The sequence below is a fragment of the Wolffia australiana genome, chromosome 4 (assembly GCF_029677425.1).
Source record: "Wolffia australiana isolate 7733 chromosome 4, ASM2967742v1".
NCBI classification, from domain to species: domain Eukaryota; kingdom Viridiplantae; phylum Streptophyta; class Magnoliopsida; order Alismatales; family Araceae; genus Wolffia; species Wolffia australiana.
In genome coordinates this window covers 3,458,600-3,530,688 of record NC_135838.1, presented here as the reverse complement: position 1 = coordinate 3,530,688, position 72,089 = coordinate 3,458,600, and the positions used below count along the sequence as shown (strand labels likewise).

General features: G+C 36.4%; 1 protein-coding gene across 1 annotated transcript; it reads left to right on the top strand.

Moving 5' to 3' along the window:
• Positions 1-36,226: 36,226 nt before the first annotated feature.
• Positions 36,227-43,972, top strand: LOC144702577 (serine carboxypeptidase-like 11). Its single transcript, XM_078574617.1, has 14 exons — positions 36,227-36,455; positions 41,452-41,594; positions 41,691-41,770; positions 41,962-42,084; positions 42,148-42,250; positions 42,323-42,360; positions 42,429-42,533; positions 42,615-42,695; positions 42,775-42,927; positions 43,031-43,102; positions 43,176-43,300; positions 43,372-43,485; positions 43,583-43,628; positions 43,705-43,972. Exons 1-14 carry the CDS (start codon positions 36,334-36,336, stop codon positions 43,786-43,788), a joined length of 1,389 nt encoding a protein of 462 aa, XP_078430743.1. The 5' UTR covers positions 36,227-36,333; the 3' UTR covers positions 43,789-43,972.
• Positions 43,973-72,089: the final 28,117 nt, after the last annotated feature.

Sequence of the window (72,089 nt, the reverse complement as noted above, 5' to 3'; positions counted from 1 at the left end):
TAGTCATGGCATGTCTGGTCTCCCCCTCACCTTTCTCAAACAACCCCCCGCCCCCTTCACACACACGCTCCCTGAAACTATCAACTTTGTAGAAAAAACGCTCATAACTTGCAAATTATACAGTTAAATTCATGTATAGCATACATATACAATTAAATTATGTATACAGTTAAATTATACAGTTAAATACATTACATATGTGTGTTTTATTCGCCATATTTGCATGTTATCATACATAAATAGACATAATGACTTGCACTTTGATTTTATGATTGTTTTTAATTTATATTTTTTTACATGGTATTTAACCTCAGTGCATTGAAGAAATATTTTTTACAAGGCGTAAATTATTTGGTTATAGGTTGGTAAGGGTCCTACTAATTTTGTGGAATTTTTGCCATATTCTTTTTATAATTTTCTTACCATTATTTAGTGAAGAAATGATTTTTTTGAATTTAAAGAATATATTTTATTCATTTTACATTTTAAAAAACATTTTTTAAAATATATATCACGTGGCATCCGCGTCATTTGCTCGAAAGTCGGTCGAATGAGTGGATGCATTGAAGGAGAGATTTATTGGCTTATTATGGCATCACAATGCATGATGCAATAATCCTAAAACCTGTGACGTGATATCTTGAGATCTAGTCGTTCGATCATGCCCAATATCTTGAGATCTAGCCGTCCAATCGCACCCAAATTTTGAGGGCAGGTTTGTCTTTTCACCCTCTACAATCTAGATGGTTGGATTCTTAAATGGAGGTCAAGAAGAACGAAAAAGGCACTTTTGACAGCTCTCCCTAAGGATTTGGCCATCAAGGACATAGGTGATGCTTTGGAAGTTGATAGATCTTGGTTCATCAGTGAAAGTTGTAAGTTTCTGATTTGCTTTTTGAACTTCTTCTTGAACCATTCTAAAATGCCAAGGAATAGGTGAAATGTACATGCCCTTGAAGTTGATATGAATAGAAATTAGCATTGCATTTTGATTTTGATTCAAGATATGACTTTTGATCCTTAGTTATACATTGATTTTCATTTGATTTTGCATCTTAAATCCCTAGATTAGGGTCGAATTTCACCTTTAATTCATTTTCCCCCAACTTTTTCTACTTTCTCTCTTTAGGATAATTCATCTACTTTCTCTCTCCAGATTTTCTTTTAAAATTCAATTCAACACATAGAAAACCTAAATACAAAATTTCATCCAAAATTTTGTCCATCTTCAAGTCTAATTTCAAAATTCCCTTTCTTGATTATTAATTCCCAATTTTAATACATAAAAATTATATTAAAAAATCATCCTGATTGGAAAATTGGTAATCCGATTTAAATTGATATCAGAACCAAAATTATCCTATCAATATTGTCTTGACCAGAAATATTAATACCAGAATTAAGCTTTTGCTGAATTTTGATTAATTAAAAAAAAATAAACATGATTAAGTCCTATTAAATGAAAAAATAATTCATTATTGGAATAATTCATTTAAAATAGGATATTCTTGGAATAATTCTTGCTTAGCGCCTCCCTGTGGTTCCCCCTTGCTTGCTCTATACATAGTATTTAGTGATTAAGGGTTATTATAAATTTTATTGTAGAAGTCTAAAAATGAAAATAAAGACATTTTTTAAACACCAAATTTAGGCTTATCAAACCCTCACACAAATATTATGAAAATCAGTGTATTCTTCAAAAAACTAGTCAGAGTTAACTCTTGAAAAGAACACATAGAGGAACTTGAATTATAAATTTATTGGTATTTGAAAAAGTTATTGTGAAACCTTTGTATGACTCTCTAAAACTCCACTAAGATGAATCAGGAGGCCAAAGATTCTCTCCGTAAAAAGTCCAACCTAAACTTTCAATCAATGTTTCCAGTAAACAAGAAAGGGTTCACAGGTAGAGTCATAATCAATTTTTCACACAAAATTGGAGTCAGAATCTGTTTGAATATTGTTCTTGCACCAGAATTCAGGGCACCAACTGGTCTTAGGACATGATCCTTTTTTGCTTTTTGTAGTACAAGTTGTATAAACTGGATGGAATGCCATTTAAAGCCTGTAAATGGATACAATCATTTGGATGTTTTCACAAAAAATTGAGTAGATATGTTAACACGTGATTGAACAATATAGTAAAACCTAAAAATATGAAGATTCCATGCCACACTAGCAATATGTGGAAAGACAAAATAAGGGCCTTGATTCATCCAACTTGAAACCACAATATCTAACTATATAAATGGATGGCTGAAATTGTAAAGGAAGTCCATATTTTTCCTCCTCCGTCCATCTTATAGTAAAACAAGCACAAAAAAAACATATTTTTCCTCCTCCGTACATCTTATAATAAAAAAAGGCAGAACACATATTTGAATGAGTAAATTAATCTACTAAAGGAAAAAATCCAAGGGTCTTTTCCTTTTGTAGAAAACACTATTTTGTATTTTGAAATCTGCCTGTTTTTGAATTTTGAAAGTGAATTATTTGAGTAACAATATGATCAAGACTCATGATGTTTAAGGGCCACTTGGCTGTTGGGAACTTGTTGACAAGGTTAGATTTTTCGTAATCACAACTTCCTCCTTTGCCATAGGTTATTATCACTAAGGATAGTTAGTTTTTCACCATCACGCATGTCACCAATCACTCTGATGTTCACTGATAATGATGATAAATCTATTTCTCTATCCCACTTTGCCGCTGAATGGCATGTACCCACCACCATCCCTATCAACAATCAGGAGTGGTATTCGATTCATGATATCCACTCCATTTATACCACTGACATCCATCACCCAGCACTTCCAAAGTGTTGGGTAAGTTATTTAACTAGAATAAATTATTATTTCTTACCATAAATCCTTTATATTTCCTATAATTATTTTATATTTTTTAATGAATTGGGCTAAATAGGAAAATTATTTTCTAATCGTCATAGATTATTTTTAAATCACTTTGAATATTTTTATTTTATTAAATTAGATTCACTCTTTGAAATTTTAAAAAATCGTAAAATGAGAAATTAAAATTAAAAATCATGTATTCAATGCTTGCTCAGTATGTATTCTAACTTTACATTATTCGTGCTCCTATGAAGATTTAAAATATCTTTAAGTAAATTATATGTAATGAACCCTAATTTTAGGTTTATCACCTAGAAATCATCTCTTCCAATTCCACTAAATAAGTTGAAAACCCATTGTATACATATAATTATACTAATTTTATGATATACTTATTCCTGAAGCTCACAAATAACATTAAACTAGTTCAATAAAATATGCTTTTATACTTTTTTCTTACACCTTATATACTATTTTTGCACTTTAATTATTCATCATATAAGGATAAAAATGATAAATTTATGTTTTATTTTCCTAAGCTCTATTTTTTAAATTTATTGACTTTGGGTACTAACCACAACTGATTTCGTGGAGTCAAGTGGGTTTATAACATCTTATGGGAATTTTATTTGATCTAAAGTATTTAGGTAAATAAAATGGATAATTAGGGTAAAAATGGGAGGAAACGATCAACCCGAGCCATTCTCTTGATAATAACAATAGGTGAAATACAGAATAAGTCCATTATGAAAACCTGTTACAGGCTTGTTAAATTGGGTCGACTAAAGGGAATAATTGTTGAACTAAACCATCATTTTGAATTTCAAATTTCTATATACAAATTAATAAAAAACATGGATCACTGATGGAATCAAGTAATCCTAGTCTTTCAAAGGCTTAAAATAATAACAAGTTGTTGGGAGAGTCAGGGGACTTCTATTTAAACTCTTGTCCCCTCTCCTTGTTGATGGATATTATGTGGTCGTCAAGTTAATCACACCACCGTATTTATTTAAGTTCATTGAATAAAATATTTACGTTCATTATTATTCTGGTGTGATGTTTATAATGAAGTCCATGAATACATGCAATGGCATAGTGCATTATGATGAGATCATAATACAGGGATCACTAGTTTTTAAACATGTATTCTAAATATTCGTATTCAATGGATAGTCGAGATGTACATCAAATTATCCGAATAGAATAACACTAGCTGGTCCTACTTATTTGATAAGTATAGCTGATCATGTGGTTGTAAGTGTGGTGACACTAAGAACATATAGTGGGCGCTCTTTAGAGAAAGAGTTCACTGAATTTATCAGTATGAATCTCTAAATGGTATTATACCTAAAGGTAAATTTGGTTGATTCCTTTCACAATTGTATAACTGATCCACTGACCTGAGACACCAAGCACATCTCGTGAATGGACCGCCACATTTTGACTATGACTTACGAGCCTCAAATCATGGGATTCAAACAACTATGTTGGGTATAAGAGAATATTGACTCAAGAGGACGATGCAGCCAAACCCCTGTCCAGGGTAGTGAGAATATTAGAGAAGGCATTCTCCAATGATCCCTGTTACGAATCAATACTAGTCAAATAAAAAATTAGGGTTTGACAATAAACCATACCCTAAGTCGTTCAAGAGTCTTGTACAGATGATGGATTAGACATATATGGTAACTGATGACAGTAAAGGTTCCATGATAGATTTCTAACATTACTCGGTATCTTTTAGAGCACGAGGTGTAGCTTGGCACCCCACGGGCTGGAAACTTAACTTATCGATTAGGTCAAATAGATCTGTAATTAATTTATATGTCAATATATTTAATTATTAAGGTTGGTCAATAATTTTTATTGGGCCACTAAATTTATTAACTAGAATGATACATGGGCCTAGAGGGTCACACGCATAAGGCCATAAGGACATTGGTTGATATATTTTACTTTGTAGGATTTTTGAGAAAAACTCAAGTAAAATATAAATAGGGAACAGACACTCATTTCAAGCACCCAAGCCAGACATATTTGGGAACCCCCCTTTCTCCACTCTCTTCTCCATTCAACTGAGGAGAGTGTCTTCATGGTGAGAAGATCTTGAAGATTTTCAAGATCAGTTGAAGAAGAAGACGTGGAGATCCAATCACCAAGTGATTGCGTGGATACTTCTCGAGGCCTGACGCATGAATGGCTTCAGAATGATCTCAGAGCGGCAAAGTCAAGGGTGGAGCAAGTTCCCCACAAGGCACATTCAATGTTTGATTTTAAAGATTGATTATGAATTGATTACTACGCATCCGCATTTGTGGAATCTTGTTTGTATGGATGAACCAAGACACCAAACTCGACATTTGTATCCCATCTTCGATTTATACTCCCAACTTTTTGTTGGTGTCCTGGTTCATTATATTTTTTTGAACCATTCTTGATATACAGGAGTGTGGTAGAGAGTTCAAGTCTAATTAAGGCTTTTGGAGAAAATCACCTCTTGGCCTTTATGGTAAGTTACAAGAAGGTTTGTGTGATCACATGTATAATTCATTTGAATTTTCTCACTTTTTTAGACAGCTTTCCAACACAATTTACTCCACTAAGAAATTCTATATGCAGCAAACGTTACAGCTTTTTTCATCCACTAATTGTCGCAGCCCTCACTACTGCCCTAAAGTACACCAGTTCCTAGAAATAACATGCTGGTGAGTGCAGTCATTCACAAATTTTGTTATTGTACTGGTAGCCAAGAGATCCAGCTCTACTTTAATATTTCTCTAAAAAATTGTAAAAATTCTGGAAAAGTTGTAAAATCACTACAAAGGGTATTTTAATCTATTGAAATTATGATAACATGCAAATACATCTATTTTAGATGCAAATATTTAAGGTTATGAGTGATATTTCTATGTTAAATTTTACATGTTATCATACCTCCCCCTCTCCCCCACCAAATTTCAATCATTATTATTCTTTGAGTTTGCAATGTATCGTTGATTTACTTTAGGACACCCCTTCGTCCATCATCTAAAAAGACATTAAAATGATGTGTTAGGAATATCAATTGCATGCTAAGAATGAGAGCTCTGCATGAATTGTTTTTATTCCAAAAGTTCCAAATAGGGAGAGAGAGCATAAGGGAGAGAGAGAACAAGCGAGAGAGAGAGAGAGAGAGCCAGAGGGAGAGACAGAAAACAAGCAAGATAGAGAACAAGAGAGTGAAAAGAAGGGAGAGAACGAGAACAAGCCAGAGAGAGAGACAGAGAGTACAACAGAGAGAAAACTAGCAAGGGAGAGAGCACAACAGAGAGAAACCTATCAAGGGAGAGAGCACAACAGAGAGAGAACAAGCGAGAGAGAGAGAGAGAGAGAGAGCATGACAGAGAGAGAGAGTGAGAGAGAGAGAGAACAAGCAAGGGAGAGATATTGACAGAGAGAGAACAGGTGAGGGAGATAGCATGATAGAGAGAGAGAGAGAACAACCAAGAGAGAAAACAAGAGAGAGAGCAGGAGAGAGAGAGAGAGAGAACAAGAGGGAGGCCTAGAGGGAGAGAGAGAGAGAGCAAGCAAAAGAGAGGAGAGAACGAGAAAGAGAGCCAGAGGAAGTGAACGAAACCACGAGGGAAAGAGAGAGCACAAGAGAGAGAGAGGGAACAAGCGGTAGCGAGAGAGGAAACAAGCGAGAGAGAGAGAAAATAAGAGAGAGAAAGAGAACAAGCGAGAGAGAGTCCAACAGAGAGAGAACAAGCATTAGATAGAGCACAACAGAGAGAGAAAAAGTGAGAGAGAGAGAGAGCACTACAGAGAGAGAGGGAACAATCAAGGGAGAGAACAAGCAAGGGAGAGAGCATGATGGAGAGAGAGAGAACAGGCGAGCAAGAGAGAATGAGAGGGGGACCCAAAGAGATAGAGATAGAGAGGGAGAGAGAATGAGAGAGAGGCCCAGAGGGAGAGACAGGGAGAGAAGAAGAGAGCCCTAGAGAGAGAGAGAGATGTAAAAAGGTACAGAATGAGATCACTAAAGCAATTGAGAACATGAGAGTGAGAGAGAGAAGGGGAGAAAATGAGAGCACTCAAGCGATGGAGAACAAGAGAGAGAAAGGGAGAGAATGAGAGCACAAGAGAGATAGAGAGAAAGGGAGAAACGAGAACACTAGACAGAAAGAGAAGGTGAGAACTGAAGAGGAATCAGAAAAACATATGTGATGTAAGCATCATCATTGACCAATAGAATCCTAAATAACAGTAGACAAGTAATAAGTGAACACGTACTTATATACATTATGAGATCTAGACGGTCAGGATATAATATAGGAAAACATAGATGATTTGGATTAAATCTAGTGGTTAGGATTAAATTTAGATAGGATTATATAATGGCCAATTAAATCTAACAAAAAAGATTAAATCTACAAGGAAGTTATAATCGTCGAGTTATAACTTCCTTAAACTAGCTGTTAATATTCCTTACTCTATGATCTATAAATACAAACCCACTTGTTCTTCATTAAGTTAAGGGAATCCAGCGATCATTTTAGTACACCACAACTGGTGTCTCTCTTCGTTCCTTCTCATTTACCAACATTATTCTTCATCTACTTCTTCCACCTTTATGAGAACTTTTACATGGTCTCAGAGCCATCAATCTGAAGATATCTGTGACATCTGAAGGCTCTACACAGTTATCGTCACCATGACCACTATTTAATTCAGAGCATTGGCAGCCACTGGACAAGTCTCGTCATTTGTTCCCACTATCATAACAATGTCTATCAAGCTTGCCAATAATAATTATCTAGCGTGGAAGATCTCTATTCTGCCAATTCTAAATGTGTATGATTTAGTCAAATATATTGAAGAATTATCTCCACAAATTTCAATTATAGATAACAAAGGAAGAATTATAGAAAATCCAATGTTTAAAACCGGGTAGAAATTGGACCAAGTCCTTGAATTTCTTCATTCAACCTTGTCAGAATCTATCATATCTTGCATCAGCAAAGCAAGATCCTCCATAAAAGCATCAGAGAAACTTGAGCACACTTTCTCCAACCGCAGACAATAAAAAATTAAGGAGATAAATTGACAATTTGGTACCGTAAAGAAAGTACTATGACAAATGATGAATATATAGCCTATTTAAAATCTATAGTTGAATCACTTGCAATTGCAAATCAATTTATCAGTGAGCCCACTATGATCTTCACATTCCTAAGAGGATTGGGTAGAGAATATTCACAATTTGTTATTAGCATAAATGCTAAAATTAATAATATGAAGCTTAATGATATCGTTATTAACCGAAAGGCACATGATGCATATTTAGCATATCAGCAAGAAAACAATGGAGAATTTTGTCTGTCCATCTGCAAATCACACCCAAATCCAAAATTCACAAGTCTATACCCAGCAATGTGGGGATGAATACTACAGGAGTTACAATCAATATCGTGGAACAGGAAGAGGCAAAAGCAATAGATTTCAACCAATACATCAAATTTGCTTCCAGTTTGGACATAGAGAAAGCAAATGCAGTGAATTCTGGAACAGAAGCAATCGGACCTGAAAAAACACATATTTGCAAAAAAGAGAAGATGTATCTGCATATCCACATGCACCTAGAGCTTTTATTGAAAGTGTAAATGGGTTATCTATAAATGAAACATGGTATCATGATAGGGAGCTAATCACCATGTTACTTCAGACAAAAACATACTACATCAAACCATCAAACCACAGTGTAATGGCTCAGGTTTGAACATTCTTTCTATAGGATCTTCTAAAATTGTCACATATGATAAAACCTATACTTAAAAGATGTGGTTCATGTACCTGAAATGACTAAAAATTTATTGTCCATTCGAAAATTAACTTTAGGTAATGATGTATATGTTGAGTTTTATTCTTCGTACTGTCCGTGAAGGACAACAAAACAAACATATTTCCCCACGTCATATGAATTTAAAATTTCTTGAATATGAATTTATCCACAGCAGCTTGTGATTTTATGTGGTATGTACATAAAAGGTTTGTCTTCTGAGGTTATTTTCAATAACTATAAGGGAAGAGAGAATTTTACCTATGACATAATCAGGATTTATAAGAACCTACACAAATATAAGGTCAAATCATTTCATATATCCCTCTTTATTGCATAGTTTCATAATGGATTATCGCTACAACTTACATTCTAATACTGTTGTGTATATATGTTCCTCACAATTTGAAAACCCACTTACCCGATCATAATTTATCTGAGTCAATATTTATCCAACTTATGTACATTTTATTACTCAATACAAAAATTAAAATTTAGTAATATCCAAGAACCATATCTGAAGTACATATTCAATACACAAAAGTTAACGAATGTCTATAACTTACCATGATTTAAATTAGATGCCCCTTTCTCAAGTGCTCTTTTCCGAAAACTCTCTGTTAATGTAATTTGCAAGCGACCTGATAAGGGAGTGATCCATGTGTTTTTCCTATGTGTACTATGGGTCAAACTCATGTATACTTGATAGAAGGACGCAAGAGCATTTGCCTCCATCCATCATCTATTTTCAGGTCACATAGCATGTGATCATTAATACTAATAAGGAATTGTATGCGATCATTTATATTAATATAAGGTATTTTATAATGATAATACTAATAAGGAATTGCCTGCGATCATTAATATTCAAATAGTATGTAGGGAAATGTTTATGAATTTTTAGACAAAGATTGAGAGAGCCTTAATAAATTCCACTAGAACTCCCCACAACAGTAATAAACAAAACACCACTAGGTGTTTGTTGTAATGTTTCAGAGAGAAGAGAGAAAAAGAAAGATTTTATAAGGGATTCTATAAAGGATGTTCTGACTAGAGATTTTATTTAGATCTCAAATTTTATATATATGTAGTCCAGGTATATAAGTGACTTTATAAATTTTTTGGAGAATTTTCAGAAGTCGTTTGGTAGGAGAATTTTGAGAATCAATCCATGGAGGAAAGCTGTTTGATAGAATGCCTAAACGAAGAAGATGGATTCATTCGTAGTTTTATAAGGAATGAGAGTGATTTTTCTGATATTTTATCTCATTATGTATATAGAATCAGAATTGTATCTTCCTAGATTTTTATTATATATTTTTTTATTTTTTTATTGGTTTAAAAATATTTTAAAATGATTTTTAAAAGATCAATTTTAGGATTGGCACCAAGATGTTTGTCGAAAATGCCTGAACAGATTTTTGATTTTTTCTTTTGCTCGAAATTCACTTATTTCGATTTCCAGGAAATGGATTGAGGATGATTCCTCAATCCTTGATTAATATTCTGCTAATACTACTAACTATAAATTTGAATTACTTACCAGATTCTGCAGCAGCTCAAGATCGCCAACAGCTTCAGATCCCATTTCGGCCGCATCCTCCTTCAGGTAAGTCTTCTCGTCTTCTCTATCTTCCACTCTTCTCCCGCGCTAATTCCCCTTCAGGTCAGGGCTCTATCACCGCCGTTGACCGAGAGATCCAAGAGAAAAGAGACAAAGACGGAGGATCTTCTCCTCCGTGGATTTTACTTCAAATCTCCAATTCAGAATTTCAGTGGCAAAGGATCCTTTTTCCAGCGATTTACAACATTTTATAGGTCAGGAACGGATGAATAATCTTCCTGACTGATACAGGACAATTCCGACGCCATCTCCAGCGATGAATCGATGGAAATCCACCTTCTCGTCGCCGGACGAAGACTCTGGCGATGAAAATAGTGGTGTGAAGAAGAAGATGGTCGTCAATATTCTTGACCATTGGATTGTCTATAAGAGGGATCAACGACTAGGATTAAATCGTACCAATGGACCCTCTTCAGCTCTGGTGGACCCTGCATAGTCAGCTCCGCCACATCAGCCTCGACTGTCTATGTGACGCACCTGATTTGTCCGCGTTGGCGCTACGCGCTGAGCTGTCGCCTAAAAATAGAAGAAAAGAAAATAGAATTAGAAGACAATCTTGACCATTCGATCTTCCAAACGAATTGTGGCCCATGATGTCATGAGCTTGGGCTTTGCAAAGCCACACATAACTTGTATGTGTATCAACCCACTGGCCCTATGAAGGCTTATCATGCGTGATCTGGCCCACCCTGATCCTCTATGGAAAAACAGTGTTTAGCAAATCCCATATGGATTTTTTTCAGAAATTGCAACCAATAGATAAATTCTGAAGCCGGTGTCTGTATGAATTTAAACAAACATCGCAGACTTGCCTTGGGTATTGATTGTGTTACCTTGGAGCTGCTTTGAGGGGCCAGCCTTGGCTGCATTTGCGGATGACGCCTTGGCACTGTGGCCTTGGTATTGGCTGTAGGTGGCGCTTGCGGTGCGGCCTTGGCGGCTCCTGTGGAGCCTTCTTTTTATTTTTAAAATTATTTATTAATATTTTTGGCCTTGGCTGTGGTTGCAGGTGGGGCTTGCAGTGCGGCCTTGGCTGCACGCCTTGGCGGCTCCTTTGGAGCCGTCTTTTTATTTTTTAAGTTATTTATTTAATATTATTTTGTTTATGGCATTAAGCGGTTCGGCAAAAAAATATCCGGATATCAGTTTCAATGTGGATATTGGTTTTGATATCTGGATATCGGTTTCAATATCCGATATCCGAGATCCATCTCGTCCTTACCCAACCGATATCCATCTTCGATATCCGTATACACCTAAAGGACAGATATCACCTGATATACCAATAATCAATACCAGACACCGTCTTGTTTTTTTTTGGATATCGGTTGTCCGATATCGTAAATCAGATGGATATTGATTGGAAAATCCCTAGAACTCACTCCATAGTTGGATGTTTCTCTGAACACAACCCTGTGACCTCACACTGGGAGTGAGAGGTTCATCCCCAGTACCCCAAGTTCTAGCTCGACGCCTTCAGGGTAAATCTCTCGCGATCTCTCTCTATCTTCCCATGTCTCTCTCTCTCTATCTTCCTATGTCTCTCTCTCTCTCTCTTCCTATGTCTCTCTCTATCTCTCTCTCTCTATCTTTCTCTCTCTCTCTCTCTCCCTCTCTCTCTCTCTCCCTCTTTATCTTCCTCTCTTTCTCTATCATCCTTGAGATCTTCTTTTCACACTCTCTCCCTCTCTCTCTTTCCCTCTTCATCTTCCTTTCTTTCTCTATCTTCCTTTAGATCCTCCTCTCTCTTTCTCATTCTATTTTCCTATGTATCTTCCTTTCTTTCTCTGTCTTCCTTTAGATATTCCTCTCTCTCCCCCCTTACTGTCTATCTCTACCTCTCCCTCTGTGTGTTCCTACATCTCTTTCTTAGTCCCCTACTCCATATATATATACATATATATATATATATATATGTGTGTGTGTGTGTGTGTGTGTGTGTGTGTGCCATGGGGGAATATTTCCGCGGTAATGGAATGCACGTATTAACAATATATGATGATCTTAGTAAACAGGTGGTAGCATATCGACAAATGTCATTATTGTTATGCCGACCACCAGGCCATGAAGCTTTCCAGGGGGATGTTTTCCATTTACATTCCCGTCTCTTAGAAAGGACCGCTAAACGATCGGACCAGACAGGTGCAGGTAGCTTGACCGCTTTACCCGTCATTGAAACACAAGCTGGAGACGTATCGGCCCATATCCCCACCAACGTGATCTCCATAGCAGATGGACAAATCTGTTTGGAAACAGAGCTCTTTTATCACAAAATTAGACCAGCTATCGACGTTGGCTTGTTTGTAAGTCGCGTCGGGTCTGCCACTCAGTTAGAAGTCATGAAACAAGTCTGCGGAAGTTCAAAACTGGAATTAGCATAATATCGTGATATATATATATATATATATATATCTTCCTGCTTCTCACTCTTCCTTTACTTCTCCATCTTCTTGTACCTCTCTTTCTACCTATTCAAGTTTCGATCTCTCTCTCCATCATCCTATCTTCCTCTCTCTCTCTCTGTATCGTCCTATCACCCCCTGTGTCTCTGTATTCATCTTCCTATTGTTCTCTCACCCTACATTTCTTTCTCTCTCCATCTTTGTTTCTCCTTCCTCTATGTCTCTGCCTCTTCCTCTTCCTCTCCACCATCTCTTACTCTCTCTCTCTCTCTCTCTCTCTCTCTCTCTCTCTCTCTCTCTCTCTCTCTCTCTCTCTCTCTCTCTCTCTCTCTCTCTCTCTCTCTCTCTCTCTCTCTCTCTCACACACACACACACACACACACACACTACATATATCTCTCACTTTATTCCTCCGTCATTTGCTATCTTTATCATCTCGCTCTATGTATATATATCTAGATATGTATCTTAGTTGGATGACCGAAATGAATACTTGATTTTGTTTTGGGGGAGCATTATCAGACATCACGGCTGCTGCAGACTGTGGCCCATGCAGTTGCACAAGCACACAAAGACGTTGGGCAACTTCGGCAGCTGGAACAGATGCCTCAACCATCTCCTCACCCTCGCCAAGTCCCACATCAAGACTGTCATCCTCGAGAAGTTCATCAATGCTCTTGATAGGCTCTATCTACCTTAACCATCATTATCACATCGTCATCATTATCGTCATCATCAACATCTAGTTAATTGACCTGGTTGACATTTATCAATATATCTATCCTCCAGATCATAATAATCAACCAGACCATCTACTAGACCCCCCGTTACCATCATCAAAATCATCACCATCATTATCCAAATCATCCGCAAGTTCTTGTTGACATCAATTAATCTATCTTCACCATACAGCCATCCACAAGATGATCAACTTGACCATCACGAGCTCCATTGTTATCATAGCTATTAAACCATGTCTCATCAAAATAATCTGATGAACCTCAGTTCAATGATTTCAATTACTGTTATTTTCCATTGAATGATAGCATTACACATGCTTGATTAATCGTCAACAGTGGTACCACTATCATCATCCATAATCATGTTAATCTGGTTCTAACTCTGACTGACTGTGATTAATCTGATCAGATGCTCAAACGCGGGCACACCGACAGTGCTGAAGATCGTGTGTGACTTGTTCCCACTTGACAGAGTCTAGAGTGACATCTGCTCCTACCAAAACTTTGACTACCTTGCCCCGAATAAGGCCAAGGTGCTTAACTCTCTCCCATTTATGCCTACAATTTTGACACTAATTATGATCATTCAACATCATTCCCTACCATTAATTAACGTTGACTATTCCATCATCATCATTCTCCATCACTGTCCATCATTCACCATGTTTGACCAATGTTGTTACAGTGGTTGACCACTGTTGACTGTTAAGGACCTATGCTGACCTAAGTTGACCGATGTTGACTGTCATTCACATGTTGTTATCACTGACAGGTGTTGATCACCATGGCACATTATCAAAATGGTTGTCCATCATTAGCCCTTGTTAAACATAGTTGATCCTCTTGCCAACAGTTTACTATTGTACAATGGTGTTCGCCCATATTTGCCACTGTTGATGAGCATTCACATGTTGGTCATATTTAAGAACTTTAAGCATATTTCACCATATGGACCACGTTCATTATCATAAATATGTGCTTGACCATCATTCTCCATATAGGCCACATTCATTATCATAACTTATAGATTGAACATCACTGATCATTGTTTTCCACCACCATTTTATACTGTCCTTGTCCATCATTGACTGTTCATAACATGGTTGAACATGTCAATAAAAGTGGACTATTAAGGAAAATTGTTGAACCATGTTTACCAACATTCATCATCAATGTACATAGCTGACAATCAGTGCACATCATTTGCCATGTTTGACCATTGCTGACCATTATTAAATACAGTTAACATAGTCGATCTTGTTGATAAAAGTTGGTTATCATGGACTAATGTGGTCGCATGATTGTCAATATTCGTCATCACTTCCCATCATTCATTATGGTTGACCATGTTGATAAGGGTTTATTATGGAGAATGTTGACGCATGTTGATCAATATTCATCATCAATAACCATCATTGTTAATCATATCATCACAATGGTTGAACATCCTTGATAATCATGATAGAGTCGATTGACAAATATTTACTATTATGAACTGATAACATGCATTTTAGTGCCTTATATTATTATATTTATGCATATTTATGCATTAAATTACTCATATTTGCATGTTATCAATCTTAAAATGATTAAATCTATTTTTAGAACAAATTTCTGAATTTTCTATAGTTTTAGGATTTTTCTAATAGTATATTCTAAAAGAATATAATTTTTTCTGGAATATGATTTTTATGGAATTTTTGGATATTAAATTTGGAAAGATATTATTTTCCTGATTCAAAATATATATTTATACGTATTTTTTGGGCTTTTATTTGATTCAATATGAAATTTTAAATATTTTGGTTTTTTTTATGGCATAGTGTGACGTGGCGTGCAGATGCGCCGCCACATCAGCGTTGAGAAAGAGATTTTTTCTTTGTTTTTTGTCCTTTTGACATGTACATGTGGCACGGAATATTAAAAGTCGCGGAATACGGAAAGCCACGGAATACGAAAAGCCATGGAATATGAAAAGCCACGAAATACAAAAAGGCATGGAATATGAAAAGCTACGGAATACAAAAAGCCACAGAATACCAACTGCTTTGACTTCTTAACATGCACAAACTGATGACATTGATGAGGAGAGAGAAGAAATTAAAGGCTAGGATTGCTTCAACTTCCAACAGCCATAACTTTTCATCTTCCCTTCCTCTTTCTATCCATACCCTCTAATATATAAATAAAGGCCTGGATCATTGTAAAAACCATCTTGAACTTGCTTCCCACTTTTGTGGGCTGATTGAAAGAGAGTGAGTTTTGAGATCCATCAAGAGTGTTCTTGGTGTCTAGGGTTTGTGGAAAGAGACAAAAGAGAAGAGGGGGAGCTTACCGGCACTCGCAAATCGCCGTGATCCTGACAGAACGTAAGGATCTAAGGTAAGTGTCTTCGCCTTACGTTGTTTCTCTCCCAACATCATCGTTATCATAGTTATAGTTTTTTTTTATCAATGTTTCATTTATCACTTCACTTACTTATGTCCCCACTCTCTCATCTCTCCATCCTTGCCATCATATCACTCCATATCCCACCACTATCCTCGTCTATTCCATCGTTCATCCTCATATCCATCACAATCACTTACTCTTTACTTTAAGTTAAATTAGCTTATAATTACGTTTCTTTTATCTATATCACTAGCTCACGTCCTCAAATCTTGCTTTCGTCGATCCTCTCGTCCATCATCACTAGTATAAAAAAGTAAATCCTTAACCATCATTCCCTGTGGAGACGATCCGTACTCATCACTAACTAAGTATTTTTAAGTACGGTTAAATATATTTTTATTGAATAATCTCAATCACCAACGACAAATTTTAACCCTAAAATTGAGATTATCATGAACCAATGTTAATCATATTTTAACGTCATTGATGTGCAGGCCATCCACAAACTCAGGGACCAGCTCAGTGGCAAAGTGAAGGAAGTGGCCGAAGAGCTAGTCAATGCCTTTGACCTAGCAACGCACACGAATATAGCACCCATTGCCATGCAGGCTGAGGCGTACTCCACATACACTCGTCAAGTGTGCTTCAACATCTCTGACAGCACCGCAACACCCATTTGACCCAGTCTGAGAAGCGCTAATCACATCATTATTTCTCTGATTTTCTTAGAGAGATAATCAACTGGTGGAATGAATCCTTAAAATAACTTCTTCAACCTTATCTTGACATCTATGATCCCAAAGTTTTTTCTTGTATGTATAAATATTGAGGAGCAGTAAATTAAATCATTTTATTTTGTTTTGGGGCTATATTCTGATATGAGTGAGCAAATAATCCCATTCTGGGTTCATATCATTCTTAGTAAAAAAATGTGCATGACTTTTTTGCGTGAACAAATATAAATCCAAAGCATTAGTTGGGAGAAATAAATTATATGTTTCAGGTTGAAAACTGTATAGCTTTTTTTGGATAGATTATGCCTTATTAGGGATACCTCAAAGTTAAAGGGTTTTATCACAATCACACATGCGTTATAGAAATTGAGAAATTACATGGGATTGTGAGATCAATTATTTTTGATAGGGGGAGATTATCACTAGTAATTTCTGGAAGGAATTGCATAAACTTGAATGCACAGAGCTAAATTCAGCTCTTCATACCACCCGGACACAAATGGGCAAACTGAAGTCACCAACAGAGGATTGGAATGTTACTTGTGCTACCTCTATGCAGAAAATCCAAAAAATGGAGCCATTGGCTTCATTGAGCTGAATAAAATTATAACCCTTCCTTCCATACATCCATCAGTATATCTCCATTTAAGGCTGTAAATGGAAGAGATATGGATATGAAATCACTAAAAAGATTGGTCTCGTTGCTTGTACCCAAGATTTGCCAGCATCATCATTTCTGATTTTCATTGTTGTTTCTTTTTGTAATAGACAGTCCTACGCCTCAACTAAGACATTAACCCAAAATTAATAAAATAGAATGACAGAGAAAAAATAATTTTTAAATAATAATTATTTATGTAGATCATTTTTTCATGCATTATTTTTAAGAAAATGATGCACTCTTTCACAAAATGACGTTGTCGTTGTGGCACTACATGAATATCATTTCAAAATGCAACGAGCCAGAAATGGGAATACAATAACAGTTTTTAAGGCTTCTGATTGATGTACCATGATTTATCTTATTCTTAGAGCCATGGAATGATGAGGGGTCAGATTCATAGGGAACAAGCATTGAATTACTAAAATTTAAAATTAATTTAATTTTACAATTTTATATAAATTTCTAGGAATTCAATCTAATTTATGGAACCAAAATGTTTAAAATAAATTTTTTAAAACTTCAAAATAGTGAAAATTTTAATTTATCAAAAAATCATAGAATATTTTTTATGAATTTATGAAATTTTCTAGAGATAAATAGTGGTTAATTATAGTTAAATACCTAAGCCAGCGGTTTGGCAACACCTTGCGGCATTCTAGGGAATTGGTGGAAATGAATGAAACAAAGGAATGAAATAATGCAACAGATATGGTGGAAAAAAAATGAATGATTGCGATAGAGATGGTGGAAAATGTGTGTTGTGAAGAGTCATAGCAAACGAGTGGTATAGGTTTAATGACAACTGTGGAGATGAAAGTGATTGCGGATACATATGGTGATGAAGGGAGGGATGTTGACATGCAGATGGTGAAGACCTAGGCCATCGATGACAATAACTTAGAAAAACAAGACAAAGATGACACTAACATTGTCAGCATGTTTCCTATGGGCCAAGTGAGGCATTCTCTTCATCAGTCGCGATCAAGAATTTATTCCTACAATATTTTTCTCTCAAAATGCAATAATGGACCCAAAAGAGATTTGGATGAGAAAATCCCTCCACTAATCATAATTAGGAATAATAACCAAGGGGTGCCATTTTTACTAATATGGAGGGTTTATTTATAGATCCAAGATCATACAAGGATAGAAGAGGCAAAGACAGAACTATGATTATAATTTCAGCCCAAAAAACCTTTGAACTCATTAGATACCGTCCATTAAAGTTGGAGAAATCATAGCCATTGATATTGTCTTGTTTGTAGTTGTGGATCTCACATGTGTGCCTAATCATTGCATTTCTCAAAGATTTTGTGTTGGAATCTACAGTGTAGTGCATTTTTCACAGTTTTCTCAATTTATGTACAAAAATTACAATGCTTGCATCAATTTAGGCTAAAAATATTCCACCCAATCATGGTGCAATAAATAGGTGTAAGAAAGGAAAAAAATTAAAGACGATAAAATCACAATTATTGTGCCTTTTTCTTCTTGTTAAATTTTATCATGACGTGTACATACACCGAGAGAAAGGTAGGTGCCATTTATCAGAGCAATATGTGCTTCTAATATCCGTTGTGGAAAATGGTAAGAATAAAAAAATTACGCTGAACACCATACATCAATTATTGAGTGGCACCAATAATTTGCCAACACGAATCATTTGTCATTCCCAATTATAGACAACTTCCATGCATTGGATGCTATCTAAAAAGTCAGATTGTGTCACATGGTGTGTCGGATTGAATAGTAAATTTCATGTTTAACCCTTAAAAATACTAAAATATAGTTTTAAATTTTCAAAATTATTTTATTATAAATTAAAGGTCAGAAAATCCCGTTGAAATACCAAAGCATATAATAAACCCCCACAAATATTTGAACACATCAAGAAAATATATTTTCAAAGTTACAATTATATTTCAAAAAGTGTTAGATTTTTTAAAAATACTAGAATTAATAAAAACCCATAACTTAGTTCTAGAATTGCAATAGTTAATTTATAATTTATAAGTGTACAATTATGATAATTTAAATGAAAATAATCACATAAAACACATGAATGAAAGCATACAAATCAATGTCTTCCAATGTTTTGAAATGTATATCCATTGTCTAATGGGAAATTCCATAAAAGGGATCAAGATCTTTAAAATATGATAATCTAGTCTGTAATTTAGGGCCCTCTTAGTGGATATTAATTCCAGTTTTAGGCTTTCTAGAAGGTAATCAAAAGCTATTTGATTTTCATTGTCTTCTTACTACTTTCTGAAACCAAGATTTTGGTTATTTTGAACTTTGACTGTATGTCATTTTTTCCCCAATTTGATAATTTTTATTACTACAAACAGTTTATTTTTATTTCCTTCGAAAAAATTGTACAAAGACAAACGACCAATTCCAATGGATAGGATGAATATGGAAGATAGAGAAAAATAGAAGATATCTAGTGCTGCAAAATTCAACCCAAGATGTAATATTTAAGATGAGTTTAATTGAAGTCACAAGGATTATATAAGATGGTTCATAAGTAAGGTTCATAGAGGAAATCAAATAATATAAGAGTCAATTTGTATTCTCCAGCAAAAGAGTTTTATTAAAAATTCATGCAATTCGATTTTTGAAACATTAGCATATACGTGGAACTTAAAATATTATTTCACTAGAAACCAATAATGGGAAATTAAAATTATTTATTTTTACCCAAATGATATCAATTTAGATATCATCATGAATTGTTAAATGTTGAAATTGTGAAGAATGTACTGTCAAATGTTTTCTGTTACTACCATTCTGTATTTCCAGGTCCACTGTCATCATTGTGGTGAAATATGGCCATAAAATGAGTCATTATAATTAATTTTTGTTTCATTAGTTGATTCATGCACACATGTTCCATCCCATCAGATATGATAAACTAGGGTTTTTGATCACATAAAGGATCTGTTTCATAGTATGAGTTGAAGCATATAAGTATTATTAAAAGTGTTCATACTTCTTTTTGTTTGAGGTTCTGTTTATTTTTTATCAACTAACACCTTTTTTAATTTTGTGATGTGAATAAAACCAATTCTAATATATGTTTAAGGTTTTAAAAATGTAATTGATATATTAAAGGAAGAGAAATAAAACCAGGAATAATATGAATAATGAAATTTAATTTTTATTACTGTTATACCATTTTAGACTCACCAAATCTTTAGTTTATTAATTTAATATTTTGATTAATTTAATATTGACACATCTCCTAATAAATTTCCGGTTCTACACATCAAAGACATTTTTAAATAACCCTTATTATATTATCGGAAGACAATAAATATAGGTTTTATGAAAGACAAAGGAATGAAATGACACAATCTCGAGTGAGCTTAAACCTTTGTGGAGCACATTTATTGGGAAATATGAGCCCAATCGGACTGAATCTAGGATTGGGTTTTCAGAGGTGTATGCAAAGGAGTCTGGCCCACCAGCTTACTTGCTTTCTAAGACCTAAAGAGCTTCCTAAGATAGGGCAAAATAAGCTTAGAATTAGAAGATCTTAACCAATGAGGAAAAAGGGTATAAATTGGAGGTTTTTAGATACAAGGGAAATAAATTATTAAGTTTGTTTAGACTTATTAATGTGAGTTTTCTAATATTTCCTACCATCTTCTCAGGTTTGCATTGAAAAATGCATGATCTTGGCAAAATATAATGATCCAGACTTGGAAGGAAGCAATGAGGCTCATGAAACAATATTAAGGTTTTATTTTTATCCATATTTGCTATTATTTTCCTTCAATTTCTCCCTTTTCTCTATCCTATTCTCTCCCAAGACACGTGTTGAACCCAAATTTCACGAAAAATTCATCATTTGGAGTTCCAAATGCTGTCTCCATCATCAATTTTGGTATGTCCATACTTTCTCTCTCAATCCCCTCATTTTTGTCCTTTTTCTCTCTATAATATTCCCTTTCACTCTTTGGGCTCTCTTAACAATGTATGCTTCCTTCTCTAAAAGATATAAATAATTTTCCGTTTATTTTTTTCAGCTTTAGGGTTCTTTGTCAGTTGCGTGCACCAGCATAGGCCTCATGTGTAGTCAAATTTCATCAGGTGCACCCCGCATATGCTGGTCCACGCTGGTCCCCTTGAAATCTTAGCCAAAATTATGTGTTGGCGGCTGGTATCAGTGCTGAACTGGCTGAACTAGATAGCAACATGTTGAACTAGGTTAACTCTATGGGTTGTGTGAACCTGGTCAGCACGCCTGCTAAACCGTAGGATTTTGTCAATGTAGCACATGCCTTTGCATATGTTCCACACCAGTCATGCACACCTATGAGCATGCTAACTGTGACTTGTGGATGCCCATAGGGTCATGCCTAGCAAGGCGCACATTGACATAATTTATACCTCAAAAAATTCTTCTAAAATTAGGGGAAACTCTTTGAATGTAATAATATTCGCTATTACTAAAATTTTCATGGAAGTTACTAATATAAAATTATTAAAATTTTAAAAGAAATATTAAACTTATGTAAACAGATATTTATGAATTAAAAACTACAGCTTCTTATATCTTAAGAAAAAAATCCAAAATTTAATTTCTTCCTTCTTATGAACCAACCCCATAATGCTACACATTTTTCAATATTCTAATGGTTTTTGGATAAGTCTTTATTAACACTATGATTAAAAAAATACTTCAATTTGGATTTTTTACTTAAGATTATTTTTTATGTTCACATAAGAAGAAGAAAACACTTTATTTCCTCCTAATGCAAACAGTGTTCAAACCCCAACATTACAAGCAAAACCACATACCACATCACTTCTAATTGTGAACTGAGACACGTCATCAATCCTTGAATTTTTTCAAATAAAATACTCATACTCTAATTTCAATAGAGGATTCTATCAAAATCATACGCAAGGAAGAGGAAAAAACTAAAGGCTTCATCTTAGACATGAACTGCAGTATCCTGACTGTGAAGCCACATACCACATCACTTCTGATTAACAAAAATCATTTTCAACACTAGGTATACCATGACACCGAAAAACTGCACATTGGTAAAATGTCACTGGTTTGAAATCTTGTCTATGGGTTCTTCCAAAATTTCAACTCTGATAGAATTCATTATCCAAAAGAATTTTGCATGTGCCCAACATTGCCAAAAACTTGTTGTCCATTCATAAATTCACAACGGATAATAAGTTCTATGTTGAATTTCATAACTCTTATTGCATTGTGAAGGACAAAGCCACACACTAAATCCTCCGTTGCGGAATAGCTAAACATGGCCTTTACAACCCGAAGCCACCCATCTCGACCAAAGCAAACTTCATACACAAAAAGGCCTCCACTGATGTCTGGCACCCTCGACTTGGACATCCTCAGTTTCACACCCTGCATACCATACTGAAAGATTTGGATTACCTGCTACTTATCTTAATCGACAAACATTTTATGATTCTTGCAATATTTCTAAGTCTCATAAACCACTTTTTTTCTCATCAGTTAATCATTCAAAGAAATGCTTTTGAATTTATCACTCCAATCTTTGTGGTCCCTCTCCAATTATTTCTCACTTTGGTTTTCCCTATTATCTTATTTTTATTGACGACTTAGGCAAATTTTCATGCCATTATTCTCTTAAAAACAAAAGTGATATGCTAGATACATTTAAGGAGTTCCAAAATCGAGTAGAAAGTTAATTTAACACCAGAATCAACTATTTACAATCACCTTATGAACTCTTAATCAAGCCACCACCAAGATATGCTTCATTAAAAACATTTGGTTGTCTTTGTTACCCCTATTTAGGACCATACTATCAACAATTCCTTTTTCTGGGCTAGAGTTCTCCACAATTGGGTTACTAGTGTCTTTCATTGCACACATATAAATTCTTCATCTCTCACATTGTTATTTTTTACTAAAATTATTTTCCATTTTTACCTTCTCCACATTCTAATTGTCTCAAGTTACTTGGACCAAATCTAACTACCCCTAGCCATCCATGTCATTGTGCTCCTCCTCTAATCCCCTCCATCACATGCATGTTTCCTTGATGGAAATATATGTGGTGGCAAGCCAATCACATTCAATATCTCATTCCATGTTCATGAATAGAACATACTGCACGTGTGATGCTTATAATGAAGTATAGGAATACATGATTGGAGTTAATGATTTATCATGAGATTGTAAAATGTTGATCACTATTATTTAAGCATTTTTTCTAAGTATTCTTATTTGAAGGATACTGGAGAAGAGCATTGAAGTATCCCTATAGAATAACACTATCTAGCCTCACTCACATGATGAGTATGGCCGGTCTCGTAACCAATAGTGTGGAGACACTACGGATGGATCGTGAGTGTTCTTTAGTGGAAAGGTTTTACTGAATTGATCTGTACAAATTCTTTAATAATATTATACCTAACTGTCCATCACTTTCATTCATGTTACTGTCCTGTAAGTGGTTCATAGATTAAACATGCCAAGGTTATCTTTAGACTGATAGTTGTACTTTGACTATGACCACCAATTATTTAATCATGGGATTCTAAACAGTATTAGTTCTAGTACACCACGAAATTCAGGAAGATGATTGAGTGGTCAAGATGCAATCTTTCACCCTCGGTATAAGAGGTCACAGCTCAAGAAAGATGATGCGATGAAGTCCTTGGCCAAGGTAGTGAATACTAGAAAAAGTTCTCTGATAATTTCAAAATTCATCAGTACTAACTCGAATGATGGATTAGGGTAGGATAGTCGATCATAACCTAAGTTTTCCTAGGAACATTAACCGGATGCGGGACTATACATACATAGTAATTAATGATGAAAAGATTCCATACGTGAGTTGATAAGACTCTTTTGTATCTTCTAGAGCACGAGGTGTAGCTTGACCCCTTACGTGTTACAGTTTCAAACTATTGATGGGGTTAAATCGATCCAACATTACTTAACCTATATGATGATATAGTCAATTAATTCATAGGGCCACTAAAGGTTATTCTAGCACTAGAGTCATTAACTAAACTGATACATGGGCTTACAGGGTCAGACGCAAATGGTCTTTGGACGTTATAAGATATACTTAAGTTTTTTGGGTTTTTTATAAAAATACGACCGTAGTATAAATAGGGTGAAGGCCTTGAATGAAATTCACCCAGGCTAGAGTGGTTATGGACCTTTCCCTTCTTATCCCTTATTCCCATGGCTCCTATCCATTACCGATAAGATCGAGATGACTTAATGATGGCGATGGAGGTTGAACGGAGCTCATCAGGGTGAAGGAGGTGATTTGATGTGCCAAAGATCATGTGGATATGTCAAGAGGCTACACACATGAGCAGTTTGACTCTTCTCACTCCAATATCCAATAAATCATGTATGGAATTCGTTTACAAGTCCCCCTTTCATGATTTTAATGATACCATTATGATTTTGTTATAAGTCTTCGGCTACATGGAATCCTTATGTTCATCTAGAACAAGGCCTCTAGAATCCAACACTCCCAAATCTAGTCCACTTCATTTACTTTTCCATGTCCACTTCATTTACTTTTCCATCAATCCACCAAGCATCGCCTTGGAAACCTGTCATGATTAGCTACTATGATCTTCCTAACATCATCCTCGATCTTATTCCCATACTAGACCATCCTTGGTCTGATATGATCTTCCTGAAATTTGAATTATTACAGGCTCTTTATAATCAATCTCCTTCACTCTTCCACCGTTGCACTCGTTCTCATGTATCTAGCCCAAAATGGTTAAGTTTCCACCCAACCAAATATGCCCTTCCTCATGGCCTTGTACCTAATCTATCTAAACCAGAAAACCCCACCTCATTCAAGGTCACCGCTAAAAACTCTTAATAGATGGCAGCTATGACTGAGGAATATCACGCTTTAATGCTACATCAAACATGTACCTTGTTGCCGGTCACCCCAACTTTCATGCCATTGGATGTAAATGTGTTTATGGCTTGAACTATATGCCTACAAGATCCTTTGGCAAGTACAAATCCGGTCTCATAGCAAAAGGCAATAGTCAGCAAGAAGGTTTTGATTTTATTGAAGTCATCAGCTGGTTATCAAACATACCACTATTCATATATTTCTCTCGTTAGTTGTTGTCGAAATATGGAAGATCTATCCATTAGATATTTCCAATGTTTTTTACAAGGTGACTTGTAAGAAATTATTTACATGGATGAATCGCCTGGTTTCCAAGGTCCCACTCATCCCACCCACGTCTGTCAGTTACAAAAATCCCTCTATGGCCTCAAATAGTCTCCTGAAGGATAGTTCCACAAAATCACTTCTTCCCTTCTTCTTCTTAGTTTTCTTGGCTCACAAAACAGATACAGCCCTATTATTAAAAATGTTCCCATGATTACATCTTAATTCTTATCTATGTTGACAATATATTAATAATTTTGCCTAACTCTCCTGCCAACATTTCAGTTTTTTTGACATCTACAAGCTGAATTCGCTCTTAAAGACTTAAGCCCACACAGTACTTTCTTGGCATCCAACTTAGTTACCAAAATCATAGCTATACCTTTTTTCAAAGTACATACATAGCCTCCATCCTTAAGTGCCCTCACATGGCTACCTGCAAACCTCTGCCCCCACCATGTGCCTAGTCTGATTCCTCTCTCTCTTATCAACACACTCAATACTTAGTAATATTGACAGCTCGTTGGGACTCGTTAATACCTTACCCTCACATGACTGGACATTGCCTTTGCTATGAGTCATGCATGCCAGAAAATGCACTCTCTGAATTCTGCTGACATGCAAGCTCGCAAGCATCTGCTTCGTTAGTGTAAACCCTAGAGGGTCTGGGGGAGAAGAGAGGTTGAAGGAGAATAGAATGTAATGACATAATGAATGAGAGTTACAAGAGGGGTATATATACCCTTAAGAGATAGAATAGAGAATAGGGCTAATGGGCTTATAGAACAGGGCCCATTAGCCCATAGAGGACATGTCTCACTAACAGCCCCCCGCAAGCGAAGTGTGGATATCGTCCATACCGAGCTTGGATACTGCACGCTGCAAGAGAGGCCTGGATAGGCCCTTGGTAAGCACATCAGCAGCTTGATCAGAGGAAGCAACAAAATCAAGGTCAAAGATGCCCTCGTCAACCCGCTCCTTGAAGAAGTAACGGTCACGTTCCATGTGCTTGATCTTTCCCTGCTGGCCCAGATTCTTGGCCAGTGCAATTGCCGACTTGTTGTCACAGAAGAAGTGAATCGGGCTGGCATACTCAACCCGTAGGTCCTCGGAGTGTTAGTCTGTGCGCAGCGGGCGGCGCGGACGGCGGCCGGCGGGCTGCTAGCTGGGCAAACGGTGGCCTGCGGGCGTAATGCACAGCAGATGGGTGCACAGCAGAGGTCCGACGGCTGGCCGCGCGGACTGCTGGCTGCGGGCGGGCGGTTGCGCGGATGGCTGCTCGCGGGCGACGGCGTCGCGACGGCTGGCCGTGGCGAACTGCTGTCTGCGCGGGCGGCTGCTTGTGGCGGACGTCCGCGCGGAAGCTGCGCGCGCGGACTGCTGTCTGCGGCGGGCGGCAAGGCGCGGCCAACAGCAGCTGCGCGCGGCGACAAGAGGCGGCGCGCGCTTCTGGACGGCGCGCGCTAGGGCTGCACACGGCTAGGGCTGCGCGGACTGCTACCTGCGGGCGGCGGTCTGTGTGCGGCTAGGGCTGCACACAGGCTGGATGGCGAACACGACTAAAGTCGTGTACCCGGAGGATGATGTCAAGTCCTCCACTAGGATCAAGAGCTTGAGCTTTGATACCATGTAAACCCTAGAGGGTCTGGGGGAGAAGAGAGGTTGAAGGAGAATAGAATGTAATGACATAATGAATGAGAGTTACAAGAGGGGTATATATACCCTTAAGAGATAGAATAGAGAATAGGGCTAATGGGCTTATAGAACAGGGCCCATTAGCCCATAGAGGACATGTCTCACTAACAGTTAGCTTAAAGCATCATTTCCTCTGGTTTGGTCCTTTCCACTAACTTTGCTTTAAATATTAATGCTTTTAGTGATGCATATTGCATTGGGTTCTAGAGGCATTGATATGGATGAATAAATCAAGACATTCCATAGTGGAATACTTAAACTGAATCAAATGACGTTGATAAAATCATTGAACGAAGTACCTGTGCACAGATTGCATCCGTAATTTATTTGATCCGAGTATGAGATGAGTCAAGCTGCTCAAGTTTTCAGCCTCTAGATATTACCACATGGTCCTCGACATGCCGAATATCCTCCTTCTCATTGACGAGCCGTGATCAATCTTTGTCACTGTCATTACGTCGTCCCGATCATATAGGGAGTGATGAAGAAGTGTAATAACAAAAGAGAAGAAGGGGAAGGCCCCTGAACAATTCTGTCTAAGGTGAATTTCGTTTAGGGCCTTCCCTGATTTATACTAAGTGTGCATTTTTCATAAAATCCCAAAAACTCAAGTATATCTTTCGACGTCCAAAGGACCATTTACGTGTGACCCTCTAGGTCCAAGTATCATTCTAGTTAATGACTCTGGCAGCCCAATAACCTTTATTGGCCTTCCATAATAATTAACTATATCATCATTTAAATTAATTAATGTCATATCGATTTAATCCAATCGATAAGTTGAGTCTCCGACACGTGGGGTGTCAAGCTACACCTTGTGCTCTAAAAGATAAAAAGGAGTTTATATCAAATCACTCATGGAACCTATTTGTCATCGACTACCGTGTATGGATAATCCTTCATCTACTTGAGGCTCCTAGAATGACTTGGGGTATTTGTCAAACCCTAATCAGTCATCTAAGTTAGTACTTCTGCGTTTGGAAATCACCAGAGAACTCTTCTTTGATACTTAACTACCTTGGCCAAGGACTTCATCACATCGTCTTCCTTGAGTTGTGACCTTTGATACTGAGGGTGGACGATCCCATCTTGATCACTCAATCATCTACGTCAACTTCTTGATCCACCCGGATTAGGACTATTTGGAATCTCATGATTAGGGACACGTAGGTCATAGTGAAAGTATAATTGTCTGTGCATAAGAAGTTTTTGGTGTCTCAGGTCTAGGGACCACTTACACAACCGTGACGTGAATCAACCTGATTGACAGCTCAGAATAATATCATCCAGGGATTCATACGTATCAATTTAGTGAACTCTTTCCATTAAAGAACAGCCACTATCTGTCCTTAGTGTCTCCACACTAATGGCTAGGGGAACTGTCATACTCATCATATGAGTGAGGGTAGATAGTGTTATTCTATCCACATTGATGTCCTTCTCGTGTATCCTTTGAATAGGAAAATTTAGAATGCATGCTTAAAGACTAGTGATCTCTGTATTAGGATTTCATCACAATTTACTGAATTCAATCATGTATTCATGGACTTCAGTATAGGCATCATTGAATATGTTCTTTTAATGAATATGGAACGAGATGTCTGATTGGCTTGCCAGCCACATATATTTCCATCATATTGAACATGTGATCCTTATGGTCGACTCTCCAACATTGCTTTCCTAGCCAATTTTGGTGCTAATCCATTGGAGCTCTAAACAAAATCCCATTGTGACCTGTTCAATTATAGAGGTCGAAGACAAGGTCCTGGCTAACTTTGCCATCAAATTCCTTTAGTTTCAATCTCCCCACAATGAACTATACCTTCTTCCCTGATTATCCCCCATCCCCGGTGTGACAACCTTGGTGCTACATATCTCTCCATCAATCCAGACTTCCATACTCACACTATGCATGTCAAGATTGATTATCATTTTGTTTGAGAACAAGCAGCTAGCAAGAATCTTCAGATAAAATTTGTGTCCAACGAAGACTAGTCAGTGGATGCGATGACCAAATCTCTTCTCAAAGATTGCTTCAACACTCTTATGGCCAACCTTTACAACTCAGTTGTGCCTCCACCACTGCCCTTGACATGAGGTGTTAGTGAGTCATACAACTCGGTATCCCTTGTGGCCAAAAGGTACCATTAATAAACACTAGTGAATAAAAACTACTCAGATACCCCTATATGTGTTAAGAGAATAAAACGGCTAAGATTAAATCTTAATATAGTCACAATAACAGCTATATTAAGTTCAGTAACTTAACGATCATATCGTAGTAGATTATAAATATACAGAGAGGGGAAAACTATAAAAGGACAACAACAATTCCATTTTCTCTACCTCTCCATTTTTTTATCATTCCCCTCTCTTTCAAGCAAGAGAAATTCTCTATAGAAACTTATAGAAAACACTGTTCATGTCCTTTCATCTAGTGTCACTGGAATAGTATCCAATGATTGGACGGGGTGTCATGCCCTCTTAGGCGTGATGAAATTGTTATGAGTTTTGTCAAAATCCAGGACACAATGTGACGTGACTGAAGATGTGACAAACAAGACATTATAATCTCATATGTTACTATCATTATCTGTCATGTCATGTCTGAACCAGTTCTAGGACTTGCCGCTCCATAGTCATAACAATTTTTATCTTTAAAATTGTTAAAATTGAATGATTATTCTTAAACACTATTTTAAAGTCATTGATACTAACAAGGGGCTCTTTCAAAAACTGGATAAAACAAATTGTAGAATATCAAAGAACAATTGTGCTGAACCCTGACGCTTCCCAAAAATTTTCCCTTTATTTAACATTTGTGTTTCAAAGGTCGTGTTGATGCCTGACAAAGATAGGGAGAGAAAAAATATAGAGGTATAGAGAGAGAGAGAGAGAGATAGAGAGTTAAGACAAAGAGAGAAAGAGAGAGGGATAAATTCATAGAGATAAAGACAGAGAGAGAGGCAAAGAGTTAGAAAGAAAGACATAGAGAGAAAGTCATACGGAGAGAGAGAGAGAGAGAGAGAGAGAGAGAGAGAGATTTAGAAAGAGGAACATAGAGAGAAAGAGAGAAAGAGACAGAGAGACAAAGTCATATAGAGAAAGACAGAGAGAGAGAGAGATAAATAGAGAGAGAGAGAGGGAGAGACATGCAGATAGAGAGAGAGATTACATGAGTGAGAAAGAGGCAGAGAGTTAGAAAGAAAGACTTAGAGAGAAAGTCATAGGGAGAGAGACGGAGGGTTAGAAAGAGCAACATAGAGAGAAAGAGAGAGAGAGAGAGAGAGAGAGAGAGAAATTCATAGAGAGAAAGACACAGCGAGGGAGATAGATAGAGAAAAAGATACAAAGAGTGACATACATAGAGAAAGAGAGAGACTAACAGAGAGAGAGAGGCAGAGAGTTAGAAATAGAGGCATAGAGTGAAAGTCAAAGAAAGAAAGAGAGAGAGAATTAGAAAGAGAGAGGGATACAAAGTCATAGAGAGAAGGATAGAGAGAGAAAAAGAGAGAAGAAGAGAGATAGAGAGAAAAAGAGAGAGAGGAAGAGAGCGAGTTAGAAAGAGACATATAGAGAAAGAGAAAGATAGTGATAGCAGGAAAGTCAGAGAGAGAGTGAAAAAGAGAGAGACATTGACAGGAAGAGAGAGGGAGAGAAAGTCATAGAGAGAAAGATAGAGAGAGAAAAAGAGAGAGGGAGAGAGAGAAAGAGAGAGGGAGAGAGAAAGAGAGGGTGAGAGAGAGGGAGGGGGAGAGGGAGAGAGAAAGAGAGGTAGAGAGAGAGGGAGAGAGAGAAAGAGAGGTAGAGAGAGAGGGAGAGAGGGCGAGAGAGTTATAAAGATAGTTAAAAAGAGAGACATAGAGAGAGAGGGAGAGAGGGCGAGAGAGTTATAAAGATAGTTAAAAAGAGAGACATAGAGAGAAAGAGAGAGAGCGAGAGAGAAAGGGAGAGTCATAGAGAGAAAGACACAAATAGAGAGAAAGTCATAAAGAGAATAAAGAGAGAGAAAGAGAGACATAGAGAGAAAGTCAGAGAGGGAGAAACTCATAGAGAGAGAAAGTCATAGAGAGAACAGAGAGAGAGGGAGAGAGAGAGAGAGGTTTTCCCAAGATTAGGGGGGTTTTCCTAATTTAACGGGAGTTCTTCTCTGATTAGGGGGTTTTCTGAAGTTGTTCCATGATTATACGTATGCCGTGGGTAAGCAAGCTATTTCTCAGCTCATATCTTAATGGATAAATTATGCTATCCAATTCTGACGGACTAAAGATGCTTATGACTTAAATTATGATTCTGTATAGTTGAGCAGATTCATTATAGATTATAGTGAAATAAACAATAATACTCCCTAACCACAATATAAACTTTAATAAATATATGAAAACCATTCCGTCCATGTTTCTTTATACTGGTTTATATATCTACAAAATTTATTTCTATATAACTACCTCGCTATCTATATGTATGTGTATGTATTTGTTATCCATCTCTCAGTCTCTGTCTCTTTCTCACTCTATTTATTTCTCTCTCTTTCTAGTTCGATGTACTTGTACCATCATCTCTGTATCTCTTCTTCCCATTCTCTCTCTCTCATCGATATCTTCATGTAAATTTTCTCTCTTGATTTCTCTATCTATCTCTTCATATCTTTTATTTTGTATCGCTCTATATTTTTAATTCTGCATCCCTCTAAATAGAGATGTTCAATTTTATTTAGAGGGTTGAAGAACACAAGGTTTGACACAAAAATAAATGCATTTACTAAGGTGATATGTATTACAAGAGGGGTTTATATTTATTTATGAATATGTTTGTCCTCGCTCAGCGATCAAGAAGAAGAAGGTAGAATGAAGAATGAAGAAGGAAGAAGAGAAGGAAAGGGAAGAGAGAGAGATAAATCGCTGTCATGAGATTAAGATCTTTCTTATGCCACACTGAATGATTTAATAATGTTTGTATTTATACTATAAGTTTATAGTTATAACGTATAGCTAATTTTATATAATTGTAGCTGTTATAACGGGTATAACGGCAACAGTAAGGCTAATGCAAGCCGTGAATCCTATCTATATTTACTCCTATCTATGTGAATCGTAGCCATTATAACGTGTATAACAGCTACATTAAAGCTAATACTAGCAGTTGGATCCTATCTATATTTAATCCTATCTATGTGAATCGTAGCCGTTATAATGTGCATAACGGCTACAGTAAAGCTAATCCTAGCCATTGGATCTATCTATATTTGATCCTATCTATGTTTAAATTTATATTGAATCCTATTTATCTAATCTCTAACAAGTATAAGGGGTATGTGTCCAATTATTACTAGCTACTCTTTATAAAAGTTCCTATCAGGCCACATCAGCTCCACAAGTTGCTGACTCCTCTTCAATTTATACAGATCACAACAAAGTAGGTAAAGTGTTCCCATGCCTTCTAAAAAGCTACATCCTACTTAACATCTTTGGAGGCTAAGTATATCATAATTGGAGTGCATATGGTAATCTGATGAGCGAAACAATGCAAAATAACTGATCCTTCAATACTTCAAGAAGAAGAACATGGAGATTTCTTAAGCTACAGGCTTTTATGTCAACACAAGAAAATAACCTTAAGTCTCTCTATGAGTAGCTCTCTCCATCCCTATAACTATCTCACTATGATGCATGTATGAATCGCTGGTTCTCTTCCACTCTATTTTTATATCAATAGTTTTATCTTTTTTTCCTTCACTTTCGTTTACCGCCGTACATCTCATTTTTTCTTGATCCCATTTTCTCTATCTCTATTTATATATCTCCTTATCTGAATCTCTATACTTTATCTCTTTTGTTCTCTCTCTGTATTTTATCTATTCTTTGGTCCAAATATCTGTATGTCTCTAATTTCAATCGTTCAAGACAGAGAAGTAAAAATTGATTTGTTGGTTGAGCTTTGATCGAGTTGAAGAACAGAATACAAGTAAATAGAACTGAATCCTTTAACATTTCAAGGACAAGGACTTTGACATTTTAAAAAAAAACGCCTTCTAAGTCAACACAAGATGAATACCTCTGGTCTCTCTGAGTAGGGGGAACCCCAAGAAAATGATTGATCGCTGTATGACGCAATGACTGTGGACCCTGTTGATTGGAAGTGGTAAACTTATTGCTCTTTAGTTTGATCATAACAAACCTCATCATTTTAAGTAACATAGACTTAACCTGCGAGTTCAGTTAATATCCACCTTAAACTTTTTTTAACTTTATTCAGTCACTTAACTGGGCTTAAAGATTACTTATGATGTACAGAATTTATTTATATCAAATTCACAATATTAAACTTTTGTTTAAATGAAAAGGTAAAATGGATAAATAAATCCCTCCATGATTCTATTTTGATATTTACAATAATTTTCCACCTTGGTGAAAGAGAGTTTCGAAAAATGGATAGATATCATAGTCCAGAAGGGATACCATCAACTGACGTTTTAATGTTTTTTGTCACCACGAGATAAATAGGCATTTAAAAATGGAGTACTCCTTAAATTGTGTTAGGATTGTCCCTACTCTTCGGATCAGATCCACTGAGACCGTCTGGGAAAGGTGGTCCTCAAACTCTCTGACGCAGATAGTGACAATCTACTCTTGAAAACCAAATTGAAGATCCATGACATGCTTTCTACAATTTTTTAAGTGTATAAATCGTAGGAGAATGCTTTGAATTCGCCTTCATTTTTATAGTTGTTGGCCATCTATTTTATAATGAACTGCATGTGGCATCAAGAGATCCACTTATTACTACTAATTTATAGGACATGAACCTTAACCTGTGAGCAACAAGTTGCAGGCAGCGTAACATGTTTTGGATACGAAGGGTCCTGTAAATTATCAAGAGATCCAGAGATGAGAGACGCACAGAGACACATTTTGTAGATCGGGGTTGAAAGAGAGGGAGAAAGATTGGAAGAGAGAGGCGGAGAGTGTTGGGGTTTGTCAGCCCCCCCATTACGAGATTGTTGAGAGGGGGGGCTTGACTAGTCAAGCTTCACCCTCCCCTCTTGTCTCTTTGTGGGAATATGAAGAGGCTTGCTTGGGGAATATGAAAAGGCTCATGGCTTTTCACATTCCAGACCTTTCACATTCCCTGAACCTGTACTTGGCCCTATATATATAGAGGGCAAACCTGTTCTCAAAGGCAATGCATATGAGTTTTCTGTTCATTCTTCTTGTATCTTCTTCTCTTCTCCTCTCTCTCTCCCTTGGTTTGTCTTCATCACTCCTTAGTGGTCACTCCCTCGGCTTGGGAGTTCAAGGAGTTGCTCTGCAACGCCACACGAGAAGCTAGTGCCCTGCACCGAGAGCCTTGGACGTTGACGTCACGCCGGTGACGTAAGAGGTTCTTGTTTTCTGTCTCTATACGCCGACACATTTATCTTGTCCGAGTTGATTCCCCATTTCTACCGAAGCGTCTTGGGTCATTGTTCTCTTCAACGAGTTTCAACAGAGAGATTGGGACTGAGCAAGAGAAAATGGGTTCAAGAGATTGGGGTTGGTAGAGAGAGATGGAGGGATATTGAGAGATTCAAAGTGACATTAAGATAAGAGAGATTGAAAGATCAGATTGATAGAGAAAGCTAGAGAGAGGGATAAAAATTGAGAACGACCGAGGGATTCAGGTTAAGAGGGAGAGATATAGAGAGCTCTTGTAATAAAGATAGAGGGGGTAATCTTGTTGAGGCCACGAGAGAGACCGATGGATAGAGAGCTCTTGTGGAGAGAGAGAGACCGAGAGAAAGACAGAGGTCTTGTAGAGGGAGGATGAGAAAGAGAATGAGAAGAAGAGAGAGTCAGAGACAGATAGAGGGATAAAGCGAGAGCGAGGGAGGGCGAGAGGAAGAGAGAGTCAGAGACAGATAGAGGGAGAAAGCCAGGGCGAGGGAGGGTGAGAGGAAGAGAGAGTCAGAGACAGAGAGGGAGAAAGCCAGGGCGAGGGAGGGTGAGAGGAAGAGAGAGTCAGAGACAGAGAGGGAGAAAGCCAGAGCGAGGGAGGGTGAGAGGAAGAGAGAGTCGGAGAGAGAGAGAGAGAGAGAGAGAGAGAGGGAGAAAGAAAGAGAGACGAAAAACTTGTATCTCGCTAGTCGCGAATCTATCCAGTCCCGTCCCCACAGTCGAGCCAGCTGTAGGGCAATCAAATCGCGGGAACACCGTCAAGCCACATATTTTTTGGTGAAAGGGACTTATGAACATACTAAATTATGACAGACAGGCTTTGCAAACGTAGGCCTGGTAGATCAGCGACACAAGGATTGTACAGCCTGGCCAACTCTTACGCCGTATTAAAGATCTTACTCCGTCTCTCCGTCCAGTTCAATAACGCTGGTAAAGATCTTCAGCCGTCAGCCGTGCAAGGGAAAGGATCCATGTTTTGGGTCGACACGTAGGTCAACGTGGGGGAAAGGATGCCCATAAAATTAAAACTTCTTACAGAGAGAGAGAGAGAGAGTTAGAAAGATAGACATAGAGAGAAAGAGAGAGAAAGAGTGAGAGAGAGAGACTTAGAGAGAGCGACATAGAGAGAGTTAAAAAGAGAGACATAGAGAGAAAGAGAGAAAGTCATAGAGAGAATAGAGAGAGAGAGAGAAAGTCATAGAGAGAATACAGAGAGAGAAAGTCACAGAGAGAATAGAGAGAGAGAAAGTCATAGAGAGAACAGAGAGAGAGAGAGAGAGTCATAGAGAGAATGGAAAGTCATAGAGAGAGAGAGAGAGAAAGTCATATAGACAATAGAGAGAAAGAGAGATAGTAGATGGGAGTGACGCAGAACGATAAAGAGCTCGTTTAGCTACAGTCACTTGTAAACCAAACCAATCCTTGGTGATCTCTTTCTTGATCTTATCGCGAATGCGTTTAAGGCACAACTTTTTTTCTGAAATGGACACGATATTTCATTTTTATTTGCTGGGCAAAGGGTGCTCCAGTCATACAGATCATCACCGACAAAAGATTAATGCGACCACAATCTGGACGACTTTTACGGTAGATGATGACAAAATTTATCCCATGTCGCCATCTATTTCAATAATAGTTTTAAAGATCTTTAGTCATTGACTTTAAGGGAGCGGAACCGTGGGAAATAAGGATTCCTATTAATTGATACATTACGGTGTTCTAAATCAGCTGTTCTATATCCTTCTGTCGGTCGACCCCCCTTCCCTCTTCCATCGGTTCTTCCTCTTGATCACAATGGGGTCGTCTTTGGCGATCGTTTTGGTGCTCCTCTGCTTTCTATCCTCTGCTTTGGGAATGACAATTGTTACTCGGCTTCCGGGATTCAACGGTATCCTTCCTTTTGAGCTCGAAACGGGGTAGGCTGTTCAGTTCTGTTGTCTTATTTTCATCGCACTTCTCTGGAATTCAATTAATCTGTATAATTTGATGATAGGTGATGGAAGTTGCTCAAGCTTCTCCGATACGTTTCGCCGTCTCCGGTGGTTCGCCGCCGATAGACGAATTTGGGAATTCCGTTCGTCAGTTTGTTATTTCTGTTTTTCAGGATAATCGTAGCCGTCCATCTCCTGGGGTTATAACGGCGAGGATGCTGCCAACGGGGATGCGAGGACAGCTGGCATGCTGAGTCAGTTAGAGTCTTCCGTCCTACGTCTGCTCGGGTGGAACCCTATATAAAGGGTTAAGTGTTTGATGAAATGTACACCCGAGAAAACGCTGTTTGCTTCTTCTACGTGAATTCTTTTTGTTATTTTTCTCTCTTGCTCTTGCTTGCCGTTTCTGGCAATTTCTAGAGAGAGGGTTCTAGGCTTGTCAAAGCTAACAAGTGGTATCAGAGCTTTGGCTTGACGTCGTTGGGATCCTGAAGATGGCGAAGAAGGCGGGAGAACGAGGAATGGAGATGGCGATTCCGGCAACGACGCCCCTCATGCTCACCAAGACGAACTACCGTGTCTGGGCAATGCGAATGGAGGTACTACTCGAATCCCATGATTTGTGGTCGGTCATGGTGGACAATGATGTCCCAAAGAAGAAGGACAGAATGGCGCTCTCGGTGATCTTGAGCGCAGTGCCGGAAGACGTCATGGTCGTGCTGGATGCGAAGAAGACGGCCAAGGAGAACTGGGAGATCCTACGGCAGAGGAATCTCGGCGTGGACAGAGTGATTCAGTCCCACATACAAGGTTTGAAACGTGATTTTGAGATGCTAACGATGTCCAGGAATGACTCAGTCGTGGATTTCGCGATGAAATTCACGCAAATTCTCTCCGAGTTGCGGACTTTGGGCGAGGTGGTAGAAGAGCGAGAAGCTGTGCGGCGATTCTTGAGGGCAACCCCAGGAAAATTCGACGCACTCACCCTGTCCTTGGAGCAATATGGAGACCTGGACAAGATCAATCTAGATGAAGTTATTGGCTCACTCACCGTCCACGAGTTGCGACTCAAGGAGCGGGAGGCTCGTGAAGAAGAGCAAGCTTTGCTGGTCAAGTCCATGAATAAGTTGAAGATGAAGAATGGAGAAGGATCCTCATCTCGTGGTGGAGGCCGAAGTCATCACCATGGCAGAGGAAGAGGCAGAGGAAGGAGTCGAGGAAGAGCCTCATCTCATGAAGAAAATGGAGAAAGCAAACCATTTGACAAGTCAGGAATTCAATGTTACAATTGTCAGAGATATGGGCATTTTGCATATGAGTGCAGAAGCAAGAAGAAGGAGAGAGGAGATCGGGCTTTTGTTGCTGAGACAACTGCAGCCCCGACGACCGGAGGCGCTCCTGCACAACCTGCATCATCCTCTCTCCTGATGGCCATAGAAGAGGCAAGTCTATCAAATTCCCTCTTACTTGGTTCTGACTATGGTGCAGAAGTTTCAGATTATTGGTATCTTGACACGGGAGCAACCAATCACATGTCTGGGCAGCGGGATTTTTTCTGCAATCTCGATGAGACATCATCTGGATTTGTGAAATTTGGAGATAACTCCAAGATTCCCATTAGAGGGACTGGTGATATTGTGATAACCCAGAGAAATGGCAGCATTTTTCAGCTCCCGAAGGTGTTGTTTGTTCCTGACTTGGCAGCTAACATTCTCAGTCTTGGCAGACTGGATGAAGAAGGATGCACAATGACCACGGCAGAAGGTAAATTGAGCATATTTGATTCTAATGGGCGGTTGTTTGCAGAAGTAAAAAGGTCAGAAGGGCGGCTCTACATGCTGAAACTGAGTGTGGTTGATCAATGCCTGGTCACCACCAAGGACGACTCAGAAACCTGGATATGGCACTCTCGGTTTGGCCATACCAGCCTTCATACTTTGAAGGAAATGGCTAAGAAGAATGTGGTTGAAGGTCTTCCCCAGCTCAATTTACCTTTTGAAGTCTGCAGAAGCTGTGTAGCAGCAAAACAGCAGAGCGTGCCTTTTCCTCAGGCATCAAACTTTCGAGCTACCATGCCTCTTGAGCTCATTCATGCTGATCTGTGTGGTCCTATTTCCCCACCCACCTTGGGGGGAAGCAGGTACTTTCTCTTGATCATTGATGATTACTCAAGACTGACATGGGTGGCAATGTTGAGACAGAAATCAGATGCCTTTGAGGCTTTCAAGCGTTTCAAGAACTTGGCAGAAACTGAGAAAGAGATGAAGATAAAGACACTCAGGACGGACAGAGGAGGAGAATTCACTTCAATTGTTTTTTTTCAGATTTCTGCTCGGAGCACGGCATCAAGAGACAGCTGACTGCACCCTACTCTCCCCAGCAGAATGGGGTCGTGGAGAGGAAGAACAGGACTGTTATGTCCATGGTTCGAGCTATGCTAAAAGAAAAAGAACTTCCCAGGGAGCTTTGGGGAGAAGCTGTAAGCACAGCCATTTACATTTTAAATAGATCTACTACTAAGAGTCTGCAGGGCCAAACTCCATATGAAGCTTGGAGTGGGAGCAAGCCAAATGTGGATCATCTAAGAGTTTTTGGATCAATTGTGCACGTAAAGCTCACAGGAAGACATGTGGGAAAGTTGGAAGATCGCAGTCAACCCATGGTCTTTATTGGCTATGAATTGGGAACTAAGGCATACCGATGTTTTGATCCAACTACTAGCAAGGTCATCATTAGTCGAGATGTGTTTTTTGAAGAAGACCAGAAGTGGAATTGGTCGCAGCAAGGTGAAGATCCAATTCCTCTCACCTTCTCACCAGATTTTTTGCTTGAATCAGGTGTGGAAGACCAAGATGCTCCTGATGAAGATCAAGAAACTACAGTGTTACAGAATGAAATTCAGACCTCTCCAGGTGATTCCACTGAGAATCAACCGCTGAGGTATCGGTCATTGACTGATGTATACTCAGAGACCAGCCCTGTAGCGCAAGAGGTGCAGAGCTGTCTCCTTGCTGATGAGGAAACTCTAACTTACTCAGAAGCAGCTCAAGAGGAGGTCTGGCGACGAGCTATGAAGGAAGAGATGATGGCCATTGACAAGAATCGCACTTGGGAGCTTGTGGTTCCTCCAATTGGGTGCAGACCAATTGGATTAAAATGGATATTCAAATTGAAGAGAAACGCACAAGGTGAAATTATCAGACATAAAGCAAGACTTGTGGTGAAAGGTTATTCGCAGAAGAAGGGGGTTGATTATGAGGAAGTCTTTGCCCCTGTTGTCAGATTCGAGTCCATTAGAGCTCTCATTGCTCTGGCAGCTGAAAGGAGATGGGTGATTCACCACTTAGATGTGAAATCGGCATTCCTAAATGGAGAGATTGAGGAAGTCATACATGTGCAGCAACCTGAAGGTTTTGCAGTTGAAGGAAGGAGAGCCATGTGCTCCACTTGAAGAAAGCTCTGTATGGGTTGAAACAAGCACCAAGGGCCTGGTATTTCAAACTCCATAAGTGCTTGTTGTCACTTGGATTCGCCAAGAGTGAATATGAGCAAGCTCTATACCTGAGGAGATCAGGTTATAAAACTTTGATTATTGGCATTTATGTTGATGATTTGATTGTCACGGGTTCCAGTGCAGAAGAAATCGTGACATTCAAGATACAGATGAATAAAGAGTTCGACATGAGTGATCTTGGATCCCTCAGCTCTTATCTTGGACTTGAGGTGAGACAAGAAGAAGACATGATCTATCTTACACAGAAGGTCTATGCTCAAAAAATCCTGGAAGGTGCAGGGTTGGCAAATTGTAATGGGGTTTCTACTCCACTAGAAGCTCGTGCAAAATTCACTCAGGACGAGAAGAGTACAAGAGCGAATGCCACAGAATACAGAAGCTTGATTGGAAGCCTAAGATATCTGACCCATACAAGACCGGATTTGCTCTATTCTGTGGGAATATTGAGCAGATTCATGGAGAATCCAACTCAAGAACACTACTGTTGAGTCAAGAGGATTCTGAGATATGTGAAAGAGACAGCTGATTATGGACTATTCTACAAGAAAGGAGGTACAAATGCTGAACTGATTGGTTTCAGCGACAGTGATTTTGCAGGAGACATAAATGATCGGAAGAGCACCTCCGGGTATATCTTCTTCCTGGGTGGAAGAGCGATCAGCTGGGGTTCTCAGAAGCAGAAAATAGTGGCTCTGTCCTCATGTGAATCTGAATACATAGCTGCTACAGAAGCTGCTCGTCAAGGTGTGTGGTTAAATCGTTTGATTTGTGAAATGAAGGGTGAAGAGAAGATGACAGTAAAGCTAATGGTGGACAACCAATCTGCGATCATTCTAAGCAAGAATCCGGTCCACCACAACCGAACCAAGCACATTGACACGAGGTACCATTTCATTCGACAGTGTGTTGAAGAGAAGAAAGTTGAAATTTGCTACGTTCGGACGGAGGATCAGCTGGCGGATGTTTTCACCAAGGCCCTAGGAAAATTAAAGTTTCAAGAGATGCGAGGGCGTATTGGAGTTCAAAGTCTTCGAACGGAGGAGCTAGAGCAAGGAGGAGATTGATGGAAGTTGCTCAAGCTTCTCCGATACGTTTCGCCGTCTCCGGTGGTTCGCCGCCGATAGACGAATTTGGGAATTCCGTTCGTCAGTTTGTTATTTCTGTTTTTCAGGATAATCGTAGCCGTCCATCTCCTGGGGTTATAACGGCGAGGATGCTGCCAACGGGGATGCGAGGACAGCTGGCATGCTGAGTCAGTTAGAGTCTTCCGTCCTACGTCTGCTCGGGTGGGACCCTATATAAAGGGTTAAGTGTTTGATGAAATGTACACCCGAGAAAACGCTGTTCTACTACGTCTGTTCGCTTCTTCTACGTGAATTCTTTTTGTTCTTTTTCTCTCTTGCTCTTGCTTGCCGTTTCTGGCAATTTCTAGAGAGAGGGTTCTAGGCTTGTCAAAGCTAACAATAGGTACGTTGCGGTGGACGAAAGAAAGGAAGTAAATCTGTTCTACTACTTCTTCAAGTCCGAAAGAAGCCCTACCGTCGATCCGATGATTTTCTGGATGATTGGCGGCCCCGGCTGTACTGGCCTCAGTGGGCTGGAGAGAATGGGTAAGGCGACGGTTTCTTCTTCGTCAATCGTTTCTTCTAGTAGCAAATTGACTTCGTATTTTGCCTGTTTTCTCAAAGAATGATCTTGTTTCGCAGGTCCTATAAAGTTCGAGATTGAAAGTTACGAGCCGGGCAAGCTTGTTACTTTGACCTATAGGAACTTCTCGTTTTCTAAGGTATCGAAAAGCTCTTTGCTCAATGCTTGCTGTCTTGTCGGGTGTTTAAAGGGGAAAATAGGAAGAAACTGCCGCACACATTTTCACCTTGTCATTTAAAAGAAGCATGTAATACAAGTTACTAAACGTGCATTTATTTAGAAATCTCCACACCAAATACTCGGGAAATAACGATTCCTATTTTTCAACAGATTAGCAACATCATATTCATCGACTCGCCAGCGGGCACTGGATTTTCCTACTCCACAGGGAACGAGCAAAATGAATGGTTGGACACCAAAGCATCTAGCCATCTCAACGTGTTCATCAGGAAGGTGTTCCCACGAGATCAAACCATCTCTATTTTTTTCTGGGTTCTAAACTATGTACTTACGCAGTGGCTGTTGGATCATCCGGAGTATATATCAAATCATTTTTACGTAGCGGGGGACTCGTACGGAGGGAAGATGGTGCCTCTCGTTGCCGACGAAGTGATCAAAGGTAGAAATTATCGCGAGGTTTAGTAGAGATTATAGCGATCCAGTTGAGATTATAACGAAGTTTTTTTCTCAGGAAACGAAGCGGGACAAGTGCCCTTCGTCAATATCAAGGTGGGTAAAATCTGAATGGTAATCTCTCACTGCGGTTTGTTGGGTTGGTATTTAATCCAACTTTTCAGGGATATTTAGCCGGAAACCCTGTCACTTCCGATGATTATTTTGACGCCGGATCGAGAGTTGTATTTTCTCATGGTATGGGGCTGATTTCGGACGAGCAATTCAGGGTAATTAGGGTTCCCATGTTTATGAACTTCTATTGTTTTGTGTCACTTTCACTCCATTCATGCTCCTTTTCATTTCCACAGTCAGCAGTGGATAGCTGCGGAGGGAATTATATAACTCCGCGTAACGATAAATGCAGGAACTGCGTCGATGAAGTTGAAAATGTTAGAGCATAGTTCTCTCCCAACACCTATCATGAACAGTTGGAGATTCAGCTCTCTTATTATTCCCTTTGAAATGCAGATCTTAGCCGAACTGAATAAAGAAGATATTCTTGAACCCCGTTGTGACTTAGGTTCAGCAACGCTTGGGCGCTTATCTCCCGGAAGGAGAAGTCTGATAGACAAAGAAAATACTCATCTCTCGTTGCCTAACTCCCTTCACGAAGGATGCAAGGTAAACCATTCATATCTTCAGTTTCTTTGATTTATCTTCCTCGTATCTCATCCACTCGAAGCCGAGTATCAATCGGGTCAATTATTAAAGAACGTCTCTTCAGGATTACAAGTTCTTGCCGATCAAACTCTGGGCAGAAAATAGTGCTGTTCAAGAAGCACTGGGGGTGTCCAAGGTTCGTATTCGAACTGTTGAAAAGAAAAGCTGAAAAGACATCTGAATACCGTTTGACGCAATCTTTTGAGCAGGATCGCACCGGTGACTTTAACAGATGCCGATACTATCTGAAGAACACATACATACGAGATATTCCGAGTTCTATTCCGTATCATCTGAGTGTGACCTCCAGGGGGTTTAGATCTCTCGTGTACAGGTAAAGCGTCATTTAATTAGCCCTTTAATAATGTCCCAAGCACCATTTAATTACCCATTCAATTTCTTTAGCGGTGACCACGATCCACTGGTGAATTTTCGGGGCACACAAGCATGGATAAAATCCTTCGACTTCCCCATCATTGATGATTGGCGGCCATGGTTGGTTGAAGGCCAAGTTGCAGGGTCAGCCCTTGAAATCAGTATTTTTCTTCATTTTCAAATTTCCAGCGATGTTCTATTGCACTAACATTGTAAGTGTTTGATTTGAAAAAAAAATCAGATTTACGAGGACTTACGCAAATAATCTGACGTATGCGACGGTCAAAGTGAGAAGCTGAAAAGTTGTACTATCCAATTATTGTAGATCTTAAATTCTATGTGCAACTATTTTCCTTGTCTCAGGGAGCAGGCCACGTAGCTGCCTCGCACAAACTCAAAGAATGCATGGCCTTGTTTGAACGATGGATCGCGGGGAAGCAGCTGTGATGAACTTCAAGATCCAGAAATTATAAGCAGTTGTTTAACCGAGGATTCGATCATCAGATTCTCACAGATAAAGTTTCTGAAATGGTGTTTGTAGTGAGCTGTTCCATGAATATACTAATACAGTGGGTAAGCAGGCCATTTCTCAGCTCGGATCTATATGAATGTATTATGCCATCCGATTCTCACGGAATAAAGATGCTTCGAACCTAAACCAGTAAAAATAAAGTTGAGCTGATTGGTTATAGTTTATAATGAAATAATAAATTAATACTCCCTAACCACATTATAAACTATAATTAATTTCTTCATAACAATCGTCTCATGTGTCTTTACACTGGTTTCTAAATCTAGGAATTAATTTCTCTACCTCTAGCTCTCTATCTCTATGTCTGGCTATATGTCTGCCATCCATCTCTCAATCTCTGCCTCTTTTTCACTCTCTTTTTATATCTCTTTTTTTTCCCTCTCTGTATTTTATCTATTCTTTGGTCTAAATCTCTGTATGTCTCTAATTTCAATGGTTCAAGACGGAGATGTAAAAATTGATTTGTAGGTGGAGCTTTGATCGAGTTGAAGAACGGAATAGAAGTAAATAAAACTGAATCCTTTACTATTTCAAGGACAAGGGCTTTGACAATTAAAAAAAACGCCTTATTGGTCAACACAAGATGAATACGTCTGGTCTCTCTGAGTAGTGGGAACCCCAAGAAAATAATTGATCGCTGTATGATGCAAGGTCTGTGGACCCTATTGATTGGAAGGGGTAAACTTATTGCTCTTTAGTTTGATCATAACAAACCTCATCATTTTAAGTAACATAGACTTAACCTGCGAGTTCAGTCAATATACACCTTAAACTTTTTTGAAATGTCTAAATCCTATATACAGATCACTTATACTTTATTCAGTCACTTAATGGGGCTTAAAGGTCACTTATTATGTACAGAATTTATTTATATCAAATTCACAATACTATGTTTTTTAAAATGAAAACATGAAATGGATCAATACATCACTCAATGAGGCTATCTTGATGAAAGAGAGTTTTGCAAAATCCTTTTTGTGTGAATTAAATGGATGGATATCATGTTCCTCAAAAGATGCCATCAACTGACGTTTTAATTCTTGTTGTTGCCACAAGATAAGTAAGCATTTAAAAAAGGAGTACCCATGGAATTGTGTAAGGATTGTCCCTATTCTTCAGATCAGATCCACTCTGTTGGGGATTTATCAGACCCCCCACCGCAGGAATGCGGGAGAAGGGGTAGCTTGACCAATCAAAGGCCCCCTTTGAAAGGCGGATGGAGAATCGAGGTGGGCCCCCTTCATTCTTCTCCTTTTGTGAGGAAATGGCCCATTTGGGGCCCAAACCCAAACCCTAACCCTAACCCGAATTACAAATGTCAAAGGTACTCGTTGTTTATTCTTCTTTTCTCTTCCTCTCTTGTCCTCTCGCTCTCTCCTTGGTGGTTACTCCTTTGGCTTGGGAGTTCAAAGAGTTGCTCTACTGGACCACACGACAAGCCAGTGCCTTGCACTAGGATCCTTGGACGTTGACATCACATCGGTGATGTAAGGTTATTATTATCTGTCCATATGAGCTGGCATATTCATCTTGACCAAGCGGTTATATTCCACATTTCTACCATAGCATCTTGGCTTTGGATTTCTTCCATTCAATTATTTCTTCAACAAGTGGTATCAGAGCTATTTGGTTCTTTACTCGGTTTTGATATGGTGTCGTCTTCATCTAATTTGATAGTAAGAAGCTAGACAATTCGTCGAAACTTTAACCTTTTGCAGTAGCGGGTGTACAATCTATTCATCCAGTAGGATTTGACATTGGCCTTGAATGGGCAGAAGCTTGATAATGTTACGGCAACTGATTGGCACAAGTATCACTAGAAAGCCACGAGCACTATTCAGTTGTATCTATGTGATAGTTCTCTTTATCATGTTCTTGGTGACAAGGATCCCGCAGCCATTTAGGATAAGTTGGTGAAACGCTTCGCTTCAAAGTCGATGATGAGAAGTTGGTGTTGAAGAGAAGATTGTTCGGGCTATATATGGTTGAAGGTGTTTATTTATATGTTCCTATTAGTTGTTTTAATCAGTTGATAATAGATTTGATGAAGATAGAGGAGGTGTTCTCTGACAAGAACAAAGTATTATTTTTGCTTGTTTCTCTTCCTGAATCATAGGATTACCTCGTGACAACATTTTTGCATGGAAGCAAAGCGCTAGGTCTGGAGGAGGTTCTTAAAACCTTGTAGGATTATTATCAGTGGATGAAAGGAGCTGAAGATACTCATGGCAAGGCAATCTACGTGAAGAACAAGAAGGAACATGGAAGGCAAAAGGAAAAGGGGAAGTTGGGAGAGAAGAACCATCGGTCTAAGTCTTAGACCAATTGGTTGAAGACTCTGAAATGTCACAAGTCTCATGAGAAAGGACAACTGAGGAGATAATGACCAAAGTTGAAGAATGGGAAGATGGCTGTTGGTGAGATGAGCATTGCTAATGTCACAAGGATTTAGGAGGGTAATGATGAAGATGTATTCTCTGCCTTGGTCATGACTGATGAATTAGTAGACTCCTGGATTCTGGATTCTGGATTCTGGTTGCTCTTATCAATTATGTCCTCATGCTGACTGGTTTGACTCTTATGCAAGTGCTTCATGAATGGTTGCCATGGGAACAACGCTCCTTGCAGGGTCGTCGGCATTGGAATGGTGAAGATCCGGATGATTGATAGAGCAATCAGAGTATTGGGAAATGTGCGGCACGTTCTAGAGCTACAATAGAATTTGATTTCCCTCGAGTATTTGGAGGCAAATGGCTGCACATTCAAGGCCGCGGATGGAGTATTGAATGTTTGTTAGGGAGCGCTCGTTGTGGTGAAGGGAAACATCTACGAGTCTATATTTACAAGCTTGAAGAGAGCATTGTGATTGTTGGAGCTGCAATTGCTACACCGCATGAGCTGATGACAGATGACACACTCTTCTGGCACTTGCGCTTGGGCCATATGAGTGAGAGTGGTATGCAAAAGCTACATGCACGAGTTCTACTATTGTTGGTGAGATCTTGCAAATTGGATTTTTACATGTATTGTGTCATGGGCAAATAGTGCAGGGTGATGTCCAAGGTGGCAAAACGTCACACTGGTGGTGTCATGCACTATATTCATGCTTTTGTATGGGGACCCATTGATGTAATGAATTGTGGAGGTGCTCGATATTTCCTGACCTTCATTGATGAATTTCCAAGAAATTTTGGGTTTATTTCTTGAAGCACAAGTTATATTTCTTCTGGAAATTCAAGATCTGGTGCACACGAGTTGAGAACCAAACGGGGAGGAAGATCAAGGTCTTGAGAACTGACAACAGAACTGAATCTAAAAATTCTGAATTTGATCTGTTCTGTGCATAAAAAAAAGTCCCCTTGGAATACCCCCCCAGTCTTAATTTGAAAAAATTGTCTTTATTGGCAGAAGAAAAAAGAATTGATTCAGAAAAGCAAGCAAAATGTTTGCAATTGATATTCGATGTAGTTACAACTGATTACAATGATCAAACAATTAGAAATAAAAATAATCAATTGATTTTTCCTGGAATAGAAGAAATCAGAAAAGAGGTTCCTCGATGGTCATACAAATTAACAGATGATTTTGAAGAACAAGAGGAAGAAAATGAAGAAGAATCAATGGAAGATCATGAAATTCGTTCAAGAAAAGCCAAACGTGTTGTAATTTATACTGATAAAGAGGAAACTACCAACGCTATTAGTAATACTAGTGATAGTGATCAAGCGGAAGAGGTGTCTTTGATACGTTACTCACAACAATCGGATTTTCGTCGGGATCTAATCAAAGGATCCATGCGTGCTCAAAGACGTAAAACAGTTACTTGGGAAATGTTTCAAGCAAATGTGCATTCGCCACTTTTTTTGGATCAAATAGACAAAACATTCTTTTTATCTTTTGATATCTCCGAAATGATGAATCTCGTTTTTAGGGGTTGGGTGGGTAGAGACTCGGAATTTGAAATTTCCGATTCTGAGGAGGAAGAGACAAAAGAAAGAGAGAAAAACAAGGAAAAGAAAGAGGAAAATGAACGTATAACAATATCAGAAACTTGGGATAGCATTATATTTGCTCAAGCAATAAGGGGTTCGATGTTAGTAACCCAATCGATTCTTAGAAAATACATTGTATTGCCTTCATTGATAATAGCTAAAAATGTTGGCCGTATGTTATTATTCCAATTCCCTGAGTGGTACGAGGATTTGAAAGATTGGAATAGAGAAATGCATGTTAAATGCACTTATAATGGTGTTCAATTATCAGAAACAGAATTTCCAAAAGATTGGTTAACGGATGGTATTCAGATAAAAATTCTATTTCCTTTCCGTCTAAAACCTTGGCGAAAATCTAAAGTACGATCCCATCATATAGATACAATGAAAAAAAAAGGAAAAAAAGACAATTTTTGTTTTTTAACAGTATGGGGAAGAGAAGCGGAACTCCCCTTCGGTTCTCCTCGAAAACAACCTTCTTTTTTTCAACCTATTTGGAAAGAGCTAAAAAACAAAATTCTAAAACTGGAAAAAACATTTTCTCTTTCTCTAGTTCTAAGAGTTTCTAAAAAAACGAGAAAAGGGTTTTTAAAGATTTCAAAAGAAAAAACAAGATGGGTTAACAAAATAGTTCTAGTTATAAAACGAATAATGAAAGAACTTGAAAAAATAATAAACCCAATTTTCTTATTTGGATTCGGGAAAGTAAAAGTATATGAATCGAACGAAAATAGAAAAGATTCTATAATCAGTAATAAGACTACCGACGAATCAACCATTCGAATTCGATCCACGAATTGGACAAAACATTCACTTATAGAGAAAAAAATAAAGGATCTTGCTGATAGGACAACCACAATCAGAAATCAAATAGAACAAATCACAAAAGACAAGAAAAAAATAGTTGTAACTCCGGGTATAAGTATTAGCCCTAATAAGACAAATTGTGCTGATAAAAATTCAGAATTGCAAAAACATATTTGGCAAATATTCAAAAGAAAAAGTACCCGATTAATACGCAAATTCTACTACTTTATCAAATATTTCATTGAAAGAATATACAGCGATATCCTTCTATGTACCATTAACAGTCTTAGGACCAATGCACAGCTTTTCCTTGAATCAACAAAAAAAATGATCAATAAATTCTTTTACCACGATGAAACAAATCAAGAAGGGATTGATCAAACAAATCAAAATACAATTCACTTTATTTCGACGATGCAAAAGGCGCTTTCTAATATTAGTAATAAGAATTCAACTATTTATTGTGACTTATCCTCTTTGTCACAAGCATATGTATTTTACACATTGTCACAAGTTCAAGTTAATAACAAGTATTACTTGAGATCTGTATTTCAATATCACGGGACCCATCTTTTTCTTAAAGATAGAATCAAGGATTATTATGGGACACGAGGACTATTTGATTACAAACCAAAGCATAAGAAAGTTGATAAGTCTGGAATGAATGAATGGAAAAACTGGTTAAAGAGTCATTATCAATACAATTTATCTCAAACTCAATGGTCTCGATTAGTACCACAAAAATGGAGAAATAGAGTCAATCAACGTTGTACAATTCAAAAAAAAGACTCAATAATATTGGATTCATATAAAAAAAACCAATTAATTCATTACGTGAAACAAAATTATTACGGAATAGACTCATGGACAGGACAAAAAGAAAAATTAAAAAAAAACTACAAATATGATCTTCTAGCACATAAATATATGAATTATGAGGATGGAGGGGACTCATATATTTATGCATCGCCATTACAAGTAAACAGAGACCCAAAATTCCATATAATTTCAATACACAGAAAACACAGAAACCCGAATCATTTTATGCACTAGTAGGTATAGATATTAGTGATTATCTAGGAGAAGAATCTAGTCTATATGGAGAAAAAATTTGGATAGAAAATATTTTGATTGTAGAATTCTCCGGTTTTGTTTTAGAAAAAATAGCGATATTGATACCTGGACTAATATGCATATTGGTACCAAGATTAATAAAAATACTAAAGCTGGAACTCATAATTATCCAAAAATTTATAATAAAGATATTTATCCTCTCACGATTCATCAAAAAACAAAACCATCCAATAAAAGAAAAAAACTTTTTGATTGGATGGGAATGAATAAAGAAAGGCTATATCGTCCCATATCAAATCTGGAATCTTGGTTCTTCCCAGAATTTGGACTACTTTATGATGCATATAAGCTTAAACCATGGATTATACCAATCCAATTTCTTCTTTTAAACATTCATAGAAATACCAAAATTAGTCCAAATAAAAACATCAACGGAAATGATCTTAATCTACGATCTAATAAAAAAGAATATCTTGAATTAGAGAATCAGAACCAACAAGAAAAAAAACAAATGCTAAGCCAAAGAGATCTTGGATCAGATACACAACAAGATATACAAAAACAAAAGAAAAAAGAAGATGTTGAAAAAAATTACACAGAATCAACCATTAAAAAACGTAGAAAGAAAAAACAATTAAAGAGCAAGAAGGAAGCAGAACTAGATTTTTTCCTGAAAAAATATTTCCTTTTTCAATTAAGATGGGATGATTCTTTGAATCAAAGAATGATCAACAATATCAAGGTATATTGTCTACTACTTAGACTGATAAATCTAAAGGAAATTGCTATATCCTCAATTCAAAGAGGAGAGATGCGTCTAGATGTAATGTTGATTCAAAAGGATCTATCTCTTACAGAATTGATAAAAATGGGAATATTTATTATTGAACCGGTTCGTCTCTCTATAAAATGGGATGAAGAATTTCTTATATATCAAACCATAGGTATTTCATTGGTCAATAAGAGTAAACAACAATCTGAAACTGATAGAAGATATATAAAAAAATATCTTGATGAGAATCCTTTTGAGAAATCTATTTCACGACATAGCACTATGCTTGTGAGTGAAGATAAAAAAAATTCTTATGATTTATTTGTTCCTGAAAATATTCTATCTACTAGACGTCGTAGAGAGTTGAGAATTCTAATTTGTTTGAATTCCTGGAAGGGGAATGTTGTAGACGTAGATAGAAATCTAATCTTTTTCAATGAAAACGACATAAGGAACTGTGGACAGCTTTTGAAAAAGGACAAGCATTTTAATACAGATCCAAATAAAAACAAATTAATGAAATTAAAATTGTTTCTTTGGCCCAATTATCGATTAGAAGATTTAGCTTGTATGAATCGGTATTGGTTTGATACCCATAATGGTAGTCGTTTCAGTATGTCAAGAATACAGATGTATCCACAATTCAGAATTTATTGATGGTATATTTTATATACTATATAAAGATATAATATAGTGTAGTGTGTAGTGTGTGAGTGAGATATTCAATATACAAAGGCCGAAAGATATACACATATGTTATGTTACATTATGATACATGATACTGAATTTAATGGCTTATCAACTGAATCTAGAAATGAATCGGCAAAATCCTCTTAGGTACAATACAAAGAAATCATTCTCTTTGTTGAGTGCAGAAATGTATTATACCTTTCTATCCAAATCAAATTAATAAATAAAAAAAATTCAATCAAACAAATTTGATTTGGATAGAAAAAATCGTATATATAAGAGTAAGAGGAAACCTTTTTTGTATATACCAGAAAATGACTGACATTATTTTTTCTGATCAGTAAAATAAAAAAAAAAAAAAAATGGAAAACTCTTTTTTTATGGTCAAAAATTCATTTATCTCAATTATTTCGCAAGAACAAGAAGAAAAAGAAGAAAACAAAGGGTCTGTCGAATTTCAAGTAGTCAGTTTCACCAATAAGATACGAAGACTTACTTCCCATTTGGAGTTGCATAAAAAAGATTTTTCATCTCAGAGGGGTTTACGAATAATCCTGGGAAAACGTCAACGGTTGCTGGCGTATTTGTCAAAGAAAAATAGAATACGTTATAAGAATTTAATTGGTCAGTTGGATATTCGGGAACCAAAAACTCGTTAAGTTAATGCCAAGATTCGTTTGAATTTTGATTTTGACAAACCTCCTTTTATTATCGAAAGTTAACTCAAATTGCTGAAGCTGAAATTGCTTTTTGTATTTTAGTTCATTGAAAAAATATGTATATGTGATGAATTTTGAGTTTTTTTGTAGATTTAGATTTAGATAAGCGAGAAATAGTAGCATATATATATATATAAATAGTAGTTTATCTATATATATATATATTTTTTTTAGTGTCTTTTTATAAAAAAAAATCTTAGCTTATAAACTCAAAAAGAAGACAGAAATTAATATTAATATAGAAGATAAAGAGAAAAAGAGATAGAATGAGATTCGCCCTGCTCCTAATAAATATTTGAGTGCTTCACCTCCAAAGAAACTCACAACGCCAACACCGTTTATAATGCCATCAATTATGTATCGATCCCAAAAATAAGTGAATTTAGCTAATTTTCTGACATTGTGAATGACTATGTTTGTATAGAATAAATCGATATAACCGCGATTATAGGACCAATTGTATACAGCATTGGCAATTTTGTCCAAAGAGAGTCTTTTTGTTTTAGTGGCTATTTTTAGAAATGAATTCATTAATTCTAAATTTTGCAAAGGTGAATAAGGAGATCCGTAAAAAAGGGATGCTAAAGATATTCCTCCAAAAGATATACCTACTGAAAAACTTGCATTTGTAAAAAATTCATATAAATCTATGGACGCTTCTGAATTTGGATGTAAAAGATTTTGTGATGGAGCTAACCATTTGGATAATAAATTCAAGTCTGTTTCTGATTCACCTAAAGGGATTCCAATTCCTCCAATGAAGAAAGTAAATAGTACCAATATAAGCAAAGGAAATAACATAGTATTATCGGCTTCATGAGGATACATAGAATTACTTTTTTTGAAAAAAGGAGTAGTAAAGTATCCCTTTTGATTTATTACATTTGGATCTGCAGTTTTAGGAAAAAACAAACTATTTTGATTTTCATTATAAGTCTTGATTTTTGAGAAAAGGACATTTACTGATTTAGGTTCTGCTTTTCCCCATAGGGATATCGAATAGGCTGAAGTATTTTGAGTTCCACTGTAATTTTGAAAATGAACATGCAAATTCCTCAAAGGTAAGTAAGTAGACCCGAAACATATAAAAGGCTGTAAGTCCTGCTGTAAAATAAGCTATTACTGCGAAAGTGGGTGAATATAGCCAAGTTTCACTAAGAATTTCATCTTTAGACCAAAAACAAGCCAGAGGTGGAACACCACAAAGAGAAAGTGTACCTAATAAAAATGTAGTTCTTGTAATTGGAATATATCTTGTTAAACCACCCATAAGAACCATATTCTGGCTTTTTTCAGGTGAATATCCAACAAGAGGTTCCATTGAATGAATAATAGATCCAGAGCCCAAAAATAATAATGCTTTAGAATACGCATGAGTTATTAAATGAAATAAAGCAGCTCTATAAGATCCTAGTCCTAGGGCTAACATAATATAACCCAATTGAGACATTGTAGAATAGGCTAAACTTCTTTTAATATCTCTTTGAGCAAGAGCCAAAGTTGCTCCTAATAGTAGTGTTATTACACCTATACATGAAATAAGATTCATTATATAAGGTATGCCTATAAAAAGAGGAAGAAGTCTAGCCACAAGAAAAATTCCCGCAGCTACCATAGTAGCAGCATGTATAAGAGCGGAAATCGGAGTAGGACCCTCCATAGCATCGGGTAACCATACATGAAGAGGGAATTGTGCGGATTTAGCAATTGCACCAAGGAATAATAGAAAGGCACACAGAGTTGGAAATAAAGAATTTTCCTGATGATTGAGCTTATTAAATATTTCAAACAAATCACGAAATTCGAAACTTCCCGTTATCCAATAAAAACCTAAAATTCCTAATAACAAACCAAAATCCCCTACACGATTGGTTATAAAAGCTTTTTGGCAAGCACTTGCTGCACTTGGTCGGGTGAACCAAAACCCAATTAATAAATATGAACACATTCCTACCAATTCCCAAAAAATATAAATTTGTATCAAATTAGAACTAGTAACTAAGCCCAACATTGAAGCATTAAAAAAACTCAGATAAGCAAAAAACCTCAAATATCCCTGATCATGAGACATATAATTATCACTATAGATAAGAACCATAATTCCAACAGTAGTGATTAAAATTAACATAATGGAAGTAAGTGGATCAATAAAGTAGCCAAACTCTAAGGAAAAATCATTATTGATGGTCCAAGACCATAGATATTGATAAATAAAACTTCCATTTATTTGTTGAAAGGCCAGATTGGCCGAAAAAATAAGCCCTATACTTAGGAGTAAAATACTAGGAAAAGCCCACATACGACGATTGTTTTTTGTTGCTCTTGGAAAAAGCAGAAGTCCAACTCCTATAAGCATAGTAATAGGTAGTGGAAGTAGAGGTATTATCCAGGCATATTGATATGTATGTTCCATAAGAAAGCAAATTTAAAAGTTTTTTTATAATTTAATAGTTTCCAATTCACCAACTCTTATCTCTTTCGAAAGGAACAAGAATAAAAGAAATAAATCAGTACAAAAATTAATTATGAAAAACTCAAAAAGTGAATTCTTAATAAATCTGATTTATCCCATCTATTATTTGGAATAATTCAAAAACAATTCCCTTAATTCAATGAAATGGCCAAATAACTAGATTTAAATTATTACTTCATTAATATTTTAAGTTATACAGAGGCTCACTGAGTTCATATCCGCATCCACGACTAAAATGAGTCTTTAAAAAAGGAAACTTTATTATTATAGTTAAGTAATTATCTAATTTAATTAATTAATGTGGAACTCCTTCATTGAATTCAAATTCAATTATAAAACTTATTTTATAATAAACAGAATGTTATAACTAAGAATTTGATTGTTTGAGCTGCAATAAGATAACAAAAAAAAAAGATATTACTTAAACTTCTCTATCTAAACTCTCTTGTTTAACAACAAATTTATGTTAAAAATGTATGGTCACTCTCAACTTGATGAACTAATAGATAATAGGAAATTGTTGGTTATATAATAATAATCAGTGGATAGTCAAAGACTATTACTAATTAAAGTAACGGCTTATACTATAAAGAAAGTAGTAAAGCAAAACAAAATATTCGTTTTAAACTCTTTGATCTTTCTTTATTAAGAAGATAGTAATTTAATTGTAGCTAATAAAGAGACGAAAAACATAAAAAAAAATAAGAACACTTATAATGAGTATTAAATAAAATTTTTTAGTATGTAATATCCACAAAATAACTAGAAGATTTGTTGTTCTGTATGTAGAATTTATATCTTATGACTTTTTTTCTATGCAATAAGTTCAAAAATTTAGAGATAATTCAAAAACTATATCTCTTTTTTGAAAAATAGATGTCTTTCACATCCAATGATAAAAATAATTAACTTTTTGTTGAATGGCAGTCCCAAAAAAACGCACTTCTATTTCAAAAAAACGTATTCGTAAAAGTATTTGGAAGAAAAAAGCCTATGTGGCTGCGCTAAAAGCTTTTTCTTTAGCTAAATCGATCTCAACAGGACAGTCAAAAAGTTTTTTTGTACGACAAACAAGTAATAAAGCTTTAGACTAATCTAAATTTAGATGGGTCAAATAATTGCCACTTTTCTTTTATTTTCTAATAGCACTTAACTCTGTTTAAGTCTAATTAAATTAAGTTTTGTTTAAAATTCTTAAATATGGATGAACAAATTGTTATGATCTAGTTAATATAAGAAAAGACTTTTTCTATTTCTACTCTAACTAGAGTGGCGTGGTTCTAAACATTCTTTTTTTCTATTTTTTCTTTTATTTGTTTTGTTTACTTAACAAAAAAAAGAAAAAATAGAAAAAGTGTATTTTCTTAGATAATAAATAAGTTTGATTTATTTTTTAGAATTTCAATCGTGTTAGTTTTAGTTGGGCTTACTCAATTTTTAGAAAAACTAAACAAAAAAAATTTAAACTATTAATTTTATCTAAGTCAAAAGTACATGTACAAGAGAAATTGAAACTTCTTTTTGATCTAGTTTAAGTCAAACAAAAAAACTAGTATTACTAATAAATTTATTTGCAATATTTCACTATTTACAAAACTCTAAGTGTAATTACTGTCGATTTAAACTTAGATCTTTTAATTAATCTCGACGATTCGAGATACATAAGCTATTATTATTTCAAGCAAGCCGCCATGGTGAAATGGTAGACACGCTGCTCTTAGGAAGCAGTGCTAGAGCATCTCGGTTCGAGTCCGAGTGGCGGCATGTCATGCTAGATAATTAAATTATAAGATCTATAATTTATTTAGATTGAATTCTTGATTTTAATTCTGCAATGTAATTGGACGCTCTTTTTTATGATATTTGTAACTTTAGAACATATATTAACTCATATCTCTTTTTCAATCATTTCTATAGTAATTATTATTCAGTTAATGAGCTTTTTCGTTCATGAAATTCCCGGATTATCGGATTCATTGGAAAAGGGTATGATAGCTACCTTTTTCTCGATAACGGGATTATTAATAATTCGGTGGATTTATTCAGGCCATTTTCCATTAAGTAATTTATATGAATCCTTAATGTTCCTTTCGTGGAGTTTCGCTATAATTCATATGATTCCTAAAATATGGAATCATCAAAATGCAAAATTTTTAAGTGCAATAACCACACCCAGCGCGATTTTTACTCAAGCTTTTGCCACTTCAGGTCTTTCAACAGAAATGCACCAATCAGCCATATTAGTCCCTGCTCTACGATCCCATTGGTTAATGATGCATGTAAGTATGATGTTGTTAAGTTATGCAGCTCTTTTAGTTGGATCTTTATTTTCAATTGCTCTTCTAGTAATCACTTTTCGAAAAAATATAAAAATCGTTGTTGAAAACCAGAATTTAGTAATTGGGTCATCAAATTTTGATCAGATGGACTGTTTAACTTTGACTCAAAATCTAAAAAAAACTACTTCTTTTTCTTCTTTTAAAAATTATTACAAATATCAATTACTAGAAAGATTGGATTATTGGAGTTCTCGTGTTATTAGTATCGGGTTTACTTTTTTAACAATAGGGATTCTATCTGGTGCAGTATGGGCTAATGAAGCATGGGGATCTTATTGGAATTGGGACCCTAAAGAAACTTGGGCATTTATTACTTGGACAATATACGCGATTTATTCACACACTAGAACAACCAAAAATTGGCAAGGTACGAATTCCGCAATAGTTGCTTCCATAGGATTTTTTATAATTTGGATATGCTATTTTGGGGTTAATTTATTAGGAATCGGACTACATAGTTATGGTTCATTCATATTAAGTTAGCTGTGAATTGAAATTTAATCAAAAAAAATTCGTCCACAACCAAATAACTTCTTTTTGTGTCATTTTTTTTTTTGAGAACCTTTTTTTACTCTAAAGGTTCTCAAAAAAATGTGTAATGTAATAATGCTATTACAATCAATTCTAATTAACTTCTGAGATGAGAATGACTTTGCCCTTTTTTTATTTTAGTCCTGAAAACTATCGATAGTAATAATTGGATACAATTTCTTGCACCTTATCAACAGATAAGGAAATTACTAAATCAGGATAGAGACCAATCGCTAGTACGGGTAGAAATACACAGATTGAAACAAAGAGTTCTCGTGGGCCAGAGTCTACAAAAATAGAGTTTGAAAGATTGAATAATTTGTATCCATAGAACATCTGCCGTAACATAGATAATAAATAAATAGGAGTTAATATGATTCCAATTGCCATAACAAAAGTAATTAGTATTTTTGTCATTAAAAGATATTTTTGACTACTAATTATTCCCAAAAATACTATTAATTCCGCAACAAAACCACTCATTCCGGGCAATGCAAGAGAAGCCATTGAGAAACTACTAAACATAGTAAAAATTTTTGGCATTGGGATAGAAATTCCTCCCATTTCGTCAAGATAAACAAGTCGTATTCTGTCACAACTTGTTCCCACCAAGAAAAAAAGGGCAGCACCAATAAATCCATGGGAGAGTAATTGTAAAATAGCTCCGTTAAGCCCTGTGTTGGTTAACGAACCAATACCTATAATTATGAACCCCATGTGAGATACGGAAGAATAGGCTATTCTCTTTTTTAAATTTCGTTGACCGAAAGAGGTTAAAGCCGCATAAATTATTTGTATAGTTCCGACAATTACCAACCATGGTGAAAATAGAGAATGAGCATGGGATAAGAATTCCATATTAATACGAATCAAGCCATATGCTCCCATTTTTAATAAGATTCCGGCTAGAAGCATACATGTACTGTAATGTGCTTCCCCATGTGTATCAGGTAACCATGTATGTAGGGGTATTATTGGTAATTTGACAGCAAAAGCAATAAGGAACCCAAAATATAAGAGTATTTCTAATGCTAGGGGATATGATTGATTAGCTAATGTTTCAAAATTTAAAGTGGGTTCATTGGAGCCATATAAACCCATACCTAAAACTCCTATTAAAAGAAAAATAGAACCCCCAGCAGTATATAAAATAAACTTTGTAGCTGAATACAGACGTTTTTTCCCCCCCCACATGCATAAAAGTAAATAAACTGGAATTAATTCTAACTCCCACATCATAAAAAAAAGTAAAAGGTCTCGGGAAGCAAATGATCCTATTTGACCGCTATACATTGCTAACATCAGGAAATGAAACAATCTGGAATCTCGAGTGACTGGCCAAGCCGCTAAAGTAGCTAAAGTAGTGATAAATCCTGTAAGTAAAATAGGTCCTATCGAAAGTCCATCAATTCCGAGTCTCCAATGAAAATCAAAAACATTTATCCATTTAAAATCATCTTCAATTTGGATTAATGGATCGTCCAATTGAAAATGATAACAGAATACATAGGTCATTATAAGGAGTTCTAATAAACATATACACATGGTATACCAACGAACTACCTTATTTCCTCTATGCGGGAGAAGAAAAATGAAACAGCCCGCAAATATAGGAAAAACAACAATTAGTGTTAACCAAGGAAAATAACTCGTGGTAAAGACAAGATACGCTTTGACCAGAACAGAAAAACCCGTACTCAATAATTTGATTTTATTGAGTACGGGTTTTTGTCAGTAAGTAAAGAGGAATCAAATGATTGAAGTGGATTTTTTTTGTTCTAACGTATTAGTAAGCTAGTGCCATACTCCGAGTTGTCTCACTTCCTAAATAAACCCGGACACTCAAAAAATCTGTTGGACAAGCGGATTCACATCTCTTACAACCTACACAGTCTTCAGTTCTTGGAGCGGAAGCAATTTGCTTAGATTTACAGCCATCCCAAGGTATCATTTCCAAAACATCTGTAGGGCAGGCACGGACACATTGAGTACATCCTATACACGTATCATAAATTTTGACTGAATGTGACATTGGATCTATAAGCTCCAGTTTTGAACATAAAAAATTTCGATCTGGTTCTGACAAAATCAACAGTAAATAAATACATTGTAGACACCAGACGAATCAGTGGTTTACCAGAATTTTTTTCTAATTCATATACTTCTGGATCTGTTCATAAGAAAAGGTCCAAGAGACTTTGATTTATTTTTGAGCAAACAGAATAATGCAAATCATACATCTATTTTACATACTAATATGAACTAATTAAAATAAAATGATAACCAAGAATATGGATGTTAGAATAAGTGTTAGTGAGATTTGTTAGTCCTAATTAAGCACTATCTAGTATTCATTTCATTGAATTTTTCATTTACTTCTATTGTACTGTACTTATTCTTTTTTATTAGTTTTTATTTATTATATTATTTTTGTCAGTTTACTCTATTATGTCTAGTTACTATATTAGCCAGTCTTTTTTGTCATCTTAGATCTAATTTAATTTTCTTATTATTCATATTACCAACGTATAATTATACATGAATTAGACATTATATTAGAACTAGAGTTAAAAGAAATTTATACCTTCTACTTTATCGATTTATCTAAAAAGTATATAATAAATTAATAGATTTTTAATTGGATTTTTTTGGAGTTTATAAGGTCTTTTTTCTGTTTATTGAAGATATATTTCTGTAATGAGTGAAAAGTGTATAATTAAGTAATAAGTGTGTCTATTTTGTATAAAAAATGACTAGATAGAAATAGAATTAGTATGTATTTCGACAATTAGTGATGACAATTTAGGTCTAGTATACCATTACAAGATAAGACTATTTATTCAACAAATTGGATTGATTAATACGTGTTGAGTTTCTGTTACGATAGATCGATGAGACAATAGCTAGACCAATAGCTGCTTCAGCCGCTGCAATAGCTATAACAAAAATGGAGAAAATATCTCCTTTTAATTGTCGACTATCAAATAAATCCGAAAATGTGACAAGATTGATATTAACGGAATTTAGTATCAGCTCAAGACACATAAGTGCTCTAACCATGTTTCGACTTGTTATCAATCCATAAATACCAAGAGAAAACAAATATGCACTCAAAAAAAGTACATGCTCAACCATCATTGACTAACTCCTTCTGAATCTCAATTGATTTCAACAAAGAATTCAACTGGTTAAAATTTTTTATAGAATGGAAAATTTCATCGAGTAACAATTTAATTTCAGGACAAAATCTACAAAAAAACTAAAGTATTTACAAAAAAAAAAAATAAAATCAAAAATAAAATGAAATAGTAGTTAGTTAAATATCATATTTATAAAATATATGATATGATAAATTTGATCATATATAAGACTCTTAAAATCAAATTTAGCATAAAAGAAGACGAATATCTAATATTACTAATTTTGACGAGCCATAGTAATTGCACCTATTAAGGCAACTAAAAGAATTATAGAAATTAGTTCAAATGGAAGAAAAAAATCTGTTGATAAATGAATTCCAATCTGTTGAACATTACTTATAAGGTCCTGTTCTATAATGTGGTTTGATTTTGTAGTCCAAAGAATCCGGTACCATGATGTATCTGAAATAGTATTAATTAGTAAAAAAAGAATACAGGTACAAACCAGGGCAGTAACCCCATCTCCCACAGTCCAAAGACGTAAATCATTGGAATATTCTGAGCCTTTCATAAACATTACAGCAAATAAGATTAACACATTTATAGCCCCCACATAAATAAGCAGCTGTGCAGCAGCTACAAAATAGGAGTTCAATAAAATATAGAATAGAGATACGCAAATAAGAACCAATCCCAAAGAAAAGGCAGAATAAATTGTATTGGTAAATAAAACTACCTGAGACCCCTAATATAAGAACTAAACCGAGAAATACTACAAGAATATCATGTATTGGTCCAGTTAAATCCATTATGTATAATGTATAAAATAGATAGATATATAAGTTGAAATTCTTTATGACCTTTTCGAATAATCCAGGAAAAAAGTTATTCTTTTTTTGTTCTGTATATGTTACAATTGGATTAAATCTTAATCCAGTATTAATTGTGGATTGTGTGTATATATGAAAATCTTTTTTTGTCTATTAGTTTTTTTCAATTAAATTTATATTATTCAATTTTATTGTCATTTTTTTGTTATTTATTTAGATATAAAAGTTATTTATTTATATATAAAAACTATCTCTATGAAATTTTTAATATATATATACTAAAATCTCTGTAAAATATCTCAAATATGAAATAGCAAAAAAAATCGTATTCAGGTTTAATCGTCACTCAATCAAGAGGATTATCCTTGTCTATTTTGTTAATTGGCATTGAATTCATAATAGGTTGAATGGAGTAATCTCCCATTATAGATATTGGTAAACGACCCAATGCAATTTGATTATAATTCAATTCGTGGCGATCATAAGCAGAAAGTTCATATTCCTCAGTCATCGATAAACAGTTTGTTGGACAATACTCAACACAATTCCCACAAAATATACATACCCCGAAATCAATACTATAATTAAGCAATTGTTTCTTTTTAATATTTGTTTCAATTTCCAATCTACAACAGGTAGATTTATAGGACATACACGAACACAGACTTCACAAGCGATACATTTATCGAATTCGAAATGTATTCGACCTCGGAAACGCTCTGAGGTGATTGATTTTTCATAAGGATATTGAATAGTTACAGGTAACCGATTTGTATGAGATAAGGTAATCATAAAACCTTGACCGATATACCTTGCAGCTCGTACTGTTTGTTGGCCATAATTCATGAATCCAGTCACCATAGGAAACATATCGTAAATATCCATGAAATTTAAAGTTAATATTTTTTTCTCTTGTCTTGTTTGATGGAGGTTAGTAATCTAAAAAAGGGTTATCTTAGTCTAATATTTACTTAAATTAGAGTGAAACAAGTTGGTAAGAAGTTGTCAATAATAGATTCCCAAGAGAAATAGGTAAAAGAAATTTCCATCCAAGATTTAATAGTTGGTCCATTCTCAGCCTCGGTAAAGTCCATCTTGTTGCGATAGAAATAAAGAGGAACAAAAAGGCTTTAGCTAATGTGATAAAAATACCAATTGTTATTGCAAAAATTTTATTCATTAGAAAAAATTCAGGAAAAACTATCGACGGAAGCGAGAAATTCCATCCACCTAAGTAAAGAACTGTTACAAATAATGCAGAAACTAATAAATTTAGGTAAGAAGCAACATAAAACAAACCATATTTTATGCCTGAATATTCAGTTTGATAACCTGCTACTAATTCTTCTTCTGCTTCTGGTAAATCAAAAGGTAATCTCTCACATTCTGCCAGAGAAGATATTAAAAAAACTATAAACCCTATTGGTTGACGCCACAAATTCCAACCCCAAAAGCCATATTTTGACTGTGCTTCAACTATATCAACTGTACTTAAACTGTTAGATAATTATAGTCGACGATAACATCACTGTTTTCATCGCTATTCCAGAACCGTACATGAAACTTTCATTTCATACGGCTCCTCTACGGTCATAATATTTTTGCAGTATTAAAATATATTCTCTACTGGGTAATAAATAAATATAATAAAGATTCATTTACAGCACAAAATTGGACCGAGGGAATTCTATTTGCTTGAATAAGCACTTCGGACTTGATCTCATTCTCTTAAAATTAAAAAATTTCTCTCTTCAGTAATAATTTATTATTGCAATTTTAATAAAATACTTATTTTTTTTGTCACTAGACAGTTCGACCTATCTTTTTTTATTACAAAAAACAAATAATTAGATACAAAATGGGTATTCTTTTTTATTTCTTTTGTTCCTGTTCTGGCTTCTAAAAAAAGGGGGTGCTATAAAATAAAAAAAAAAAGAGAATTAATTCGTTCTTGATAGTCATTTCTTTAATCAGTGAATAGGAGCATACTCTAGATCGGAATCTTAAGGAAGTACTACTTTAAAATTTCTACCAACTTAAAGTCCTTTTGATTCATTTTATGTATAAATATCTCTTTTGTTTTGAAATCCTACATAATCTCTATTACTAATCTTTTGTGTATCTTGGTGTTCCTACCTGTCCACTCATTTTTGATTGATCTCCGATATTGTATACAAGGCTATATGGTAGATCTTCTGTATCCGCTTCAAGACAAGACCTGAAAACAACTCTAAATCTTGGGATAAACTATTTACACTACCTTTTGTATTTTCCTCTTGTACATAGGGAATGAGAATTTTTTTATTACTGCGAATTCAAAAGCTGTTTTATTTGACTCATATGACTATCTAGTTTAACTCAGTGAACTTTATTTTAATTCGTAAGAAAAAGAAAAATTTAATTAAACCTTTCAATCAAATCAATAAAAAGTTCCTATTTTACGAATCACACGTAGAGAGATTGATAAGACACATAGAGTTAATGGTATTTCATAACTAATTGATTGAGCAGCAGCTCGTAGACCACCTAAAAAAGAATATTTATTATTTGATCCATATCCTGACATAAGAAGCGCAATAGGAGCAATACTCGAAATGGCGATCCATAAAAAAACACCTATACTCAGATCGGCTAAAATTAGGTGAGATCCAAAGGGAATTACTAAATAACTTAGTAAAATGGCTACGACTGCTATTGCAGGCCCGGCACTGAATAAACGTCTATCCCCTCTAGATGGAAGAACATCCTCTTTAAAAAGCAGTTTGGTTCCGTCTGCTAAAGCTTGAAGAAGTCCTAACGGCCCCGCATATTCAGGTCCAATACGCTGTTGTATCGCCGCAGAGATTTCTCTTTCTAACCATACAATTACTAGAACACCTATTACAATCCCTACTATCAGAACAAAAATAGGGACAAAGAGCCATATAAGTTCATAAATTTCTTTTAAAAATTCTGATACAGAAAAAGAATTGATAGTTTGCACTTCTCTTATATCAATTATCATTTCAACGATCAACTTCTCCCATAATAATATCTATACTACCTAGTATCGTCATGATATCAGCCAATTTCATCTTTTTAACTAGCTGAGGCAAAATTTGTAAATTGATAAAACCTGGAGGACGAATTTTCCATCTCCAAGGGAAAACGTTCTGATCGCCTATCAGAAAAATGCCCAATTCTCCTTTTGGAGCTTCTACTCTTACATAAAGTTCTTGTTTTGACAATTCAAAATTGGGCGAAGGTTTTTTACTAATGAATCTATATTCAAAATCATTCCATTCGGAATCCTTTGTTCTATCAAAACGTCGGACTTCTAAATTTTCATAAGGTCCGCCTGGAATTCCTTCTAAAGCCTGTTGAATAATTTTTATCGATTCCCTCATTTCACTCATTCGTACTAAATAACGAGCTAAAGAATCTCCTTCTTTTTGCCATTGGACTTCCCAATCAAATTCATTATAACATTCATATTGGTCAACTTTACGGAGATCCCAGGAGACTCCGGAACCTCGTAACATGGGTCCTGACAAACCCCAATTTATTGCTTCTTCTCCACTAATAATACCTACGCCTTCCACTCGTTCCAAAAAAATGGGATTTCGTGTAATAAGTTTTTCATATTCGTCAATTCCTGTTAAAAAATAATCACAAAAATCTAAACATTTATCTATCCAACCATAAGGTAAATCAGCAGCTACTCCTCCAATACGAAAATAATTATGCATCATTCGCATACCTGTAGCAGCTTCAAATAGATCATATATTAATTCTCTCTCTCTAAAAATATAGAAAAAGGGAGTCTGTGCACCAATATCTGCCATAAAAGGGCCAAGCCATAACAAGTGAGAAGCTATACGACTTAACTCTAACATAATGACTCTTATATAGCTGGCTCTTTGAGGTACTTGAATATTTCCTAATTGTTCGGGAGCATTTACAGTTATTGCTTCTGTAAACATAGTTGCTAGATAATCCCAACGCGTTACATAAGGTAAATATTGCACAATTGTTCGGTTTTCTGCAATTTTTTCCATGCCTCTGTGTAAATAACCTAGTATAGGTTCACAGTCAATAACATCTTCCCCATCTAAAGTAACGATTAATCGAAGAACACCATGCATCGATGGGTGCTGAGGACCCATATTGACTATCATAAGATCGTTTCTTCTAGTTGGTCCACTCATAGCCATATCTTTTTTCCCCGAATCCATATCTCTATTTCTCGCTTATCTAAATCTAAATCTACAAAAAAACTCAAAATTCATCACATATACATATTCTTTCAATGAACTAAAATACAAAAAGCAATTTCAGCTTCAGCAATTTGAGTTAACTTTCGATAATAAAAGGAGGTTTGTCAAAATCAAAATTCAAACGAATCTTGGCATTAACTTAACGAGTTTTTGGTTCCCGAATATCCAACTGACCAATTAAATTCTTATAACGTATTCTATTTTTCTTTGACAAATACGCCAGCAACCGTTGACGTTTTCCCAGGATTATTCGTAAACCCCTCTGAGATGAAAAATCTTTTTTATGCAACTCCAAATGGGAAGTAAGTCTTCGTATCTTATTGGTGAAACTGACTACTTGAAATTCGACAGACCCTTTGTTTTCTTCTTTTTCTTCTTGTTCTTGCGAAATAATTGAGATAAATGAATTTTTGACCATAAAAAAAGAGTTTTCCATTTTTTTTATTTTATTTTACTGATCAGAAAAAATAATGTCAGTCATTTTCTGGTATATACAAAAAAGGTTTCCTCTTACTCTTATATATACGATTTTTTCTATCCAAATCAAATTTGTTTGATTGAATTTTTTTTATTTATTAATTTGATTTGGATAGAAAGGTATAATACATTTCTGCACTCAACAAAGAGAATGATTTCTTTGTATTGTACCTAAGAGGATTTTGCCGATTCATTTCTAGATTCAGTTGATAAGCCATTAAATTCAGTATCATGTATCATAATGTAACATAACATATGTGTATATTCTTCAAAGCAATGAGCATGGTATTCAGCATCATTTTATGGTGAAGAAGATCCTTCATAGTTTACTGAAATTGATTGTTGCATCGACATGAGGATGTGTGATGATAGTTCTCCTATTTATTTGATGCTCTATGTGGATGATATGCTCATTGCTTTGAAGAATTTACACAAGATTTCACAGTTGATGGCATTGTTGAGCAGGGAATTTGAAAATAAAGGATATTGGAGCTTCAATGAAGATCCTTGGAATGGAGATTTGTAGAGACCGTGTGAATGGTTGTCTACGGTTGACTGAGAGGAGCTATCTTGAGAAGACTATTGAATTTTTTGGCATGTGTAAAGTTAAAGCAATGAATACTCCTCTGGCTAACCATTCAGGTTGTCTATTGCTCAAAGACCTGAATCTATGGAAGACATCGCTGAAATGAAGCCAATTCCCTATGCTAGTGCCATTGGCTCTCTCATGTATGTTATGGTCTGTACAAGGATGGATATTTGCTCACACAATTGGACTGGTGAGCAGGTTCATGAACAATCTAGGGAAGGAGCGTTGGAGCACAGTGAAATGGATTCTTTGATATTTGAAGGGCACAACTGATATGGGACTTCTCTTTTGCAAAGGGAGTTTGCTTTCAGTACAAGGTTATGTTGATATTGATGTTGCAGGTGACATTGAAAATTAAAGATCCACGTCCAGTTATGTGTTTACAGTGGCCGGTGAACCTGTGAACAGGAAGTCAATACTTTAGTTGACTATTGCATTGTCTACAACAGCTCGGAGTACATGGCGGCAAAGGAAGTTGCTACGGAGGGCTTGTGGTTAAAGAGTTATTCAAAGAACTCAGTTTTTCTCAAGGTGGAGTTCCTTTGCTACGTTACAGTCAGAGTGCCCTTTGTTTGGCAAACAATCAGGCCAATCATTCACAGTCAAAGCACATTGATGTGCAGAATCACAAGATCTTGGAGTTGTTGAATTGTGAGGATATTATTCTTCAAAACGTGCACACAAAGGAGAATGTCACTAATATATTGAAGAATGATGTTATGATATACAAGTTCAAATATTTTCTGCACTTGGTGCATGTTGAACGTACCTTGATGGAGGTGGAGAGCATGTGAACTAGGAAAGAGACAAGAACACCTAGCGTGACAAGGTGTCTACCAAGGTGGACTTTATGAGGGATTTGTCAGCCCTGCCCTGTGGGAGTGTGGGAAAGGGGGGTTGACAAATCAAAGCCCCCCTTTGAAAGACGGATTGAGAATCAAGGTGCGCAACCTTCATTCTTGTCCTTTTGTGAGGAAATGGCCCATTTGCAACCCATTTCTCGCTTATTTAAAGGGGTGTTCAACCCTCTTGAACCCTAATCCGAACTACATCCATCAAGGGTATTTTCTGTTTATTTTTCTTGTCACTTCCTCTCTTCTCCTCTCTCTCTCTCTCCGTCTCCCTTGTTTGTTGTCTTCATCACTCCTTGGTGGTTACTCCCTTGGATAGGGAGTTCGAAGAGGAGTTGCTCTACTGCACCACACGACAAGCCAGTGCCTTGCACCAGGAGCCTTGGACGTTGACGTCACGCCGGTGATGTAAGGAGGTTCTTATTATCTCTCTCTATACGCCAATATATTCATCTTCTCCAAGTTGTTATATTCTGCATTTGTACCATAAGTTATTTCTTCAACACACCCAGACCATCTAGGAAGAGTGGCCCTAAAAATTGCTGATGCAATACTAACAATATACTCTTAAAAAAAATTGGAAGATCAACAACATGCTTTCTAAAAATTTTAAAGTACATATATAGTAGGAGACTTCTTGGAATTTGCCTTCATTTGTTCAGTTGATTGCCATCTATTTGATAATAAACTTCATGTGGCATCCAATTTTTTTCTGGTCCTTAAGCCTACAGTTAACATCAAGTTGCACGTAGTGTAACATGGTTTGGATGTGAAGAGTCTTGTAAAATTATCCAGAAATCTAGAGACGACAGACAAACATAGATATAAATTTTGAAGATAGGGGTTAAAAAAGAGGGAGAAAGATTAGAAGAGAGAGGCAGAAAGATGGGACTGAGCAAGAGAAGAAGAGATCAAGAGATTGGGTTTGGTAGAGAGAGATGGAAGGATATTGGAAGATTCTAACTGACATTGAGACAAGAGAGAAGTTGAAAGACTAGATTGAAAGAGAAAGCTAAAGAGAGGGATAAAAATTAAGAACGACCGGGGGATTCAGGTTAAGAGAGAGATATAGATAGCTCTTGTTATAAAGATAGATGGAGTAATCTTGTTGAGACAGAGAGAGAGGCCAATGGAGTGAAAGCTCTTTTGGAGAGAGAGAGAGACCGTGTGAAAGACAAATATCTTGTTGATGGAGGAAGAGAAATAGGATGAGAGGAGGAGCGAGTCAGAGACAGAAAGAGAGAGAGAGAGAGAGAGAGAGAGAAAGCGAGAGTGAGGGAGGGTGTGAGAAAGAGAGAGAGGCAGGGATAGAGAGAATTAGAAAGAGAGAAATAGAGAGAAAGAGAGAGAGAGAGAGAGAGAGAGAGAGAGAGAGTTAGACAGAGAGAAAGACAGAGAGAGAGAGTTAGAAAGAGAGAAAGAGAGAGAGTTAGAAAGAGAGACATAGAGAGAAAGAGAGAGTGAGAGGGAGGGAGAGGGAGAGAGAGAGACAAAGAGCTTGTATCCCACGATTCTATCCAGTCCCATCCCCACAGTCGAGTCATTTTTGGGCCAATCCAATCCTCAGTGACTTATAACACAGTCAAGCAGCATAGTTCTTGTGAAAGGGACTTATAACTGAAAAGATCTCTCAATAGAAGTAGAGGTAGAAGAAGAGAGAAAAGGGAGATAGATGAGATGGAGAGGCACCTAGAAACAGACTTAGAAGCAAAGATAGTGGTTATCCACATTAATCGTATTACCAATATAGGAGTATTTATATATTGGATAGTAATAACATTTAGTATTTGGATGTTACAGATCTTGCTCTCTAACTTCTTATATAGTTTTAATTTTTAACCATAGATTTTCTAACAGTTATATTACCTATTTAGATTCAATCCTATCCACTACATTTAGTCCTATCTATATTGAATCCTTGCCATCAATCGTATCTTATATTTAACCCTGACCATCTATTTCTCATAAGAGTATAGATAGTGTTCAATTCTTACTAGTCTTCTATTATTTAAATTCATATTAGTCTATGACCATGCTGACACAGCTTATGATAGATAGGCTCCCCAAATGTAGGTCAATTATATCAGCAACACGAGGATAAGGATCGTAAAGCCTAGCCAACTGTTATATTGTATTAAAGATCTTATTTGGTTTCTTAGTCCACATTAATATGGTAGTAAAGATATTGAGTCGTCATAAGGGAGCGCGATCCATGTTTTGGGTCAACAAGCAGGTAAATGTGGGGGAAAGGATGCCTATGAAATCAAACTTCCTTGTCTTCAATATCAGCTGTTGGCTATCCTTCTGTGAAAACATACATCTTTTCCTCTTACATCCGTTCTTCCTCTTGATGACCATGGGATCTCCATGGGCAATCGTTTTGGTGCTGGACTGCTCGTTATGGTCAGCTCTGGGGAACAATGGTGACCATGCTTCCGGGGTTCAATGGTACCCTTCCTTTTGAAATGGAAACGGGGTATGAAGTTCAATGAAATTATCTAATCTTCACCCTAGTGCACTGGAAAGAATGGGTCAGGCAAAGGTTTCTTCTTTGTCATAGATCATGTGGTTTTGCTATTTTCTCACAAAATGATCTTGTTTTGTAGGTCCTCTATTGTTCGATGTGTTGAGGAGTCAGCAAACTCCTCTAAGAGAGTCAGCCAACTCGCCAGTCAACCAGCCATGGTAACGGCCTAGTCAGCAGCCAAATCAATAGGAACTAAACAAGATTAGATAGTATAAATCTGACATGTACCACATATACTCGTTATGAGATTTAGCAGTCAGGATTAAATCTAGGTTCAAAGATAGATTGGATGAAAGATAGAGGGCTAGGATTAAATTGTAGATAGGTTCAAAGATAGATAGGTTTGAAGACACATCAATGGTCCTGATTTAAATAAATCTAACCGTTATAACCAGTTATAACGGTCGATATTAAGATGTTCGCTAACGGCTAAATCCGTTATAAATAACGGATATGGTTAAAACGGACATGTTTCTATAATTACATATTATATGGTACTATAAATTTATCAACCAATGTTAACCAAACTGTGGAGGAATACAATGATCTTTTAATGAACATTCTTCACTTCTTCTTCTTCTTCTTTCTTTCTTCTCCTCTCTCTTCTAGCTCATTATTCTTGTCATGATCTCCGAGATTCTTCACATGGTATCAGAGTTGGCGATTCAAGCATGGGAGAGGAAAAATGCGCTTTTGCCATTTCCGTCCCTTATTCTTCAAGCCTTTCAAGCATGACAGCCTTTGGACCTGTCCCTATTGTCATTTCTCCAAGAGTTACAATCTCAATCAAGCTCGACTCCAAAAATTACCAAATGTGGAGGAACATCATCTAGCCTCTTCTAAACGGGTATGGACTAAATCGATTCATTAATGAGACAATTCCTCCACCTATTTCAGTTTCAGATCAACAAGGAAATTCGGTGGAAATCCCAATTCAAAAATTGGTGCAGAATCGACCAGCAGGTCCTTGGATTTCTTCAATCCACCATCTTCAGGTCAAAGAAAATATATCATCTTCAGACCCGTGCCCGCAAGTTGAGTGGGTTTGTTCGTCAATCAATTCACTGGTGTATCTGTCTCCTTCGTAGATAATTCCGTATACTTCTATTTCTTGTTGTCTTTTTGGAAATCGTCTGCATGTAGAGAGTCGTCATCATCTGTCGCTTGAGAATTCCGGGATTCATTTCGAACATCATTGCGGCAAAGGTACCAAGAGCAACGTATTCTCCCGTGGCCAACGTCCTATCAGTGAACGCACAGACCACGGAGTCCCCAGTCCGTCGATCACTTATCAATCCCAAATTCACCTATTACTCTGTCGCTGGATCTGATTGCGAGTCTCCTAGACAAATCTCAAGCCAACGAAGACTCTTATAGACCGACATCTCTGGCCGCACTCTAATAGATTGAAATCTGATAACATGCATTTCTACTGCCTTATATTGTTATATTTATGTGTCTTTATGCATTAAATTACTCATATTTGCATGTTATCAAGCTTAAAATGATTAAGTCTATTTTTAGAACAAATTTCTGAATTTTCTATATTTTTTAGGATTTTTCTAACAATATATTCTAAAAGAATATAACTTTTGAGACAGAATATGATTTTTCCGGAATTTTTTTATGCTAATTTTGGAAAGATACAATTTTTTTGAGTCAAAATATATATTTATACGTATTTTTGGGCTTCTATTTAATATGAAATTTTAAGTATTTTAGTTTTTTTATGGCATACAGTGACGTGGCGTGCCGATGCGCTACCACGTCAATGTCGAGAAAGAGATTTTTTTTTCTTTGTTTTTTGTCCTTTTATCATGTACATGTGGCACAGAATGCAAAAAGGCACGGAATACGAAAAGCCACAGAATATGAAAAGCCACGTAATATGAAAAGCCACGGGATAGAAAAGCCACAGAAAACGAAAAGCCACAGAATCCAAGTGCTTTGACTTCTTAACTGGCAGGAAACCGATGACATTGATGAGGAGAGAGAATAAATTAAAGGCTAGGATTGCTTCAACTTCCAATGGCCATAACGTTTGATCTTCCCCTCTTTCGATCCATACCCTCTGATCTATAAATAGAGGCCTAGATCATTGTAAAAATCATCTTGGATTTGCTTCCTAATTTAGTGGGCTGATTGAAAG

Bases quoted from the DNA above. Each gene is read 5' to 3' on its own strand.
- LOC144702577 (XM_078574617.1), top strand. From the start codon at position 36,334: ATGGGGTCGTCTTTGGCGATCGTTTTGGTGCTCCTCTGCTTTCTATCC. The intron at 42,251-42,322 runs GTAGAAATTATC...TTTTTTTCTCAG, and splicing joins TGCCGACGAAGTGATCAAAG to GAAACGAAGCGGGACAAGTG. The intron at 42,928-43,030 runs GTAAACCATTCA...ACGTCTCTTCAG, and splicing joins CCCTTCACGAAGGATGCAAG to GATTACAAGTTCTTGCCGAT.